The sequence below is a fragment of the Bidens hawaiensis genome, unplaced genomic scaffold (assembly GCF_021521415.1).
Source record: "Bidens hawaiensis isolate Kalapana, Puna unplaced genomic scaffold, B.hawaiensis_p1.1 tig00004497_1, whole genome shotgun sequence".
In the NCBI taxonomy this organism is placed as follows: Eukaryota; Viridiplantae; Streptophyta; class Magnoliopsida; order Asterales; family Asteraceae; genus Bidens; species Bidens hawaiensis.
Genome location: NW_027491272.1, coordinates 1,601,138 through 1,673,226, shown reverse-complemented (window position 1 = coordinate 1,673,226; position 72,089 = coordinate 1,601,138). Strand labels below are relative to the sequence as shown.

The following is a 72,089-nucleotide window of genomic DNA, read 5'->3' as shown; positions in this document are numbered from 1 at the left end:
AGAAAAGTTTGGTAAATTTGCTGAGACTGAAGCTGTACCAGTTACAGCTCAAATTGTCGATGAACATGTGAAACCTGTTCAAAGGCAGTCTGCTGCATTCGAGATCAGTTCAGATGAAGAAGAAGAGATAGAACACCATGAAAAGGATACTGCTCTGACTGATGAGCAATTAAGAGATTTTGAAGCTTTCAAAGAATTATTACAGTCAACCGCTCTGAAGCCTCCTCAGGCAGTTGTTGTAATGAAGAAGTTGATATCCCTGAGGAACCAGCCGCTGATCTCATTCCACGAAAGCGCAGAAAGAAATATCCGAAATTGGGCATGTTGGTTCATGAAACTGAAACGACAACCACAACACCAGCAACAACAACAACCACTAGCCTACAGCAACAATCACAACCTGAGTCACAAGCTCCAGAGACTCAAGTTGAACCATGCTCATCCACTGCAGAGCCACTGACTCAAGATCAGATGCTTGATGACATTGCTCGTGATTTTGATTTTGAGTCAGATATTCCATCCGCTGATGAGGCTGCTATGCCATACACTGATGTTACCTCTGGATCTTCTGGCCCGTCCAATCCGGGTCAGTCAAGCTCAAATGTTTCTGAAAAGGTTGCTCAGATTCTAGCTATGCAAGAAAAATATTTGCAAGATAAAGGCAAAGGAGTGGTGCTTGAAGATGCTCCCGTTGATGTGCAAGCTCTTCAACGTAGAGTCCTTGAACTTGAACAAGATTCTGTCGTGAAAGATGTGCGTATTCAAGAGCTGGAAGCCAGCAATTTTGATAAAGACTCCAAGATCAAAGAGCTTCAGTCCAACATGGGAGAGTTAACTGCCGTTTATCTAGACCTCCAACAAAAGCTCCGTTTATCTAGACCTCCAACAAAAGCTTGTTCAAAAGTTTGGAGATGAATTCAAGAGTAGTAATGATAAAACCTCAAAGATGTCAAACGTTGATCAAGGTGGTAGCTCTACTGTTCGTCTTTCTGAAAGTATAGATGAATCTGAGACGCTGGAACAGTATCTATCTAAACCTCCACTCACCAAAGAAAAGTCGGATAGACTTCAGAAGAAGCTGCTGGTGGTGAAAAACTCCAATCAGAATGTTGAATCATCCGATCACCGAGACAGATTCGTTGTTACACTTTAAAAGGGTTTTTCGGATAAGTATGGAGATCGTTTTGGAGTTGTGTCATGGGGTTTTGATGCTGAAAAGAACATGTGGTGGGTTAAACGGAAGTCCGGGACCACTGAGTACTATAATAAGATAAAAGACTTTGGCTCTTGGACTAAGGTGGATCTCAGTGATTTGATAAACTCCCCATTCCACAATCCGACAAATGATAAACGTGGTAGGGATTTCTGGAACTTTCTGAGAAATCAAGTTGATCAAGGCTTTCCAAAGATGCCAACTGCAGACTCGTTCTTGAAGAAAGCGAAGGGGGTCGTGGATCCAAAGACAGGAAAGACAATGGTCAATGTCATGTGGCCTGCTACAAAGAAAGTCACTCGTATTCCTGTGCCTAAAGCTATTCCAGATGGTACTCTGGATAATATGAGATTCTGGATGTATGACAGTGAAACTGCTTACGTGGTTGTTCGTCTGCAGAAGGGCAAAGGGCAGTATAGATTTGTTAACCCACGAGATCTGCTGAAGCTTGGAGAGAAAGACATCAAGACACTCAGTGCATTTCAGATAATTGCCGACCCAATTTTTGAACCGGCTGCAAAAGAATATACAAGCATGGTGGCTTCTATTATCATATGCAACTTTTGGGTAGGTGGTTTAAAAGACGCTGACATCGATTATATGGAGCATGATTGAGAACCAAGCTACAAACCAAGGGAGAGATTGTTGGGCCTAGTTATTTGGTTTGTACTTAGTATGTTTATTTTGTATGGGCCGTGTATGTAAATCGAGATCCATTTGGTTCTCGGTGGGCTTTTGGTTAGTATTGGGCTTGAGTGGTTAGTTCCCTATATATATAGATGTATTTGTGTAGGGTTAAAGAGCGGTTCATTGACGTGTGATTTTGGCCGTCTAAGGGTTATCATAGACGAGTATTGTACTATTAGTGCTTAAGCACCCAACGTTAATATTAACGTGTGTTTTGAAGCCATTTGTGTGTTTTACGTATCTGTGTTTGTTAGTTTTCTTGAATCATCTAGTTGTTGGAATTCCGCACCAACAACTAGATCGTTGATATCATAATTGTAGTGATCCAGATTCGGGACTTACAATTTTAAATGCTTAGTTGGGTGAAAAATCCATGGAAATCCATGGGCACTCCAACTATTCATTTCTTGAATCACTTTCTATTTGATCTTTGGTTTGGAACGTATCGTCCGGGGTGATTCCCGAGATACACCAACTACTTATATTTGATACGTTGATTCGATATTTAGTTAAGTCGGTTAAATGCCATGTAACGCTCATGGTCCGAACAACTCCATTGATTCGATAATTCATTAATTAGCTGGGTCAGTTAAATGCCATGTACACGCTCATGGGCTGAACAACTCAATTGTTTATTACTCGTTATTTGAATTAGGCCAACAAATTGCCATTGAACGCTCATGGGAGGCCAATTCACAAACTTTATGTTGATTATTTAGTTGGACCATTCAAATTGCTACGGAAAGCTCATGGGAGGTCAACTCGTTTGATATGCTTGGTTATTTTATTTTTGGAAAATTTTATAAAACATTATTTACTTAAATGCTTTAAACTCATACATATTATTTTAATTCTTGACTCGTACTCGAGTCTTCACTAGTATTGATTAATATACATACACATACGCATCCCCATAATTTCATATCAACTCATTCCTACAACTCACCTGTCGTCTTACACATTTCCATTGTTGGTCCTCATAGAATGTCTTTCCTAAGAATCATCATTGTAATCAACGTCGTTCATTTGTTTCCCGCAATTGCCATTCTACTACTAAAATCACCAAAGAGTTTACTGCTGTTTTCCGTTAACAAAACGACTGCCAATCTCGACAAAACTAAAATACACTGAACAAGAAATCTTATACTAACTCATATCCGTTAAAATATTACTTAAATTATATTTTCTTATTTATATCCATATCCTCAAAACTATAAATTTCTAAGTACATCTAAATCCTTATCCTCAACTTTAAAACTATAAATATTTTATCATCTCTTGTTTTCCTCAATATCATGATGGTTTTCACAACTTATTTTCCACTTTATAAACCTTTATTATTAAAATTCGAATTGTAAATTTTATTATTATTAAACTAAATTATGTATTCTTTAAATTTAATTTCCATTTTTAAAATAAATATTTTCCATTAATTAATTTAACTTTTATGATTAAATTAACTTTTTGATTGAATCTTCATCGTAAATATTGCAAGTCCCTGCTTTGATTTTTATGAAGAATTGTGAACGATTTAATGATGAATTCGTAGTTGTTAGAATAGTCATGGTGGTTCATGCATTTCTAGCCTCGTGTTTATCTTATATACTTCATATCTCATTTTGAAATCACGATTAATTTAAAATTTGTTATTTACTTGAATTTTCCAAAATAAATCATCGATAATTCAATTTACTTATTTCTTACTGTTTAAAAAGATTTTGTGAAAAAGAAAAAATTCACAATTTAATCTAATTTAATATCTTCAATTACCTAATTTACATTTTATTTAATTTTAAAGATTTAATTGGAATAGGACTATCTCGGTGATTCGGGAATATCCGCTTCCCAATTTGATCTATTAACAATTTAATTCAAATATGTATATTTTCGTATTATCATTAATATTTAAATTATTAATTACTAATATTTTTGAACATTTTAATCAAATTAATCTAATCTCAAAACCACAAACTTGAAAAGCTATAACTTTATAACTAACTTCTCTTTAAATCTCATAAGTTCTCAACTAACTAAAACTCGTATTACCAAATAAACTTATATTCTCGATTTTAAGAACTTCATTCCTAAAGAATACGATCTTTAAGGACTCCATATCTCGGTGATTCGGGAATATCCGCTTCCCAATTTGATCTATTAACAATTTAATTCAAATATGTATATTTTCGTATTATCATTAATATTTAAATTATTAATTACTAATATTTTTGAACATTTTAATCAAATTAATCTAATCTCAAAACCACAAACTTGAAAAGCTATAACTTTATAACTAACTTCTCTTTAAATCTCATAAGTTCTCAACTAACTAAAACTCGTATTACCAAATAAACTTATATTCTCGATTTTAAGAACTTCATTCCTAAAGAATACAATCTTTAAGGACTCCATATGCCATTAACTATTTGTTATAAACTAAACATTTACATAATTCATCCCCTGAATAAAGTTTCCTTTATCAAAGTTAATCTATTAGGATCTTGTATCTCCATCTCATTTCCTTAATCTCGATTATCACAATAACATCCTGTTTCACCAAATCTGTTTTCTTCAATTTTCAAAATTTTACTTTTAAAAGCAAAAGATGTTTTCGAAATCATACGGTTTTATTAATTCAACTAGAACATTTACTAATTATAATTTGAAATTATATTTAGGAATTATCAAAATAATTGTTTTATTTTCAAAATTTTATTTTAAATGTTTTACAACCCACATGATGAAACGAATTATGCGGACCATCCGACGATAAGAGTAATTATGGATGCATACATAATTATCCAAGTCCTCGCATGGAATTCATAATACGTACAATTATGTGTCATGGAATTCAAATACAGGTTCTGTAACAGCTCGGATTTCCACTTACAACTTATATCCATAACCCGACTCGTTTTATGCTCGGAAAATTTTAACAAAAAATAAGCACGTTTACCGAGACATTTATATAAAATTTTTATACTTATTTAATATATGTTTAACTTTAGGAAATGTTCGTTTTTAAACCGAAACATGAATTTTAACCCTCTGTCGTTCCCCACATCAAAACTCCAAGGACCAAAATACAATTTCTGCATAATATCTTTATAACCCGTCTAACCAAACCCGTAATCCGGTAACCCATGACCCGTTAACCCGAAAACTTGACCCGAATAGATTACTTGAGCCTAAATTAACGATCTAAACTTAGAATTTAATTGTGTTTATGATTATTATTGCCATTATCGGCCTAGCCAACTGTTTTAATTAAGAAACAAGATCAATTGAACTTATATTGAGATCTTATGCAAACAGTCCTAACATAATATTAATTATATAACCTAGACGTAATCATAACTCAATTAATCTCGTCTGCACCCTTCTCATGCCTGCGCAAACTGAAGCCCCATTTTTAATTGGGTTATCGATTGCTCGTTATACCCTATTCGATCTGTTCTTGACACCGAGACTGGTGTTCGTCGTTCTCCATGATTCCAACATCGTTTAAGGTAATTGATTAATTTATTCAGATCGCCGAACATCAATAAACAATAACCCCAACATTAATTGTATAAACGAATGATGGATTGATCAATTGGATAATTTAGGGTTCTTATTCCAAATTGGGTTTTATTAAGTTCAGTATTTAATGAATCGTTTTCAACTCTTAACCAACTGACACCCTAGCTCAGTTGGCTAGGGTGTGTGTGTTCCAAGTGTGAGTCGGCCGCATGTCACGGGTTCGAGTCCGGCTAGCCCATTATTTTTAGATATTTTGATTTTCATTATTTTTAATATATTTTAAATAGTTATAATATATTATAATTAATATTAAATATTAAATAAACAATATTTTATTCACACCGACCTCATAAAATAAAAGTTTCGTGTCAATTAGCTTTGTTACAAGTTTTTCTTGTATATATATGTGTGTGTGTGTGTGTGTATTATTTATATAAACCAATATTATTTTATTAAAACTCGACACCAATATTAATATTTTTGTCGTTAAAACGTCTTTATAAATTTACTCATATTTATGTATTATATATATATATATATATATATATATATATATATATTATTGGTTTTAAACAAAATCATAATAAACGTATTTAACGTGTTAAAATGTGTTAATTATATTTTTACCATCGGGTTTCGTTAAGGATTTTAAGATATAAATTTTACTATAATTATATATTCAAACGATTATTATTATTATTATAAGTCTCAACTTATATTTATTTAAACTAATTATTTACAAGTTCAATTATAACAAATAATGGTTATTATAATTAAATAATAACAATAATCCGTAGAGATCAATCGTTCAATCCGTAACATACCAATCATAATTGTAACTCAAATCACATTAAAGTCTTAAATTCATTATACATATTATTCACTTATCCTATTATTTAATTAGGATTCTTGTCGGTAATTCTCGAGGAGTGTGATTATCATTTCTTGTCGTATTAATTCTCGTTTGGCTTATTCGATCAGGTGAGTTTTATCATTCCCCTATTTTACTCAATTTTCATAAACGTTTTGGGGACATATGCGTATATAATACTATACATACATATCAATATATACATACATATCAAAAATAGCAAACGTGTAATTGTGTGTGATTAATCAAATCTACTTGTTATGTGTTTATGTGTTATTATATTAATTCGTTTGACATATCCCCTTGGAGAGGGTTCTCATTCTATTGACCACCGCCCAATTCGCTTGGCAACGGTCTTATTTTTATATGCTTATGGTTGATTTACCGGCGCCCGATTCGCTTGGCAATGGTTTAATCGACAACTTACATGCTTATGGTTTGATTTCATTACCGCATTTATTACGTTTTCCTTATTTATTATATTAACCTTATTTTGTTGCAAACTGGTGATAAACTCACTCAACATGTGTTGTTGACAAACTCTGTTTTCTACGCATATGCAGGTTGCTTGAAGTTGAAGTATGGACACTTAAAAAAACCTTATGGTTATGTTGAAGACAAACTTAAATTTAACTGATTGTATTTATTTGTTTGATTTGTATTGTTGTATTTGAATATAGTGTATTATTTGAATTAAATAATTAATTAGATATTGTCACATTTTATATATGATAGTATCTTCGAGCTGTGAGCAATCGGATCACGCCCCGGTATTTCCGCCTTATGTTGGGGTGTGACAGGTTCGGAGTCGAAGAATCTCCTTAAAATTTTGATCAACAACGATAATCTTACACTGAATCTCAGCTTTGAGATCATGATTGCTTTCAGACAGATTTTGGATTTTAAGTGTTGATTGTTCTAGTAATTTTGATTTCTGTCTATAGCATTCATTGATCATAAAATGATCTTTTGTGAGAGTAGTATTCTGATTTAACGTTGTTTCAAGTTTAGCTTTAAGATCAGCACATTCAGAACACTCAATCACAGCAGCCGAGTATTCAGTTACATTAACTTGAGGTTTAGGACATACCTCTTCGATCTTAGCCATGCAAGCATAAGATTCTACTTGATCAGGATTTGAATTATCAGATTCGACTTGCACAAATGAATTATCAGACGAACTCTAATCAAAATCAGTTTCAGAGTCTGACGTGTCGCTCTCTTCAGATACTTGATCACTGCTTGCATCTTCAAATTGATCAACTAGTTCAAATACCGCAAGGTTGGCCTGATTTCCCAACAACCTTTGAGACCAATCAACCCCTTCATTTGTGACAAGAGCTTGATTGTTGTTTGACTTATTCTTGTCACCTTCAGAAGAACTCCTTTTACCTTGATCATTTCCCGATGAATTCTTTCCTTGAGATCTCTCAGCATTGCGTGGACCAGAATATTCTTTTCTTGGTTTATCACATTCTTTGGCAAAGTAGCCAAAGTCCCCGCAATTATAACACTTGACCTTTAGTTTATCAAAACCAACTCGCTTGTTAAGAGTAGGAAGGTCTTTTCCGGTTCTTTGCATAAACTTTTTAACCTTTCTGACAATCATTGCCGTATTCCATTTGAGATCCATCAGTTCAAGATCATCGGGATCAATCTGGTCGTAGTCTTCATCGGTCAACTCACTTGTTGCAATCTTGCTACCAACCAGTTGTTCATATGAAGTCATGAATGCACACACAAAAGCAAATTGTTGTTCAGCTTCTTGAAAATTTACTTTTGGTAATGAACTTGAAGCATTGGCAGTTGACTCGGACTTAGCACCTGTTGCCATAAAGCATACATTAGGTGAGCTGTTTACATTAGAGTTCTCATCTTGAGCTTGAGCAAAGAAAGCATTAATTGGAACAGAGCTTGAAGAATTATTTGCTGGCATTGCTCCCCCGTAAAGTGAAGGATTCTGGGTTTGATTATCCTTCAATGAGTTTTGGCATTTCAACTCAAATTCTCTTTCTTCAATTTTGTTAATGAATTGCACTGCAGTAAGCTCCGTGTTACAAAAGAAACCGTTTTCTTTTAACACAAAGAGAAAAGTAGAATATGACGAAGGCAATGCATTCTTCAAAGTATCAATCTTGTCAGCTTCAGTTGGTTCAAGATTTACACTTGCCATTTCCACAACCATATGACTAAATTGATTAATCATCTCTTCCACTGTTTCTTTCTTCATCAAGATAAAGTTTCTAAACTGAAACTTCACAAGTGTTTTCTTGCTCTCAAGCATATTACCCTGGCTTCTTCTTTTCAGTGTATCAAATAAGGATGCACAAATCTTTATGGTGCTATATTGGTGAAAGATTTGTTCTGGTAGAGCCATTGTGAGAGTCGAATATGTTTTTGTCTCATTCTCGAAATCTTTCAGTTCTTGTGCTTCATAATGTTTAGATTCCTTTGGAGTCTAACCCATATTGTCACTACCAACAAAGGCGCTGCATAAACAACACCGAGATACCGTACGCTGCTTGGATGCACCGATCCCAAATGAGCACGAAACCTCGGTTCCTAACGAGCAAAATTTGAAAGTTTCAGAAGTTAGGACACTTTTTGTGACTTCCAATCTCGTTGTCCATTGTCATCATTTGTTGCATTAAAGCATTCTGGGATGCTAATGCATATAATGAAGCATTCTGAGAAGCCATGAATAAACAACTGTTAACCTTCGAGGACCAAACTTGTCAACACTTAAAACTTATGGTTACTGTTCAAACGAATGAAAGAACAGTAACGAATGTGATGATTAACGAATGAATGATATTCGTTAATAATTCAAACGAATATGACTGGGTAACGAATGGAGTGATATTCGTTATGAAGTGTAACGAATGAGAATATAGTTCAGACGAATGGTGAATGAGTTTAGCGAATGTGAGGTATAACGAATGGGTATAGCGAATGTGTATCATGAATGTAAAATGAATAACGAATGGGATTAACTAATCAGATTTAAGCGAATAAGAATGACGAATGATGAATATGTTTAGTGATGTGTTTCACGAATAACTAGTGAATAACGAATGATCAGTTACTTGAGTAACCAATCAGAATTCATCAGTAACAAATCAGAATTCATTAATAACGAATAAGAATTCATATCTTCAAACATTCAAAAACGCATATCTCAGTCCAAACTTGTCTGAAATCCCTATATCTTATATCAATCGACTCGTAAACACAATTCCGAACCTTCTCTTACTAGTCCGCAACCACAAACAACTTCCAAATCAACCAATTAATCAATCCGTATCACCTCCATCCGTACTCAAACCAGACTTAATACAACTCAATTCAATATCAAACCTCCATATATCAGTTACTAATACCTTAATAATGATCCGATACACTTAGCACAGTTCAATTATCAGTGAAACACAAATCTCTGTTTTTATCCGAATCAATTAAACTCCAAATATGATCATTTATAATCATAAAATTAATCCAATACATGATGAATTATACATGTTAACCAACGAGTAGCATCGAAGATCAGATCACAGGCTCTGATACCACTTGAGAGAGCCTAATTAGGATCTATATCTCATGATTACATCGAGTTCATCGTTGATTAGGTATACGATTATCGATGATTACGTTAACTGTGTGTAGTGTGTGTATCGATAGGAAATTTGGGCATAGTAACGAGAGGGTAAGTGGAAATAATCAGAACTCTTAATTAGAAATAGATTACAGGGGTATATATAGAGGATGACCTCATTCGTTAAGATAGACTTAACGAATGAGTCATTCGTTACATTAACCTAACGAATAAACATACTTATTCGTTAATACATTCTCATAGCGAATAGCCTTCATTCGTTATGTTCCATTCATTAAGCTGGATTAACGAATGGGGCTTACATTAATACGAATGTGACCCATTCGTCACGGAGTAACGAATGTGTTTTACAATTAGGCGAATGACATATTTACATAAAAACCACTATAATACTAAACTATTACATTATCAGACAATAAAGACCGAGACGTACAAAACATGTATCAACATAAAATAATAACTTAATCAGAACCCCTACCTCGCACAGGTATTCAGAGTTAAATGCCTATGACTGATCGAGCAGCACTTTTACTCTATATCGCGTATTATAGCTTAAACCGTCAGAGCTTTGGAGCTTGGCACGTTCCATGAAGTTGTAACATCCAACTTTTGTTAAATAAATAACAGAAAGTTTTGTTAATAGTGTGTGTCGATTAAATTAGTCATGTGTTAAGTGTTTGGGAGTAGGATTTGGGAATGGGTGGTGGAACCCGTGAAACTCCCTCTATATAAGCCCAACCACTTCTTCTTTTCCTTTCTTTTTCTCATCCAAACACACAAACACACACACTCAAGAAACACACACATACTCTCTCTCTAGCACTCGGATTTAAATCCAAGCCAAAGAAGGGTGGAATCTCGTGTTTAACATCGTCAAGCAACAAGAATCACGTCCAGATCTACGTATTGTCCAGATCTGAACTTGAACCTGAAGCAAAAAGGTAGGTTTCGGTTTAAATGGTTAAGTTGTATGGTTAGAATCATCATGCAAACAGATATAATGATAGATCGGGTTGTAAAATGTAAGAAAAATATGAACTTGGTAAGTTATAACCTCTTGGGTACACTTTAAGATGAAAAGGTGGCGTTGGACTTTGAGAGATAGGTTCAGGATCAGGTGCATAGGGTCAGAATGTGTCGAAAGTTGGGAAGAATAAAAATCAGGTCCCGAGGAAGAGCCACGAAGTAAAATGGCTTTAAAATAGTAAAAACGAAGAAAGGAAGGCATTTCGCTTCGCTCAGCCTTGAGAAGCGAAACAAGCATTTCGCTTCGCTCAGCCATGCGAAGCGAAACGCTTCCATGCGAAGCGAAACAGTTCCATGCGAAGCGAAACAGTTTCATGCGAAGCGAAATTCTTCCATGCGAAATTTTATGAAATTCATTTTCTGATGCATTTTTGTTAAAGGACTGTTAATGAAAACAAAATTTTTCCGATGCAGCTCAACCCCAGTTTCTGATGCATTTCTGATGCAGCTAAACCCCAGCCAGGGGCACTGCCCCTTGGACCCTGCTAGGGGCTGCCGCCCCTAGACCCCGCTACCAGGGGCGCTGCCCCCGGACCCCCGTTAGTTGAGGGTATCATTGACTTAGATATAAGAAGTAGTAGTAATGGATATTTGACACTCGTAATGCGTTATACAGTTAGCCGTGCACAACTAAAGAAGGGCATTACTATTAATGGCGAGAGAAACCGACTTCAGGTGAGTTTCTAGCCCCTTTATCCGTTATGTTTTTTAGATTGTGTGCATACTCCTTTGTGATAGTTTTTAATACACTTAACTTAAGTGGTAAGTGTATGATATGTGTATGTTATATGTATGACTAAGTATTGAATGTTATTATGGAATGTTTATACGAATGAACATGTACATATACGTATATACATGACCAGAAGATATGTAAAGTATGCATGAATGAAAATGAATGTATGATCGAGTGACGTGACAGGTATGGTTATTGGAGACAAAGGGACCAGACCCTAATAATATCTGAGACAGAAGGGACCAGACCTTGATAATATCTGAGACAGAAGGGACCAGACCCTGATAATATCTGAGACAGAAGGGACCAGACCTTAATAATATCTTAGACAGAAGGGACCAGACCCTAATAATATCTGTGATGGTAGAGATAGAATAGCCTATGGTAAATTACAATGCTTTATGAAAGAAAGTATGTAAGCGCGTGTGCATGTATATAAAGTTTGTATGAAAGAAGTAAGAGTAAATAAGGTATGAATACGTATCTTCGGATGCGTATGAGTAAGGGTATGAATATAATGTATGTTAAATGATTAACTAGAACTCACTTAGCGTAGCTGACTTTTAGTATGCATGCAGGCAAATAGATTGAGGCAGCTGGCTTGAGGAGGGACACATGGCATGGACGGAAGAGATTGGCATCTATGAAGAAGTGTCAAGACTATTTTATGTTATGTTATGAAAAGACAATTTGTATGTTAAGACAAAAATTAATGTTTGTAATGTGATGTTTGAAGTTTTAAATTATTCCGTGAAAGTTTAAATTAACTCTGATTTTAGAACTGTGTTTATGAGTAAATCCAACACTAAAGTAGGGTTACTGGAAACGGGGCCTTACAGAAGTCGACTAATCCGGAATAAGAATTAATAAAATCGGCAACATCTAAGCTCGTGCTTCGTTTAATGGAGCAATAAATCGTTAATAACGTCTCGGCACCTCGTTTCTTCACGAAAACAAGCCCTCGGAACGTCAGAACACCTTGGCACGGACTCCTAGATTAACTATGTGAAAGTGAAGGTGAAATGGGATGGCTTAGGGTTGAACCCGTAGCTGCCTTTATATAGGCACGATTTGTGAATCTTCGCGACGCGCGAAGATGCAGGGTATGGCGGTTCTCGCCGCGCGAAGGTGCATGGGGGCGCTGCAATTTTTTCATGTCAATCCTGGAGTGACACGTGTCGACACGTAACCGAATAACGTTGAAATGTGTGCCAGCATCTTCACGTCGCGCGAAGTTGCCTAGCCTTCATCTTGGCGCTGCGCGAAGATGCATGAAAATCAAATTTTCATTTTCAGTCTCTATATTTCTAGATTTGGCACTTTTAGTCCTTTAACTTTCAGATTTTTCATTTTTTAGCTCAAAATAAATATAGGTTTTTCCGAGATGTTACATGGTCCACAAACGTATAAGTAACATATTTGAATATACAGTCCGGTGGGCAGTTACTGATATTAATAACAGACTTAGTCTTTTCGATCCATTTTACCAACCTGTTTGGTCCTTTAGTACCACTGAACTCTATAGGTTCGCATGACATAAATTACTTAAACGAACATTCCTGCCGCGGGGGATCTGGATTGTTACAACCATTATTCATGTTTGGTGAGGGTTATTGTTACTAGTGGTGTTAATATTCGGTTGGATATCATTATTATTGGTGGTAACATTGGTGTTCAGCGGGGGAGCAGTATTCATGACTGTGTTAGTATTCAACAGTGTAGTAGTATTTGTAGCTGTATCAATATTCCACGGAGGAATATTATATGCGGTCGTATTAGTGCTCGGTTGTTGATTAGCGTTTGCAGTTGCATTAATGCCAGCAGTGACTTTTACTATTATAGTCTGAATCACCGCCTGCATTTGCCAAGCAATCATTTCGGCCACGTCCACCTCAGATAATGTATTTGCTTTCTTCGGGGCCATTATATAATAATAATAATAATAATAATAATAATAATAATAATAATCAAATATACGTTAATTAATACAAATTCAACCATATAGTGCATCGTAAAGGTAATCATGATAATAAATACATAGGTAAACCACATAATATATATGTATTACACGTATATGTTACTGTACATATATACCAAAAATAGCACATAAACTTGTTGGAATATCGTATGCCCGAGACACATAATTAAGTTAATGTGGCTAGTCATGTTTGATCCAAGTCGGGTCATACCCAATAACGAGTTAGACACACACCAATTATGTATTTGTTAAGATAAGATCTATAAGACAAATACAGAACACGACACTTTCAGAAAATCGGGTTTCTGAATAATTACTTGAAAGTATTAAATAATTAATTGGTTAATTTATTTATTCAAATAATTATTATTGGAATAATTATTTAACTATGTATTCTTTTATAAAATGGTTTATAAAAGATGGGGTGTTTATATATTTTATAAAGTATAAAATATATAAAATAAAATAAAAAAAAAAAAAAAAAAAACAATATTGGGGCCGGTTTTGGGTGGGCCCCACACCCCACTAATTTGGTCAAATTATTAACATGCAAAGGGTAGAGTGTGGACTTGTATAAACTCCATACCTCTTGTATGCATGTGACTTTACAATGATCATTTTATATATATAACTTTCAAGTAATCAAAAAGAAAACACAACTCCTTTCTTTCTTTCTCTCTAGCTCACGGCCAAAAGAAGAAAGAGTTTGGGTCTCGTTTTTTTTTCGTGTTCAAGCTCCCTAGCATAGCTCGGTGCGTGTTGGAGGCTCGGGGTATATTCCGTTTGAGGGTTTTCCTTTGAAAGTCTAGCATTCACATCATCATCTTCTTCAACATCCACTAAACTCTTAAAGGGTTAAGATTGTAAGTGTTTATATGCTTTGATAGTTTAGTTATTCCCGTATCATTTGATCCTTGCTTCGGGTTTCTAGTAAATAGATTATTGGTAATCTTGCAATGAATAAACTAGGTTGTTCATATGTTTAGTTTGTCTATCACGTTTCCGCATTTATTATAACTAGTTAAACGGTTAACTAAGTTTGTAATTTCCATAGAAACCCAACAAATGGCATCAAGAGCCGGGATACGGGATACTAAGCTTCGGGTTCTCGGTTTTTATTTTCCCCTTGAAAGATTTTATACAAAAATTAACATGCATGATATTTTTGTATTTAATCTTGCTATCGTTTTTGGCTAAGTTCAAAAAAAAAAAAAATATAAAAACCGGGCTAATGGGCCGAAGCCCATTTCGGGTGAAATTTGGGCCGAAGCCCATTTTTGTTATTGGGCCGGGCCCATAAGTTTTATTTGGGCCGAGCCCATGTAAGTCATTTGGGCCGAGCCCATGTAATTTTGTTTGGGCCGAGCCCAAGCAGTTTTTTAATTGGGCCGAGGCCCATAATCTTGTTATTGGGTCGAGCCCAAATGGGTTGGGCTAGGCCCGATAAAGGCAAGGGGTTTTGGAACGGGTTCCTATGACATATCGGGTTATGTTTGTTAGTACTAGACCGAGCCGTAGACCAAATGGATGTTTTGTTTGTGATTGATGGTTGTGATTGTAATTTATTATTCAAAGTATCGGTTTGTAATAATTAATTAGGGGCTATTTTGTAATTATTTATTCATATGGGCATGTAATAAATAGGTAATTTGTAATATCTTTATTTTATAGAAAAAATGTATTAGGACATTTAATTTTGTAAAATTAAAGAAGATTGCAAAGTTGGAAGTTTGGGCCTAATTGGGCCGGGTATGGTCATAATGGGTTTCACAAGCCCATTAAGGGATTCAAGCCCAAAAGGACCTAAGCCCACCAATTGAGCCCAAGTGGAAGCTTATGGAAGCTAAGGCCCAAGTTCAAGCCCAATGGATCACAACAAGGTTGAAGAAGATGCTCGAAGCATTTGGATGCGGGATCGAGTGGGAGCTACAACATCCATGTGTCATGTGTCCCTTAGGATTGGACCTAAGACACACACTTGTTTCGGCTAACAAGTGTGGTCTAACTTAGTGGCTCGTGTCTAGTATATATTGTGTGTATGCTTGTTGATTGATTGTTTGATTGTGTGGTTGTTAGATATTAGGATATCAACTCCGTCACATAGAATTAATTAACAAAGCATAAAACGGGTTCTAATAATTATCGGTAATTACGTGACACGTAGTTTAATAAAATGGAATTATTAACTAGCCGTCTCACGCCCATAATAAAAATGGTTTTATTATAAATTAATTTTGAAAATGGTTTCAAAATCATGTTTCTAAATGCATGTTAGAACATGATTTAAAGTTTTATATCTAGAATTATTAAAACTAAAAATCCCTTTAAAATTAAGGATAATAAGTTAAACACCATCCTTTTGTATAACACTTAACATATTAGTAAGCTCTTAGTGGGAAAGAGGTCACCTAACCGCATAGAGTAAATTAACATGTTAAGGTAATATTGGCATATAAATGGGAAAAAGGTCACCTAACCATTTGTATGTTAATATTACAAGTTGATACAAGTAGGACGACTTAAATTAGAACCATGTGAAGAGGGTCACCCAAGCATGGGGTCTAATGGGTGTTGATGGGATAAACATGCCAACACGAAATATGATTTCGAACCGGTCCCATAAATTCTAGAAGTTGCAAAAGGGTTTGCAATTGTTATGAATAACTACCTTGATAAACCGACAAAGGGAAAAAGGTCACCTAACCGGAGTCGGGTTTATCGTTGGATTCTAGATTTTAATTATTAATTATATTTGGTATATATAAAAGGGTATTAATAATTAAAAGGTTAAAACACTAAAATGAACTTATTTAAAATTCTGCAGATGGCCACACACGTCGACGACAACATTATCCCTAACGTCCAAAACGTATCTCTCCGATCTATTCTCGCTAAAGACCGTCTTAACCACAATAACTTTTCGGATTGGTTCCGAAATTTAAGGATTGTTCTAAAACAAGAAAGATTATATCATGTTTTGGAAACACAAATCCCCGAAGAACCGGAAGAGGGAAGTGAGGTCGAATATATGAATTGGGTCAAACTCTCGGAAGATTCCATTCAAGTGTCATGCCTCATGTTGGCGACTATGGTTCCCGAAATCCAAAAGGATTTCGAAAACCATAATGCGTACGACATGATTACTCAACTTAAGGAAATGTTCCTTAAGCAATCGAGGGTTGAAAGGTTCGAAACGGTTCGAGCCTTGCATGCATGTAGAATGGATGATAATCAACCAGTTTCAACTTATGTACTTAAGATGAAAAGTTACATTGATCGCCTCGCCAAGCTCAATTGTCCCATCTCAAAAGAGTTAGCAACGGATTTGATCCTTAACTCTTTGTCGAAAAGGTTCGACACTTTCGTGTTAAATTATAACATGAACGGGTGGGACAAAACCATTGGAGAACTTCACTCAATGCTTAAAACAGCCGAGGCGAGCATGGGCAAAAGGGTTTTACCCGTGTTTGCGATCAATGAAGGTAGATCCAAGAATCGATCTCAACCCAATCTTAAGGCTAAGGTAGCAAAAAGAAAGGGTCCCCCTATGCATCTTAAGGGTAAGGGCAAATCACCGGTTATGGCAAAGAAACAAAAGGTTATGGAACCGAGGGGTCATAAGGATGATCCTTGTTTTGGTTGTGGGGAGACCGGACACTGGAAACGCAATTGCCCGGTCTACCTAAAAGAGCTAAAAGACAAGAGGAATGCGGCGCATACCTCGGGTAATGTCTTTATGATTAATGTTGAGCTAAATCTTATTTCTTCTAACACATGGGTATTGGATACCGGATGTGGAACTCATATTTGCAATTGGTTGCAGGGGTTCAAAAGGAATGAAGAATTAAAGAAGGGCGAAGTGAATCTTTTCATGGGCAACGGTGCAAGAGTACACGTGGTCGCTAGAGGAGACTTCACTTTATCACTTCCAAGTGGTTTGGAAGTTGTTTTAAAAAAATGTTTTGTATGCTCCTAGTTTGACTAGGAACATTATTTCTGTGCACCTTCTTAGACAATGTAACTTTGACTTTAAATTTGTAGGATCGGAAATGCATGTGTCATCTAATGGTATCTTTTATTTTAAAGCTGTACCAAACAACGGTATTTATGAATTGGTTCATGATAATACCTCAAATAGCTCATTATATCAAACTTCTACTAAAAGACTCAAAAAGGGTTTGAGTGATTCCTACATTTGGCATTGTCGCCTTGGACACATAAACAAGAATCGTATAAATACTCTCCAAAAGAAAGGTCTTTTGAAAACAAACGAGTTAGGTTCGTTTGATGAGTGTGAATCTTGTATTCAAGGCAAGATGACCAAAGAGCCTTTCAAAGGTACAAATGAAAGGGCTAAGGATTTGTTAGGTATCATACATACGGATGTATGCGGACCTTTCAAGCCAACTAGTAGGAATAGTGAAAGGTACTTCATTACCTTTACTGACGATTTTAGTCGATATGGGTATGTTTATCTAATGAAACACAAACATGAAGCCTTTGAAATGTTCAAAGAATTTCAAAATGAAGTACAAAATCAGCTCAACCGAACAATCAAGGTACTCCGCTCCGATAGAGGAGGCGAATACCTAAGTGATGCTTTTCAAAGTCATCTTAGAGATTGTGGAATTATTTCACAGCTCACTCCTCCTGGAACTCCTCAACATAACGGAATATCCGAGAGGAGGAATCGAACACTGTTGGACATGGTTCGATCAATGATGGCACGAAGCTCACTACCGCCATCATTTTGGGGATATGCGCTACTCACAGCGGCTCGTATTTTGAATATGGCCCCGACCAAAAAGGTGGATCGAATACCCTATGAAGTGTGGCATGGAAAGGTTCCATCCTTTTCATATTTAAGGGTATGGGGATGCATAGTTTATGTTAAACGTGACACCCCAAATAAGCTTGAGGCTCGATCCATCAGGTGTGTCTTCATAGGATACCCAAAGGATGATATAGGATATATCTTCTATGATCCTAGTGAACAAAAAGTGTTTGTTTCACGCAAAGGATACTTCTTAGAAACTAGGTTCCTTATGGAAGGACCTAGTGAAAAGAGAGTGGAACTTGAAGAGGTTCAAGAATCACTGGATGATACACAGTTGGTCGATACTAGCTTTCAACACGAGGATGTTGAAGATGATCAAATGGTTGATCATACGCACGTTGCTCGCAGATCTAGTAGGGTTAGTCAACCTCCCAAGAGATATGGATTTCTTGTGGATGATTGCTACTTGATTGATTCGGATGAACCGATCTCCTACAAAGATGCTATGTCACAACCTGATTGTGACAAATGGCTTGAAGCCATGAGCGCCGAGATGCAATCCATGCACGATAACCAAGTTTGGGAATTGGTTGATCGTCCACTTAACTCCAAACTGGTTGGATGTAAGTGGGTCTTCAAAAAGAAGACCGATATGCATGGAAATTTAGATACTTACAAAGCTCGACTTGTCGCAAAAGGTTTCACGCAAACTCAAGGGATTGATTATGATGAAACCTTCTCGCCAGTCGCGATGCTTAAGTCGATCAGGATATTGTTTGCCATTGCAGCTCATTTTGATTATGAGATATGGCAAATGGATGTCAAGACCGCTTTTCTAAATGGATATCTTGAGGAAGATGTCCATATGGTTCAGCCTGAAGGTTTTGTCGATCCATCTAATCCTGATAAAGTTTGTAAGTTAAGGAAATCAATCTACGGATTGAAACAAGCATCACGGATGTGGAATCATCGTTTTAATGAAGAAATCAAAGCGTTTGGTTTCGTCCAAAACGGTGATGAGGCATGTGTGTATAAATGGGCTAGTGGGAGTATAATCATTTTCCTTATTTTGTATGTCGATGATATACTTTTATTTGGAAATGATATACCAAGTATGGAAAACGTTAAAACGTGGTTAAGTAGTCGTTTCTCAATTAAGGATCTTGGAGAAGCGACATATATCTTGGGAATAAAAGTCTATAGGGATAGACAAAGGAAATTGATCGGACTCAATCAAAGTGCGTACATTGATAAAATCCTAAAGAGGTTTAGGATGGAAAACTCTAAGAAAGGTTTGGTGCCTATTCCTAGAGGAACCGTATTAAGCTCATCCCAAAGTCCTAGCTCTAAGGAAGAGCAGGATAGGATGAAGCATGTTCCTTATGCTTCGGCAATAGGATCTATTATGTATGCAATGATGTGCACTAGACCGGATGTCTCGTATGCTTTAAGCATAACAAGTAGATACCAGCACAACCCAGGTGACAGTCATTGGATGGCTGTCAAGAATATATTAAAATATCTTAGAAGGACTAAGGATATGTTTTTAATATATGGGTCTGGTGAGGAGGAACTCGTCGTAAAGGGTTACGTGGATGCGAGTTTCCAAACTGACCGAGATGATTCTCGGTCACAGTCGGGATATGTCTTCATTTTGAATGGAGGCGCTGTCTCTTGGAAGAGTTCGAAGCAGGATGTTGTCGCGTTATCCACTACAGAATCTGAGTACATCGCCGCTTCAATGGCAGCCCAAGAGGCTGCATGGATGAAAAAGTTCATCATGGATCTAGGGATTATCTCTTCCATTCAGGAGCCCCTAGAGATATTCTGTGACAATGAGGGTGCTATTGCACAGATCAAGGAGCCTCGTGCTCATCAGAAAACGAGGCACATTGAGCGCAGATTCAACTACATAAGGGATGAAGTTGAAAAGAGAAAGATATGTATTCATAAAGTTCATACCGATCAAAATATTGCGGACCCACTCACGAAGCTCCTCGATAGGCCAAAACATGAGGGTCATGTTTGTGCATTAGGACTTCGGTATTCTAGTGAGTGGATTTAATCTGTATTTAGTGTTTGTATAAGAACGAATGTAATGGGTATCTCATGAAATTAATTATGTTTTAATTATTCAATGAGTTATGTTCTATATTTGCATGTTTAATCCATGAATGACTTATGTTGTTCTAAACGTCCGTAGTCGATCATGCTTGTGGGAACAAGTATGAAGGTAAGACTATTATGAACCCGGATTGGTTGATATTCATGTGATGAATATAAGGCATAGGTTTGCCACCAAGGTTCATAGATATTTGTGGGATACAAATATTGGACATGATCCGCTCTCAAGGATCACTGCATGGAGTTAGTGCAACTGATCATAAGTAATCCTTGAGTAAAGGCGAGTATCATTGTGTCCTTTGACCTGAGATGCATAATTGGATCTGACTTTTCATCAAGTCTGATAACTTGACTCTCTTCTTTGTTTTTCGGTAACACGATGACGTAAAAGAAAGAGCTCAGATATCATACGAGATGTCAACAAGGATGTATGCAGTCAAGATGGGATTTGTTCCTCTTATGTGTTGAGAGTTTAGATGTCTAAGGCCTGTTAAGTTAAATCAATGAGAGAATGATCAATCTGTGTCTCTTCGATTTGACAGGACATCTAGTAACAAAGGGATGTAATGAGAAGACTTACCTATATCATATCAAGTATGGACTTGAAGGGGATGATGTTATTGAATGGCACTTAGTCAAACACACTAGGGGTGGTGACCTGTTGTTAGGCGGTATTCACCATTAGCATTAACTTCCTATGAGTCTCGTGCAAGTGGGAGATTGTTGGAATATCGTATGCCCGAGACACATAATTAAGTTAATGTGGCTAGTCATGTTTGATCCAAGTCGGGTCATACCCAATAACGAGTTAGACACACACCAATTATGTATTTGTTAAGATAAGATCTATAAGACAAATACAGAACACGACACTTTCAGAAAATCGGGTTTCTGAATAATTACTTGAAAGTATTAAATAATTAATTGGTTAATTTATTTATTCAAATAATTATTATTGGAATAATTATTTAACTATGTATTCTTTTATAAAATGGTTTATAAAAGATGGGGTGTTTATATATTTTATAAAGTATAAAATATATAAAATAAAATAAAAAAAAAAAAAAAAAAAAAACAATATTGGGGCCGGTTTTGGGTGGGCCCCACACCCCACTAATTTGGTCAAATTATTAACATGCAAAGGGTAGAGTGTGGACTTGTATAAACTCCATACCTCTTGTATGCATGTGACTTTACAATGATCATTTTATATATATAACTTTCAAGTAATCAAAAAGAAAACACAACTCCTTTCTTTCTTTCTCTCTAGCTCACGGCCAAAAGAAGAAAGAGTTTGGGTCTCGTTTTTTTTTCGTGTTCAAGCTCCCTAGCATAGCTCGGTGCGTGTTGGAGGCTCGGGGTATATTCCGTTTGAGGGTTTTCCTTTGAAAGTCTAGCATTCACATCATCATCTTCTTCAACATCCACTAAACTCTTAAAGGGTTAAGATTGTAAGTGTTTATATGCTTTGATAGTTTAGTTATTCCCGTATCATTTGATCCTTGCTTCGGGTTTCTAGTAAATAGATTATTGGTAATCTTGCAATGAATAAACTAGGTTGTTCATATGTTTAGTTTGTCTATCACGTTTCCGCATTTATTATAACTAGTTAAACGGTTAACTAAGTTTGTAATTTCCATAGAAACCCAACAAAACTTAGCCTGGTGAAGCCAGTGCTTGCATATGCGTGCCAAAATTTGTCACTGAATGACGAATAGACTTACCCCGATAAAGGCCAGTGCTTGTAATAGTAGATCCAAAATCATACTCCATGTTAGCATAACATACTACTAGATGCTTGCATGGAGTATCAAAAGGCTATATATAACAGTACCATACTCTATCTATCAATATATACAGTACATCAGCCACATACAAACTAACACCAACTCTATAATCTCCCCGATACAACCCTGCAGTTGGGTTTTCACCCTGCTCAAACACTATCGGGATTACGCATCTGACTATTGTAAATTAAAAACAATCTGCTGTAAGGTCAGAATGCACTCGAATATCCCACGCCTCTTCTGACTGACACTAGCTATGGCTATGGAATGGTCCATCACCTGGTTAGTCAATACCCCTAACCATCATGGGTTTTCTAAGTGTGGAAGTTCCTGACCGGGTGTAGGCGTGCCCCATACATAGGGAGGTACATCATCAGTCTGAAGGCGTGAGATTTCTCCCCTGTAGTAAGTCGGTCTGTGTGGGGAAAAAGTATGATTAGGTGGAGGTACTCGCATAGGAGCGGTCTGTCATGTTTTATGTGTAGGTGGGGTCGTTGGGGGTCGGGTGTACTAGTGGGATAAGAGATCTATGGGCTCTAACCAGTGAATGATACATGCTGGTGGCCCTTGTCTGCTGTCTAGGTGGTGATCTAGGGGGTAACTATCATACCTATAGCTTGATAAATCAGGCTCATCACTAGGTACCTCTCTAGGTACTACATCATCCTCTAAGCTTTCAACTAATCCCTCATCCTCTTCCTCTTCCGGATCTTCCTCCTCTTTAGGTAATACTGGTTCCTCATCAAGAACATGATCACCAAACCTCGACATCCCTCTACACAAGGGTTAAGAATGATATTTCTTGATAATATTAATTATAGAAGGGTATAATATTACTTATAATAGGGCTTAATATCAATAATAGCAAGGTATGTACACGTATTCGCACGCATTAGCATAGGTAAGCACATATGCATATTACATATATATATATAATATATAATTAACGTTACATTTATACACGTATGTTACCATTTTTACATATCGAAGTGTGTTCCGTGGCTTCCCCCGAATTCCCTCGTACAAGCAAGTCTATTATTACATTCCAGACCATAATAACCCACTTACCCTTCGAGTTCATCCCGGTACTCATCACTATATATTATTAATTATTATTTATTCCTAGAGACAATCGAGCCTATGGTTATATTTTAGGCATCCTAAGAGATAACCTAATTCTTTATAACCAATGGCTCTGATACCAACTTCTGTCACACCCCGACTAGCAATATCAGTAGCGTAAAACGGGATTGTAAAGAACACCTTTGGTGTCAGCCACATTTTTTATAAAGAAACATTAACAAACTAATTTACATAATATTACATTATTCTAACTCCGATTACAAACTAGGCGAAAACATAAACCAGTTCTTTCCGCCACTTTATTCCTTAATAGTACACTTGCATCTATCTACAATAGTATTGATCACAATCTAAACATATAGCACACAAGCATCCTATTCTAGTTTCGGTATGCCTGAAAAGCATGTTAAAAGGGGTCAACTATGAATAGTTGGTGAGTTTCACAAGTTTAAACGAAATCCAATAATTGTATTCATAATAATCATAATATGTATTCATGTGATGTAATTATACTAAGCCAGCAGTAAAACCCTGACAGTATATTTATACCATGTGGCATCCCTTGCCCACGCTATCCTTTGTGGCACATATCCACCCACAATATGTCCAAAGTAGCTATGTCTAACACTACATAGCGTATATGTACGTGAAATCAAACCAATGACCGACCAGAAAACTGAAACCAAAACTTTGAAAATTGAAAATGACCAACCAGAAGTTAAAGAAAAAAATCAACCGTGAAATCACCCATAAACTTGTTACATGATTACCAGGGTATGTGTTTCTCGCTCCATCGCGCGGGTACCCGGTTTAGTACTCGTATACAAATTTCTCATTTTATACCGAAAGGGTTGAAATTATTACATTATAAACGAAAAGTAACTTTCAACTCAACTTATGATACATATCGTTAACATTAATTTAATTAATTAATAGAAAAAATTACAATTTTTGTCCTTTTGAATTAACAAAACTATGGAATGGGTCCTTTTCAAAAATGAGTTTCAATCTTTATCCTTTATTTGCATGTTTTCCCTCGAGTTTTGTCCTTTACACTAATGAATGTTAAGTTTTTCAGTTAATTCACCCCATGTGCATTGCACATGAGAGCATTTTAGTCTTTATACCCCTTGAAGGGCTATTTGTATATTTAATTCAAAGATTTGGTTCCTTTAAAAAAACTTCAGGGGCTATTTATATAAAAAAAATAAAACTATCTTTCACCTTCATTTTATTCATTCACCACTTTCACAATTATAACCTAGACCACCACCCACAGCCACCTCCCACCATCGTACAGGAACTCGCTAACGGCATACATTCCACCACCATAATCTAACCTAGACCACCACCTAAATCCATCATCTTCATCCTTTCACACACAGTCGTTCCCCAAGATCCTATCTTAGCCTAGATAAAATAATCAACCGGATTCCATCATTTTAGCCCTTGTGACAACCACTAATAATCGATGGAACCAATATTTAACTCCATCGAATGATTATGGTTTCAATCGGTTTTAGATAGCACTATATGAATTAAGGAAGACGGAGGAACACTAACGGAATTGTGCAAGCCATCATCACTCCGGTGCCCTTCGTCAACAAACACTTGCAGCCACAGATAGCAAACCAGTTAAACAAATTGTCACCAGAACTGTTGCCCCTTCTTCCGAATCATTTCTACCACACTCTCTTATCATCCCCAAATTGAAACCCTAATTTACAGTCGCTCCCTATTTCAAATCTGGGTTTAATTTGGGATGATGAATGTATTGGATTTTAGGGGTCTGGAGGTTTGATTCGGATTATGAAAGGATAGAGAGTGAATGATGCACCATAGGGGTTCGTTCAATGGAGATGGTGGTGTGGAAGACGAGTTGTAGTGGCTGTCGTTTTCTTGTTCTCGTATCTGAGCAAACAACAGGAGAAAACGAAGTCAAGTGTTTCGAAAATCAATGGATCTCTTGGGTTGTTTGGTGGCAGCAATAGAGAGGCAGAGAGAAACATACTCGTTCAATTTTTGCTGATGAATGGCAGCGAGCTGGCACTAAGCGTTGAGGAGAAGCACGTTAGTTGGTGACCTGTGGTGGTAGTTACAGTTAGTCGGTACCGGTGTTGGTGGGTGGAGTTCTTCAGATGGAGGCATTAGGCTGTAAGGCCCCATTCCCGGGACCCTACTTTGGCGTTGGATTTATCATAAATATAGTTCTAAAATCAGAGTTAATTAAAAACTTTTCACGGAATACTTAAAACTTCATGCATTACATCACACAACATAAGTACTTGTTTTAACAAAAGTTATCTTGTCTTAAAACATAACATAATAGTTCAAAACATTTCTTTCCAAGATGCCAGTCTTCCGGTCCTTGCCACGTGCCAACCTCAAGCCAGCTCCTTCAATCTATTTACCTGCCTGCATACTAAAAGTCAGATATGCTGAGTGAGTTCTAGATAACTAGGTAACACACATTTTATCCACATTCTTTCACAGGTGTGTGTGTGTGTATTACCTTCGTTCTTACATTCATACTTCCATACCTTCATGCTTCTACTTACCTTCATTATTTTTATACATACTTAATCGTTCTATGTTTTAAAGAGCCTTTCGCCCTATAACCTTTGCAGATATTATTAGGGTCTGCCACCCTTCATTCTTCACATATATGTTTAGGGTCTGCAACCCTTTTATTCTTCGCATATATTTTTAGGGTCTGCAACCCTTTATTTGTAACACCCTGGCTAAAGCGGAAACGCCCGAGTGTGACGTACAGATTGCTCAAACACACGTGACACTATTAGGTGACCATAATAACATTATTTCATTTAAATCTTCATGTAACACAAGTTTATCAAATAGTACAAGTTGTAACAAATAAATAAACAAATGATAAGTTGTTCTTTGAATCTCCTATAGGCATGCTATGCATCTTATAACTTTCATCCTCGTATCTTTACACCTGTAACATATGTATAAAATAAAGTCAGCTATGAACATAGCTGGTGAGATTTCCACAGTTTGATATAATATGTAAAAATCATACAATTCATGGACAAGTGATAAACGAGCAAGTAAGATCCTTTCCAGTTGGTAACAACCAACGTACTCGGACAATGAGGCCCTTTTCCACTCTATACAAATGGACCTGAGTGCAAAGGGGGGCGTATGATCATAATTAATGAGGCTTCTCAATCGTGCAAGTAATACAAGTAACACACAAGTCCATATACGAATTGTAGTTTTGTAATAGAAGAAACAATGCTTGAATTTTTATAAGGATACATATGCTACCCCAAAACATTAAAACATTAAAAAGGGGTGGTGAAAAACTCACCTCAAATGCGAAGATAAACTTGTAATAAAAGCGAATAGCGCAATAACGAAACCGAAGCGATCGAAAATGCGTTTAAAGAATCCGAATCGTTTGAACTTCTCGAACTATAATTGAACAAAAACAAAATCTTACTATTGGGATTGAAAAAGTTATATATAACTGATCAACGGGATATTGAATTATTTTAAGGTTGTTTTATTATGCTAAGGTATTTTATAATATAATATTATTTTTTAAGTCTTAACGGGAATTTAACGTTTTAATTATTTTAACTAATATTTGATTAACAATTTTAACATTATTATAAAAAACGTAGTATTTGCGAATTATGAATTTTAATGATAGTTTAATTGAGAAAAAGGCTATGGTAACGGATTATAAAGGTTACGGAAAAGATTATAAAGTTAACGAGAATGGACTACAATATATACTGTTTAAGGGCTATTTCAACTAATAATTTATTATAGATACAAGATTAATTACGAAGTACAAACTTTGACGGGTTTTATCTTGAAAACGATTTATTATAGCAAAAATAATATGTTAACAAAAAGATGAATAATATAATAATCGAAATTTTATGAACTTTACAAAAATAAGAAAAATTGGTAAAGTCTTAAAAAAGGCTTTATTCGGTTTATTATAATTTTTTAGATATTTATATTAGTTTTAGAGATAAAAGACAATGTTTAAAAAAAAAAGAAGATTGCAAAAAGTAAGTACACTGACCCGGATAGGGTTCGAACCCGGGTCTTCATGACCAAACCAAGGTGTTTAACCAACTAAACTAAGTGCCTGATTTGTTAAAAAGTAAGAACATAGATATTTATAATATTACTAAAGTTCATCTTCCACACAAAAGAACCCTAGATTTCTAATTCTCTGATTCGTTCAATGTTCGATGAAATTGGGTTAGGAGCCTTGTTAATCGGGTAAAAACTAATCAAAAACATATAAAGTTTACCTGTTAAGGTTCTTGTTTGATGGTGAACAGGGACTCGCCGGAAAACGAACTTTGAAGATTGATTAAGAGACACCGGGGGTGTTTTAGATGAAAATAAAGATTGGTACGAGTTCAAATTAAGTTTTGGGTCCTATTTATACTACCGATTGGATCATTTAGTGATTAATTCTCGTTATTGTAGTTATTACAAAACGGCCAGCGGTTCGCGGTGATTACGGCGTGATATATGGTGTTTAACGCAATTAAAATGTTGATTAGCATTCCGTATTGATGTCTAATTTTGTTACGATGATTTATTTGAGTTTATAAACGCATTATGGGGGTCAAATAAGTCGCCGGAGTTCCGCAACCGTCGCCGGAATTGGACAGGAGCTGGCCTGACGGAAAAACGGGGAGGAAGGGACGACTGGGTTGGGTTTCTAGTTAATACATTATATTTTATTTAAAGTTACATGTTCAGCCCCTCAACTTTCATATTCCTTTAAAACATAAATTAAAATATAATTACATATTGAACCTTGAATTTTGAAATCTTTTAAAGATGAAATAATAGTTATAAAACTTGGATATTTTCGAATTATACTTGTATAGTTTGCGAATTGTATAATCTTTATTAAACACTTTAACCAAAAACGTTAATCCCAAAATTTCGTTTATCGAATAAAACGAAAAGAAAATGAACGAACGATTAATGTAAACCATTATATTAACGATGACGAAACGACTCGTTTTTAACGAATACGTATTCAAATACCATTAAACGAAGGTCAAACAAATACATGAAACGAACCTGAGGATATACATACATATATATATATATATAAACAAAGCCGTAAAATTTTAAAATCGGTCGGGTTTTCGGGTTTGAAAAATAACGAATGTTACAGGATTCACAACTTTTAGAAATTTCGTCCCGAAATTAAAATAAAAATAAAATTTTAAAAGTAAACAACTAATACAAGAAGTTGTTTAAAAGTTTAACGATTTTACAAATACAAAAGTTAAATAAAAAAATAACATCGATCTTTGAATGGCCCGAAAGACGCCACAAATGGAAATATGGCAAGGACACTAATATATAGGATGTACCAGCAGCGTATCCACCATGCCCTTATTATACTGCATTTGTCCCATCTTTCAAAATCATTCCGGGTTTCGAGTTATTGCACACAACGTACCTATTAACTCAGAACTCGTTGACGTTGACAAGAAAAATAAATAAATAAAATAAATTGCTTTTTTTTATTCGTTTATGTTTGATTGCAAAACGTGATGCTCAGAGTAAAATAATAATAATTTGTGAAAAAAAAATTCTTAGCTAGAGTTAAAGTTGCGAACTATATAAAACTTTTAGTATAAAATATTTTTCTGTTGGGTGGCGCCTTATGAAAACTTTATGGATGATCGCCAATTAAAATAACTCAGTGAAGATAAAGCTTTTTTATAGTGATAGTATAATAGCCTCACGGCTTAGGAAAAGATTTTGCTTTTGTTTAATCTTGGTAGAATGTTATAGTAATGGTGGTGGTGGTGGTGGTAGTAGTAGTAGTAGTAATAATAATAATAATAATAATATTGGTAACAATCCATTTAAAATGAAGTTTCTTTTATAAGAAATAATTTGATTATACTTCGTATAACAAAATATCTTGTGAATGTATGTACATATATTTATTAGTTGACTATTTCAAGATTTGAAGTTTCAAGTAAAAGATTATACGTGGAAAAGTATACATAAAAAATTTACTTATTTAAAATTTAGTCATGGTTGATGAGTTTGAAAAGACTATTTATTGACATCGGAAGCAATAAACTTTAAGTAGACAAGGAATATGGGATGAGGTATCGCATGGCGGAAACAAGTTAGGCCTTATAGCGGGTGTGCTCGGGTTATTACGAGCATGGTGAGACAAAAGGTTAGAATGAATGGTTGGGTAACATGTTGTCGGGGTAAATGTGTGGTGTTGAGTATGTTTAGTTACATAGCGAGAGTTGATGAGGTAGCCGAAATTAGAATCTTTCGACATCGCGGTAGCGAAGTGGGGAATCATACATGTCCTACAAAGGGGTGGGTTCCCGTGTAAATATCTTTGTTGGGTTGGGTTTGAGTATCCAAGAGTTAGGTTGGGATTTACTTAGGTATGGCTTAAGGTTTGAATGTATTGTTATGGTTGGTAACTAATCTTGGTTTGCCATAGTCGGGATTGTGATGGTAAATTGATGATTTGGGTTGTTGTTCTGTGGGTTGAGTTTCGAGGGCAACGTCAAGGAGAACGAAAAGGCATGAAGTGTCAACAATTCGCGTGGCATTGGACGTAAATATGAAATTCGTATCAAAATTAAGAGAAACGTTACATGAGAGATTCCTAAAATCGGAATCCATCTATAAATATGTAAATAAATAAGTATAATCGAATGAAACAAAATTTGAAATCGAAATCGAAGTGCTCTTGATTCAGTATTGATCTCGTAAATTTTTTGAACAGAAAATATATCAAATTTTGAAATAAAACATGGAATTAATGCAAACCCAATATAAGTAATGAAATTGAATTGAAAATCGAGTGTTTATGTACCACCATAACGTTTCAACTTTTTAATTAAAATCATAATAATAATTAAATTGTATAAAGGAAACGAATTGAAAAAAAAAACGACAATTCATGTATCACCATGACTTTTCGTGTTTTCAATTCAAAACATAAGTAACTACAAATAAAGAAAACGAATAGAAAAATCGACTATTCATGTATCACCATGATTTTTCGAATTCTCAATAAAACACACGAGGAAACGAATATTGGAAAATCGCTTATTCATGTATCACCATGACTTTTCGAATTCTCAATTTAAAACACACGAGAAAATGAGTATTGAAAAATCGACTATTCATGTATCACCATGACTTTTCATATTTTCAATTCAAAGTATAATTAATATATACAAATAAAGAAATCGAATTTAAACTTGACTATTCATGTATTACTATGGCCTTTCGAATTATTTTTAAATTATAATAATAATTGAATTAAGAAATGGGTTGAAATTCAACAATTTATGTACTAGTATGATTTTAGAAATTTCAATGAATATAAACACAGAAAATGAATTGAAACTTGAGTATTCACATATCCCAATGACTTGTCAAAATCACAATATAAACGATTGAGTATTCGAAATCACACGTTGTATGAATCATCATAACTTGTATGTTCTAATAAAATTAAAAATGTGTAATCAAATTGAACCGAAAGTTGGGTATTCGTGTATCACCACGACTTGACAGACTTTCAGTTAAAACATTTAAGTCAAAATGCGTAATCAAATCAAGCCAAAATCTGGTTATTCGTCTATCACCACGACTTGTCAGAATTTTAGTTAAAATACATTGTAAAACATTGAGGGTCGGAGTCACACATCGCATGAACCACCATGACTTGTGTGACATCCTAAGGAATGCAACCATATCCTTTTCACATAGGGGACATGATCACGTTTGAAAGCATAGAGTTGCGATTCGTATGGCGTTGGGGTGGAACGACTTGGCTTAATAGGTTTCATGCCCAGTTACTACGAACCCGCCACATAGAACCGTCTCTAAGAAGATTCAACAAATTTTGAAATTGCATGAAATTGATTTTGAGAAAAACTTGTTTTAGGCCTAAGCCTTGGACTTGTGTGTGCATGCACTTGTGTTCATGAGGTGTCAATGAAATCAGTAATACAGTAATACAGTAATAGTAAGTGCGTTTAAACAATCAAGTAGAGGTTCACATAATTCTATCATGCGACCCTAACAAATAAACAATCAAGTAGAGCAAGTAAGTCCTTTCCAGTTGGTATCAACCAACGTACTCGGGTAATCCCGCAAGTAAGGTCCTTTCCAGTTGGTAACAACCAACGTACTCGGATAATGAGGCCCTTTTCCACTCGATACAAATGGACCTGAGTACAAAGGGGGGCGTATGATCATAATTAATGAGGCTTCCCAATCGGGCAAGTAATACAAGTAACACACAAGTCCATATACGAATTGTAGTTTTGTAATAGAAGAAACAATGCTTGAATTTTTATAAGGATACATATGCTACCCCAAAACATTAAAACATTAAAAAGGGGTGGTGAAAAACTCACCTCAAATGCGAAGATAAACTTGTAATAAAAGCCAATAGCGCAATAACGAAACCGAAGCGATCGAAAATGCGTTAAAAGAATCCAAATCGTTTGAACTTCTCGAACTATAATTGAACAAAAACAAAATCTAACTGTTGGGATTGAAAAAGTTATATATAATTGGTCAACGGGATATTGAATTATTTTAAGGTTGTTTTATTATGCTAAGGTATTTTATAATATAATATTATTTTTTAAGTCTTAACTGGAATTTAACGTTTTAATTATTTTAACTAATATTTGATTAACAATTTTAACATTATTATAAGAAATATAGTATTTGCGAATTACGAATTTTAGTGATAGTTTAACTGGGAAAAAGGCTATGGTAACGGATTATAAGGGTTATGAAAACGATTATAAAGTTAACAAGAATGAACTACAATATAATACTGTTTAAGGGCTATTTCAACTAATAATTTATTATAGATACAAGATTAATTACGAAATACAAACTTTGACGAGTTTTATCTTGAAAACGATTTATTATAGCAAAAATAATATGTTAACAAAAAGATGAATAATATAATAATCGAAATTTTATGAACTTTACAAAAATAAGAAAAATTGGTAAAGTCTTAAAAAAGGCTTTATTCGGTTTATTATAATTTGTTAGATATTTATATTAGTTTTAGAGATAAAAGACAATGTTTAAAAAAAAAGAAGATCGCAAAAAGTAAGTACACTGACCTGGATAGGGTTCGAACCCGGGTCTTCATGACCAAACCAAGGTGTTTAACCAACTAAACTAAGTGCCTGATTTGTTAAAAAGTAAGAACATAGATATTTATAATATTACTAAAGTTCATCTTATACACAAAAGAACCCTAGATTTCTAATTCTCTGATTCGTTCAATTTTCGTTGAAATTGGGTTAGGGGCCTTGTTAATCGGGTAAAAACTAATCAAAAACATATAAAGTTTACCTGTTAAGGTTCTTGTTTGACGATGAACAGGGACTCGCCGAAAAACGAACTTTGAAGATTGATTAAGAGACACCGGGGGTGTTTTAGATGAAAATAAAGATTGGTACGAGTTTAGATTAAGGTTTGGGTCCTATTTATACTACCGATTGGATCATTTAGTGATTAATTCTCGTTATTGCATTTATTACAAAACGGCCGGCGGTTCTCGGTGATTACGGCGTGATATATGGTGTTTAACGCAATTAAAATGTTGATTAGCATTCCGTATTGATGTCTAATTCCGTTACGATGATGTATTTGAGTTTATAAACGCATTATGGGGGTCAAATAAGTCGTCGGAGTTCCGCAACTGTCGCCGGAATTGGGCCAAAGCTGGCCTGACGGAAAAACGGGGAGGAAGGGACGGCTGGGTTGGGTTTCTAGTTAATACATTATATTTTATTTAAAGTTACACATTCAGCCCCTCAACTTTCATATTCCTTTAAAACAGATTTAAAATATAATTACATATTGAACCTTGAATTTTGAAATCTTTTAAAGATGAAATAATAGTTATAAAACTTGGATATTTTCGAATTATACTCGTATAGTTTGCGAATTGTATAATCTTTATTAAACACTTTAAACAAAAACGTTAATCCCGAAATTTCGTTTATTGAATAAAATGAAAAGAAAATGAACGAACGATTAACGTAAACCATTATATTAACGATGACGAAACGACTCGTTTTTAACGAATACGAATTCAAATACCATTAAACAAAGGTCAAACAAATACACGAAACGAACCTGAGGATATACATACATATACATACATACATATATATATATATATATAAACAAAGCCGTAAAAATTTAAAATCGGTCGGGTTTTCGGGTTTGAAAAGTAACGAATGTTACATTATTCTTCGCAGATATTTTTACGATCTGCAACCCTTTATTCTTCGCAAATATTTTTAGGTTGACTCTTCGCATATATTAATAGGGTATGCAACCCTGTACTCTTTGCATCTATTCTCGTATACCTCTTCATACATACATTCAACTCTTTCTATACCCATTTAAGTATATTTATAAACATTCATATGGCATATACTTACCACTTAAGGTAAGTGTATTAACTAATCACATTGAGTATGCACACAGCCCCGTGAACATACATAGAAAATGGGGCTAAAACTCACCTGAGTCCTGTTTCTCTTTGAGTTAAGTGTAATGCCCTTCTTTAGCTGTGCACGGCTAACTGTGTAACAAGGCACGAATATCAATTATTTATCTTAACTACTTCTTACATCTAGGTGAATGAAACCTTCAACTAACGGGGGTCCGGGGGCAGCGCCCCTGGTAGCGGGGTCTAGAGGCGGTAGCCCCTAGCAGGATCCAAGGGGCAGAGCCCCTGGCCGGGGTTGAGCTGACAGGTCAGCTCGGAAAAATTTTATTTCACTAATAGGCCCTTTATCAAAAACGCATCAGAAAATTATTCGCATGAAATTTCGCATGAGAATTTCGCATGGAAGTTTCGCTTCGCATGAGAGTTTCGCTTCGCATGGCCCATTTCGCTTCGCATGCTTATTTCGCTTCGCATAGCATGCGGTGCGAAATTCTTGGATTTCGCATGGCATGCGATGCGAAGCCCTTTTTCATGCAGTTTAGACCCGATTACCTTATTTTGTCATTTTAAAGCCATTTTACTGCTAGATTCTTCCCTGGAACCCGATTCTACCCTTTTTATGGGTTTTGGGTCGTACCAACTTTGTATACCCGTGTTTTCAAGGTCCGGATATCACCTTTTTTTTGTCATATAACACCCCCGTGAGGTTATAACTCACCAAGTTTATGTTTTTCTTACGTTATACAACCTGATCTATCGTTCTAACAGTTGGCATGTCTTAATCAACCACAAAAACTCAACCTTGTTGGCCAAAACTCACCTTTTTGGTCTCGGGTTCGATTCTGGACAGATCCGAGGATCTTGGTGGTGTTTCTTGTTGTTTTATGGTGTTTACACCCGAGACTCGTTCTTCCTTGAGCATGGATTTGGATCTGGAATATAAAGAGAAAGTGTGTGTGTTCTTGAGTGTGTGTGTGTGTTGTGAAATGAAGGAAAATGGTGAAATGGTGGAGGGGTTGGGTTTATATAGGGGCTATGGGCCCCACAACCCACTCACAATTCCAAATCCAAATTTTACCCAAACATTTTCACACAATTAAATTAACGACACACACGCAATAATGAATTTTCTTTTATTTATTAATCTCAAAATACGGATGTTACATAGGTCAAGGGAGTGAGAAAGGAGGGATAATGAGTTTATTATGTTTTTATGTAATAATAATAATAAAATCTAAAATTACCAAAATGCCCTCATCTGTATTGCAGATGATTAGGCTTAACGGAAAAAATGGATGAACGTTAGTGTAAAAGACTAAAACCAAGGGAAAATTGCATATAAAGGATAAAGAGTGAAACTCATTTTAAAAAAGGATCCATTTCATAATTTAACTAATTCAAAATGACAAAAATGGTAAATTTTTCTAATTAATATTATGAAGGATTAATAATTAATGAGTTCGTAGGAGTTGGGGGTTGAAGTTAACGTGTTTGTGTCATCATCTCATCTCATGTAAATCTAAACTCATCATCCATCTTGAAACCCCATCTTATATTAGCGGTCAAATAAAGATAATGTATCTATGATATGAATGATATCTGGTAAATCCAACGGCCGTAATACTAGCGACTACGACCACCAAGAGAGACGCTAACGCTAAGCTTTCATTCATCTCCTCAATTCAATTCCAATTCTCTCTGTCATTTCACCTGCACAAACAAACCCTAGCATTTCAATCCCAATTAAACAAAACAAAAAGAAGATTCTTCATTTCTTTTCTTTCTTTGTCGCTCAAGTAACGAATTTCATTTCATCTCCCCTTTTTTTTATATTATAAGAACCTATAATTAATTACAACCATCCCATCGCATAGTTAGGGTTAGGGTTTGTTAGTTAGTTAGGGATTATTATTATTACATGGGATTAGAGGCTGCAGATCTCGCCGATGATGATCGGGATGCTGCCGCTGGAGGAAGGGGCAAAGCTGCTCACTCGGTTTCCTGCTCGATTTGCCTCGATGCTGTCACCGATAACGGCGATCGCTCTTGGGCCAAGCTTCAATGTGGCCATCAGTTTCATCTAGGTAATTTGTTGCTATATGAATTCGTCAGTTGCCAGATTGTAAACTCAATTTGTTATTGACGTTAGGGTTTGGTGTATTCAAGATGGCTACTTTATAATTAGACAGCTGAAGATGCCTTCTTTTTCTATGGAATACACTAAACCCTTGTGGTTCTGTTTGGTTTTTTATAGATTTGTATATATTAGAAGTTGAAGTGAATCTAATATCAAATATGATTCTTGATTTGTGAAATGTCTATAGAAACTCATAATTTGATGAATCCGTATTGTATAGATCTTTTGTATCCCTAATCTGTATTGTGAATATGATTTGTTTATTATTATTGCTATTTTTTATTTATTTGGTTGCAGATTGCATCGGTTCTGCATTTAATGTCAAGGGAGTGATGCAATGTCCCAACTGCAGGAAAATTGAGAAAGGCCAGTGGCTTTTTGCAAATGGTTGTAGATCGAATCCTGAGTTCATCATGGATGATTGGGCTCATGATGAAGATCTCTACGATCTAAGCTATACTGAAACCACAGTAAGACCTCTTCTAATTGTTCTGATGTTATTTTGATAAAGTTACCTTATAAACTATTGTTAAGTTATTAGGAAGCTTGGAAGTGTTTCAAGAATGTATAAATCTTAGGGAAAATAACTTAATTTGGATTATATTATGGTAAATAGTAGAATGATTTCAGTGTCTTCCTGATCCTGTCTTCATGTTTCTTTTGAAATAACATATTACTACTTTATTTTTCATTTTATTTTTAATTTAATAAAGCACATATAGACGCGAAGCATACTCAGGCAAGAGGTTTATCGCTTCTTGAGGCGATGGGCAGGTCAATATTGTGAGACGCACACATCGGGAGTGCCTCTTGTACATAGGCAGATTTTGTGCATAGGAAGTTTGTACATAGAGGTTATTTGTACATTAAATAGTATATAGAGGTTATTTGCGTTAGGTATTTCTAAAAGAAACAAAAAGGAAAATACTGCTAATACGTGGTGAACTATTGATAGCATTAAGTGGTGGGATAGCATTAAGGAAAAAAGACAGAAGATGTTTCCCTAAACAAAACCTAGAAGGTAAGTAGCGTATAGAGATCCTAACCTTCATCCGTTGTTTTCCTAAACAGTCGTAACCTAAAAATTCTAACCTAGTGCAACGGAACACCTAGAAAATAACTACTGTCAAAGGTAAGACATCCCTATGCTCCCCTCTTAAAAAAACTCGACATCTTCAAGAAATTCTATCACTGATCATGCCCTTGGAGAGGTGCAAGTTTAGCATATCTTGTATAATTTGCTCATCGAGCTGTGAGGATTTGTACGGTTCTTACACATTGTCATCTCACAATCCCGCACATGCTCAAACCATCTCAAGCTCCCCTTCTTTATCTTTTCCAACTTGTGCACGGGACCTAGTTTATTTTGAAAACTTCATTTCTTACTCGATTCAGTCTTGCGTGTTCACACATATGCCTCAATGTTCTCGTTTCTTCTACCTTCAAGTTTTAACTTTAGACTGCCCTAACAATCGGTTCTCTATAGCATAGCTGGGCATACTACAACCCCATAGAATTTCTCCTTTAATTTTGTTATGAATCTTTTGTTACACAAAACCCGACCTTTGCATACTACAACCCCATAGAATTTCTCCTTTAATTTTGTTATGAATCTTTTGTTACACATAACCCGACCTTTAATATCTTTTTTGAGTGTCCTCTTCTTTGTTAGTTACCACTGAACTTACAAAGATGCTCTGTCTTTGCGATCTAAGGTTATCCGCCTTTCCTTTAGCTTCTCATTAGGTTCTGTCTACTCTTTGCTACCAACTTGTTATCATATGTAAACAACATGCACCAACGGTGACTTTATAGATTGTTTTCGACAACTCATTCTTGACTACTTCAAAAAGAAGGGAATTCAACGCGGATTTATGTTCCCACTCTTGTCTTGGCACTACCGTGCATATTCCTATTATATCTATTTATCTTCTTGAAATCACTCTTACATTAAGACTATCCCAAATCACTTTACAAGGCACACTTTCCAAATCGTGTTTATTTTCCTTTCATTATTCCATCAATCTCCATCAAATATGTATCGTCTCTTTATAGTAGATTGATTCAAATTGGTTCATTGCAACATGATTTTTTTGTCTAATTCTCGCCTTGATAACCTATTCCCACAATTTCGTGGTATAACTTAGGAGCTTACCCCGATAGTTACCACAACATTGAGCGTTTTCTTTATTCTTGTAGAGAAGGACTAAGACACTAATCTTGATCTGACATTTTCCGTTTTTGAAGATATTATTGAACAACTTGTTAGCCAATTACTTATTCTACCAAACAATTTCACACTTTAATGAGGATGTATTTGGACCAACAACCTTATTTATTTCTATCTTCCTAAGACTTCCTAAGAGCTTTTCTCGCCTCTTTTGTAGTGACACAAGCAGTTATTTCGTTGTTGCAATTGGTTTGCGGAGTTCTCACTTTCATGTTAATGATTTCTAACACTGTTGAAAAAATCATGAAAATAAGTTTGCCATCTCACCTTGATGTCATGTGCCTTCACAAAAGCCCGTTTGTTCTCATCGTTTTTGAACTTTACGACTCCTGGATCCTGTCTTCTTTGCTTCTTAGCTTTTTTGCAATCTTAAACATGTCATAATACCTTTTCTTAGTCTCAAAGCATTTGTACGTTTCCTCATATGCTATGTTCCTGAGACACTCCTTTTGTTGCCTCCCGTTTGGTCTCTTTACACCTTTCTCTAAATTATTATTTCTCCTCAACGTTGCTTCCTAGGAACTCTCTTGCTTGTTCACTTGTCGCCTATCTTGCCTTGCACATACATTTAACCATCATGACTCCCTATGCCTATAATTGTGTGCATTGTGATCCCAAGAGTTTCCTTCGCTATTTGTGTAACAATGGCTACCATAGCCTCTCACATTTTGTTTGCGTCCCCACACAGTCTAATCGAACCCGTTGAGAGGACGTCATCTCTGAAAACCATAACTTTTTCACCCTTCCAAATACCCCATCGAATTATAGGTTTAGTCTTTCTATAAGTTTAGTCTTTCTCTTCCCATCGACTAGCTTTCTTTTTCGTGACTATATCAACTACCAATATTCAATGTTGAGCCACTACCGTCTCCCGTGTTATAACCTAGCAGTCCTTCTACCAACTATGATTTGCTCTCCTCGTTAATAAATGGTCAATTATGGTGTTGTGCCCCCGCTAGTAAAAGTAATATGTGTGATTTCCTCTTCATAAAGAACGAGTTAATTATAGCCATGTCTTGGGCCAAAGTGAAGTCATAAAGGTCTCTCATCTCTCTCGTTTTGAGTTCCATAACCAAATCCTGATGGAAACCCATCTCTCTTCTTGCCAATGTGACCATTAAAAATCACCTTGATATATATTATTACATTCTTAGGTATGGCCCCACAATTTCATCTAGACGATCCAAAAATCTCTCTTCTCATGGTTCCTAGTTCCACTTGTGGTGCATTGGCTCTAACCAATGCCACTAGTTTATTTCCTAGCACTAGTCTCAAAACCATGATCCTATCATTCTACCTTCTCACCTCCACCACGTTGTCTTAAGTTCCTTGGCTACAAGAAACCCTACCCCATTTTCTGCACTATCTACCTCGATTACCATAACTTGTTACTATTTCACTCAACGTTTCCTTACACATAGTCTTCTAAAGGTAAGCCATCCTACACCCTTAAGCGCATCTACCCAACCTAACAACTTACTACTAAGAGTTCCCACATTTCAAGATGCAAAACGCAAACTTCTCCTTTTTCTACCCCCACATGCACTCCTCGTCTCTAAACACACTCTCAAGGTAGCATCGTTACAACTTCCATTTATGTTAACCACTAATCACATGATAATTTAAAGGATAACTAACATAGACATCGCAGGAACCCGCAATGTCTAAAAGATAGTATCCAAAAAGGAGAAAGCAATAACCCTAAAAAAGCGCGCAATTGCACAAAAGTAGCACCCAAAAACGCCACAAACGTTTATTCTTTGCTCACAAAAACACACATTGTTCCTTACAGTCAGCCAATTGCACACAAAAGTCACACAAGCACACACAGAAGCGTAAAAGTTGAAAACTTGAATCAACAACAATAACTCAAAATCAATTATGAATTTTGAACCAATAGTGAAACAAAATCGATCATGATTTTTGAACCATCAGTGAACCAAGATTAGCTTCTTCACAGTTTGAACTGCCAAGTAGTTCTGTGTCGAACCTTCATTTTTATTCGGAAGCCAAAACAGGAAAGCCAATTGTGGGTTGCTCGAAAACCGAAAATCGGAAGCTTTGGCTTCTCTGGTAATCCAGATCTGGTGAACCAAGCTTTGGTTTTCTAGTTACTCTTTCAGACAATTCATATCTAAGCCTACAAAGTTTCGGCTTTTGGTGACCCAGAAATGACTATCTGGTTTTGTGTTTCAAATCAAAATAAAGGTGAGACAAAGACCTAGTTGGTGGTTCAGATGGTGAGAGGGAATTGAGCTTGGCTCACTGGTGCTTCAACAATCATGATTGGTTTTTACTCACCGTTGGTTTGACGATCTGATCTGATGTTAAGTCATTGTTGCTTTTTCAAGCTTTAACAATTTTGCATCTGTGTGCGATCAAGTTATTGTGTGGGATGGTGTGTGTGTCGTTTTGGGTGCCCATGGGCGATTACTTTCTTCTTTTTGGGTACCATCTTTGAGATATTGTGGGTTCTACGATGTATTTGTTACTTACTCTTTGGTTTATTGTGTGATTAGCGGTTGACATAGACGGAAGGATGTATAGGTAAGGGTAGGAAAAGGGTTATAGTTTGTGTTTTGCTTCTTGGAATGTAGGAAATCTTAGTAGTAAGTTGTTGGTAGATGTGCTTAAAAGGCGTAGGGTATTGGTGGCTTGCCTTTAGGAGACTAGGTAAAAAATGGAGCCAAGTGCAATGGTTACAAGTTATGCTATTCGGGGTCGGACAATGCAAGAAATGGAGTTTTTGTTTGCAAAGGAACTTGAGGACAATGTCGTGGAGTTGTTAGATGTAGGGCTGTCAATTTATGATACGGACCTGTTAACACGACACAACACAGGTTTGGGTTTGAGCTTAACAAGTTTCGTGTCTTAAACAAATCGACCTATTTAAGACATGTTTAAATTCGTGTCCTAACAGGTTAAAGACCTGTTAACCTGCCAGTAACCTGTGCAGATTTTTATTTTAAAAAAATATATATATATGCACTCCTAAAGTCTTACACCTAAAGTCATACTTACAAACGAGTCCATCAGAACCCGATATTATGTTTTTTTATGGATGTTATGCTTTGCTTATATGGTTTTTAGTTTCAAGTATGTTATGGATTTGTCGTCTTTTGTTTCAAGTATGTTATGGATTTGTGGTTTTTTGTCTCGACTATGTTATTGATTATCTATTAATCAAGACTTTTATGCTCGTTTTGAAAATTTTGGTTTCGTTACACGTGTATTATTTATTGTGTCTTTAAACAGGTCTTAACAGGTTAACCTGTTACTAAACAAGTTCGTGTTTGGAAAAAATGACACAATTAGTTATCGTGTCGTGTTCGTGTTTAGCACAACAGGTCATCGTGTCTTATCGTGTCGTGTCTTATTGTGTTGTGTCCGACATGTTATGACAACCCGAGGTAGATGTGCTTAAATACATTGTGCCTCGTTCACATGATGCATGAACCTTCGGCTCTGGGTACCATATCACGGTAACGCCTGAGAGCTTTTCAAAACCAAGATCATATATAGTAGGTAGCAAGTTGTGCTTTTTGCTCTCTAAGTCTCAACTGTGCTATCATGGATATAGGTAAAGAACCGGAATTGATATAAGTCGATGCACATTTTTCTAGGTCTTTGGTACTCATACTTTTGGTATATGTTGGGGTGTAACATCAGGGAACACAATAAGGGATTAGAATTTTAGATATGGACTAATTGACGTGAATTTATTGAAAAAACATCAATTGCTATGAATACTTACATGCATTGTAAATACTTCTGTATAACCTCTTATCCTGGTACCCTGTACAAATTAATCTTCATGCTTGCTTTTCATAATTGCAGTCGATGTGGTGCCCATTTGGTGGATTTACTCGAATCGCTGCTTCTTTTGAGTAAGCACACTATCTTCTTTTTACCATATGTGATTTGGTTTGATCAAAAACTATAATATTTCTTTCAGAAAATATGGACGGAAATTTACAATAAAAAAGAAATTGCGTATTGCAAGGTTTAATATCTTTTTGTCGATGTCATTTATCATAATTATCTCAAATAGTATATAAACTCCGTTTCGATATCCTGCTTTTATTTTTAATATCTTTCTTTTGTTAAAATAAAAAAAGGAAATTGCATTTTGCAAGGTTTAATATCTTTTTGTGGAAATCATTTAGTATTATTATCTCAAATGGTGTATATACTCTGTCCTGTTATCCTGCTTTTATTTTTAATCTCTTTCTTCTGTTTCTTGTGGCAATTTCAATATTATGTCTTGCTTATCTTTATATCATTTTCCTTTAATTTTGCAGTGAAGGGGAATTCCCGACAACTGCATGTAAGATTTTTATACTTCTGACCAAAATCCACTTGTAACGAATTACTGGGACTAATTTAACTATTGTTCTCCCATTCTCCAGACCATGATCTTCTTGGACAGCATGCAATCTTTACAGAACATGCAGCAACCGTATCATCCACCGCTCATCTATGCCCATATTTTGCATATGTTCAACCGGTTCACCCGTCTTCATCATCCTCAACTTCCAGTGCGAGTGTTGCTGATGGTCCTACTACTACATACAATAATAATAATAGCAGCGGTAGTGGTAATAATAATAATAATCAGTGGAATAGCAGCCAATCAGCATCTAGTGAGATGCCAAATTCTTATGCTTTTCCCACCATGGATGTACGCTATCACTCTACGTTTTTTTCTCCATCAAATAACCGTGTAGGTGTAGGTGGTGCGGATCAACCGTCTATGCCGTCTGTTATGCCCCGAAGGCCGGTTAGGAATAATGCTGATGTTCCAAGATTAGGCTCTTATGTGCACCCCTTTCTTGTTGGCCAAAGGTAAAACATACTTGGTTGTCGTTTAAATATGTGTGCATACATATACATAATATAAAGGGGTTTGTTCCGGGCAGAAGACTGTTTGTGGAACAAGTAGAACAAGAAAATCATTTATTTTTTGCAATGCTTATAAACCTCTCCTGAAATTTAATCATGTGTAGGTTATAATACGTACACGTGTTTTCTACGCAATCAACCTATGAACTATTTTTTAAAGATTTACTATCGCATTAGTATTTTTTTGTAATTAAATTAGGGCATTTATTATCTTAAAAAATCTAAAAGGTGTGTGGGTAAACTGAAACTAACTTTGTTTTGTCATAGGGATGAAATTGGTACCATAGGTACCAAACTGGTACCGAACAAGAGCAATACTGAAAACGAGTTTAACTATAAACCGAATATTGTACCTTTGTTATCGGTTCGGTATCGGTTAGTACGAGTACCGTTGAAAATACAAAATACCGTAACTGAATGATACCGATTCTAGAAACATGAAAAACAAATACCGGTACCAATTGTGTTCGGTCTATATCGATTTGCTATGGTACCGGTACTCTCTACAAAATTGCTCATTCCTATTTTGACTTGTTACTCAACACGCACATCTTGCCACCTAATAAGACGTGTAAAGTTTTCCAAGATCTTTTATTATATTTTTATACTTTCTAAATGATCTTTTACATACTTTGTGCAGTTCTGGTGCTAGAGTTCCTAGCTCGGTTGGGTCTTCAATGATCCATCCTCACCCGGGGAGTGCTGCACGGGCGCGTGAGCGAGCCCAAGCCCTTCAGGCCTATTTTCAGCAACCCAGCAGTTTACCGGGCTTACGCACACCTATAATATCCGGATCACGAAGATCCAACCAGGCCCAAATGGGTCCAGTGGGCTCATCATCAGACCCGATCCATGGAGGTGGCGTTTATTACCTCCCAACATCCGGGCCATCAACTAGACCCGGCTTTCAAGAAGCCGAAAGCTCGATGCCAATCCCAGTCCACCATACATGGGAACGGGACCCACATTTAGGGCTAGGATGGGGTTTTCACCATGGTGGTGGCGGCAGTGGCGGCTCTGGTGGCGGCTTTCGAGTGAGGCATGGTTCAGATAGGGCTCCGTCTCAAGGTCATTATCGGTCATAAGTTAAAACGCTTTATTCGGCTGCTTTTGATATCACGAACCAACAAGTAGGATGAGAAAACTTATTTGGTGAAGTGTTTTTAAGAATGTAAGTGTTGGAAGCTTTGCTTTGGTTTCAGGCTTGATACTGTTGAATGGCCTTGAAATGAGTCCATTTGCTGCTTTGTTGATTGGGTTGTGTCATGGATTTTGGCTTGGAAATATATAATAACCTTAATTGTGTTCAAGTATGGTTAGGCTAACTAAAATATAATAAGAAAATTTATTGTTATGTTACAAGATGAATATATAAGTTAGTATATTTAAAAGGTGCTACTCGAGAAGCGGAAAAACAGATTTTGGGTTCATGGAGTTGCTGATATGTGGTGCAACTAGTTATTACTTGATATACATCTTTGAGCTTTCAAGTTGAGCTTAAGCCTTTATAACGAAGGTGGAGTTGAACTATCGAGCCAAAAGGTTATTAATTTGAACTCGTGCATGCGTCTTTTGTTTTATGACACATTTTCCAGGCATCATGGCTTGTTAGCAGGCCAGGTGATGCACAATGTGGGGCATTTTGGCACGGCATCGATCAGCTCAAAGCAGAAGTTCAAGCCAGATGTGCCAGAAACAAGGTGATTGGCATGCCTTGACTTGTGTAGTAGGCATCATGGCTTGTTTGATTGGCCCCATGATGCACAATGTGGGACATTTTGGCAAAACATCGATCAGCTCACGAGCCAAAATTCAAGCCAGACGTGCCAAAAATACGGCCATTGGCATGCCTGTCTTGGTTGCTTGTTATAATAATATATAAATTAAAATTCAGTCTCGGTGCTAGAAATAATTTTTTTGAATATTTGATTTGATTTTTCTTTTTCAAATATGTTTTTTTTATGTATATTCATTTTACGAATTTGTTTTTTGGTTTAGTTTCGGTACTACAACGAGCCTAACCGATACCGATTAATTTGTGTCTAATAGCCGCCGCAACACCTGGGTTTTACCGATTTTTGTTATCATTTATTTTAAGTAAGTTCATTCTACAAATTCAAATTTTGGGTTTAGTTCCAGTATTGTAAATGATTCTAATCAATACTAATCGAATTCGCATCAACTAGCCATCACAATGCCCATATGAAATCAGACTAGACTATGAATGTTGAATGCATTTTAATCTTTTTTATTATCTAGTATTAGATATGTTTTGTCATATATATTAGATATAGTTAAAATTTAATTTAAATAATCTTTTTTAATACAAGTAAATTTGGCTATTACAACTTTAAATTAACCTAATTCCAGTATGATTTTTTGTAATCTTTGTTTTTGTTATTATTTCGCATCCTAGTTCTTCCATTAATGCTTATCATTTATGTGGCTAAAATGATCATTCTTCCTGTTATGATCCTCTCAAGTATCATATTTTGTTGGTATTTAGATAGAATTGATGGTACGGTTTTAATTAATAATCTTTTTAAACTAAATTTATTATTAAAAGCTTAAACTGTGAAATCAAACAGGAATCATATTGTTAGTGACGTTTCAATTTCAATTTTTGATGGCTTCGTTTTAGTTTTGGACGACAAAAAATTCGTACTAACGGTTAGGCTCACAAGTTTAACTTAAAAACCATCAAAACCGGCACTAAACACCCCTATGTAACGTTATTTTTTTTAAATCAAAAAAATTATAACAATATCATACTCAAATTAAAGAGAATAAAATGCTCGTTTTTATGGTGCAATTTTTTTACAAAAATATGAACGTATGAAAAAGTTATGGCCGTTTAAAAATCGTGGGTGGGAAGTTAGTTAAAAATTGAAATTAAAAACATAGTATAGTTAAAGATGAGGGGGGGAACTTGTAAATTGGGTGAATTGTGTTTAGATGACCAGTTTACCATTTTTTACACACGTACTTTATGCATTATTATTTTTAAAACTCTCAAAATTAAGTGTCTTAATTTATCTTTGTCTCATTTATTATATATAGTATAGATATGATGCTCATATTAAAGATAGAAAAACGCTTGTTAATATAATTTTTTTTTATTTTTAAAAAATTGTCGTATGAAAAGTTATGGATACTTTAGAATGATGGCGGAACTGACATGTGCTTGGCATGTGGAGAGAAAAAGTCAACAAATTTAATGTGTTTGACCCATTTAAGTTAAAAAAATAAGTGGGTCATGCGTCTCACTAAACTCGGATTGCCTTAAATAGGTTATAACATCTCATTTATTTGCTAAGCATTTCATCATCAAATAATAATTTTCGTGGGTCATGGGTGTGACATTCATCAATTTTCGAACCCGAAAATCCTTCCCGTTTATAATTTTTATTTTATCGGATCTTCATTATTAAATTAAACGACAAATTTTATCTTAATTTATTATATATTATTTATGTTTGTTACACATCGTTCGCAATCATGTTGTTCGTTAACAAAAATCTAAAGTATCAAATGTTTACACCTTCAATCTATAGTTCAGTGTTTACATCCCCTTAGTTCTTATTCCAAACTATGATGTATATATGTGTGAACCCTCGGGTGGGCAAAAGTATCAAATGTTTACACCTTCAATCTTAGCCCTGCTTGCGGTGCGCACATATGATGTATATATGTGTGAACCCTCGGGTGGGCAAAAGTGAATTTGCACTAATTTTGACGTTATTTTACTAATCTCGTGAAAATAACGTTAAAAGTATATATGTGTGAACCCTCGGGTGGGCAAAAGTGAAATTGCACTAATTTCACTTTCAATCTTAGCCCTGCTTTCAAATGTTTACACCTTCAATCTTAGCCCTGCTTGCGGTGCGCACATATGATGTATATATGTGTGAACCCTCGGGTGGGCAAAAGTGAAATTGCACTAATTTTGACGTTATTTTACTAATCTCGTGAAAATAACGTTAAAAGTGACGGACGGTTAATCAGGCATCATGTAGTGGCGTTGATAGCTGAAAGATAAGGGTACATGCACCGATCAGCCGGTGTCCCGATGATTGAGTGCTATGTGCCTTATGTCCAAGGCTTGATGCAAAACTACTATCGAGCCGGGGGTCTCACCGGAAGCAGCCTCTCTATCCCTATGGGGTAGAGGTAAGGCTGCCTACATCTTACCCTCCTCAGACCCTACCATAGCTTTGCTATTGGTGGGATATACTGAGTACGATGATGATGATGAGTTCTTATTCCAAACTTCAAGGACTATTTTAAAAAAAAGTTCAAAACCTTTCCCTCCCTTCATTCCCCTTTCCTTCAATCACCAACACCCCCTTCGGTTTTTATCCGTAAAATCAGCACTAAATCAAGAAAATTGCCAATTGGATTGATTCTTAACCTACACGCCTTCACATATTATGGTGATTGACAACAAGATTATAACGAATTCATTCAAATTTGCCTAAACTCTAAAACGCGGACTGGTTACCTATTATCACTATAAATACTCGATAAAAATTATAACGAATTCATTCAAATGTTTACATTCTGTGTGTATGTGTGTTATATTTGTATATTTTGTAATATATTTAATTTATGTAATTTTCTTTTTGTGTAGGCCATGTAACTTGTATAATTTATGTAATTTGAATAATTTGTGTATTTAATGTAAGGGTCAAGTTAAGTATTACTTTTTGTAGGAAGGATAAGAAGTGATCTAATCCATTGATTTTGAATTTAGAGGGTTGAGATTAGTTTGTTGGAAAATTCATTATAAAATAAAGAGAAGGTAAGGTTATAAAAGGAAGGGTTAGGTTATAATAGGAAGTATAGTTTTTGTAGGAAGGATAAGAAGTAATCTTGTCCATTGATTTTGAACATGGAGGGTTAAGATTAGTTTATGGGGAAACCAAGTGTGAACACAAGGGAAATAGCATAAAAGGAATAACACATTTATTGACTTTCTCTCTTCATATGCAAGGCACATGCAAAATTTCCTCATCATTTAAAACGTCCATAACTTTTTTTTATGACGTTTTTATTGAAAAACAAATTCACCATAATAACGAGTGTCTTTTTATCTTTTATATGAGTACCATATTGTTATATAAAAATAAAAAAATATTAATTGGTTTTTTACAAATTGTGTTTTACCAAAATTGTGTTTTACAAATTGTGTTATACAATAGTATTTTTCATTGTGTTTTGTTTCATAGTGTTTTTTTCATTGTTTTTTTTACATTATGTCATACAATTGTGTTTTTTTTTCATAGTGCTTTTTTTCCATTGTGCTTTTTACATTGTGTTTTTCATATTGTTTTCCATTGTGTTTTTTCCGGCGGCCGTTTTCCGGTGACTTTTTTTTGATGACTTTTCGGTGAATTTTTCGGCGATTTTTACGACGAAATTTCTCGAGAATTGTTTTCCGGTGATTTTCCGACGACTTTTCCGGTGAAATATTCCGGCGGTCTATTGTGTTTTACATATGGTCTATTGTGTTTTTTTTAAAAAATGGCCAATTGTGTTTCTTAAGTCCATCGTGTTTACCACAGCCACGACATTCACCGTTCACAGCAAGCAAAAACCGTTCCGACCACTCCAGCAACAAAAACGTTTTTCCGGCGAAGGGTTTTCGACGAGATAATCTGATTAAGTGTTGTTGTCTTCGATGCCGCCATCTTCGTCGGGGTACATGGTGGTTCATTAGATGTGGGGCGGCGGCGGAACTTGAAGAGTTGGGTGACGGAGGTGGGTGACGAGGTGACGGAAGTTGCAGGGGTGGCGGCGATGGGTGGTATAGGGTTAAACGGAGGTTGCAGGCGGCAGAGGCAGGTGTTAGAGAAGGTGGTGTCGCCGGTGAAGGTGGCGGCGGCGGAGAAGGTGGCTACGGTAGTGTGGTGAAGTGGTGAAGAAGGTGATAAAGGAAGGGTTTCTACTGGATTTTGTCATGTAGGGTTTTTTTTGTAATTGACTAAAGTACCATCTTTCTTAGGAAATGATACTTCTTGTTTGAACTAAAACCCATAAAAGAAATAACACATATTTATTGAATTTCTCTCTCCACATGTATGACACATGTTAATTCCTTCAAAAATTTAAAACACTCATAACTTTTTTATACACTATTTTTGTCAATTAAAAAAATCACCATAATAACGATCGTTTTCCTATCTTTAATATGGGTACCATATTGCAATATAAAAATAAAAAAAAATTAACAGATTTTTTTTATATATTGTGTTATAGTTCTAGTTATTGTGTTTTTACAAATTATGTCTTACTGAAATTGTGTTTTCTTATAGCTTGTGTTCTTAACAGCGTAATGAGCAAAATATAACAGTTACGTTTTTATCAAATGTTTTACAAATTGTGTTTTACCGAATTATGTTTTAACATAATGTTTTTTTGTTTGTTGTGTTTTAACAATTGTGTTTTTAGATGAAAAACACAATTGTGTTTTAAGGTGAAAACACAATTTATTTGAAAAAAATCAAAAAGAAAAAAACAAAACGAACTCGGTTTAGCAAAGTATTTTTTTAGGTGAAAAACACAATTGTATTTTGTGATGAAAAACACAATATATATGTTAATGAAAAATTAAATAAAAACACAACACAATCAAAACAAGATAAGCTCCACTAGCGTTGTGTGAATCATTATTTTATTATTTGTTCTCAAGCATTGTGTGAATCAATTGAACTCACAAACCATAGCTAAAACCTTATCACAATTTGTGACTGAATAATCATCACAGGTTCATTTCGGTGCACCAAGCTCCCTGTCTCTCTCGTGAATGAAATCCTCAAACTGAGTCACGAAATCTCTCCAAATCATCAGGAAATTAGCAAATAATCATCAATGCTTCTTCACTTTAAACATTAAAACATATATGGATTATCAATTTTACCATAGTATTCTGATTTTGACTTTTCAGTTAACTTTGACTATGATGAACATGTACTGATCTTCACAAATTCTTCACATATGGACGAATCTGCTAGAACCCTTAAGCGGGTGAGACTCTAAGAAATATAGAGAAAAGAACGTAGGAATTTTGCTTCAACTTTTTGTCTAATTTCATTAACCAAAACAAAGGTTTTTATAAAGGCTTACATCATGCAACAATACTATCCTAGAATTTAGGAAAACATGGAAATGATGCTGAAGAGGTAGGTTCCAGCAGAGCCCAGTTGGACCCGCAAGACTCACCTTGAACAGGGACGTCTGCGCGATGACCAACTGCTCCAGCAGGACCCACCATGCTCAAAGAACCTTACGCGCAGTACGCCAGCTGTACCCGCAGGAAAAGCCTCCCAATGGTGAAGTACCCCGCCTGTTCCCGCAGCTGCGGATACAAGCCATCAGGGAAGGCTACCCGCACTGACAGCAAGGCTACACGCACAAGGCATTCGTTCAGTTGTCACATGAAGGAATGAGCAAGGCGGGAACACTCCCGCCTAAATGAGCCAGTCCGTATGCTTCTGGAAGGTCTTTCGTACTATACCTACTAAGGTATGGACGGAACAGACAGTTTGACCAGAGCAGCCCATGAACTAATCACAGGGTGACAGCTCACCGACAACAATACGAGGAGGAGCACCCTCTAGTACTGTTTGTCACTATTAGCCGCTGCCTACTCACCAACCCTTACGAGGGGACGTGCGCAGCCTACAGTTGGTGGAACAGTGCGTAGCCGGCAGTAAAGGAACAGTATACAGCCGACCTTGTTACTGTTGGCCGTAACCTATCCACCAACTAGCATGGCCTGTGCATACGTCCACTGTTGGTAGAACAGGAATACTATTCAGCCGGCTGTACCTGCTTGGAAACCTACCTTCGGCTATAAATACTCCAACACCTTGGAATGGTAAGGACATCATCTGATATCTCAATCTTATCTAGCAATCTCTTAATATACTCTTATATTCAGAGCAATCTAGTCTGATTCTCACGCCGGAGGGTGGTCACAAGGAGGAACCCCCCCCCCTTCTCAGTGACGAGCTTACGGTGTCTGTTTTGCAGGTCTCCTGAAGAACAACCTTCTCAGCTAGATCTCATCCGTGGGAAACATTACTTAACCCCCAGATTATCTATAATCTGTCCAGGGTTCACTTAGTGTTTCTTCATTGACGCCATCCGTGCATAAAAGCTAGAACTATTTTAGTTTTTTCAAAATTTCTGAAGAAATGGTTAACGTTACTCCGGTCCAAAGGCCAGTAACCGACCAAGAAACCCCGGTAACCACAACCCCAGCAACTGGGGGGAACACCGGCGGTTACACAAATCTTACGAACACTACCCCGACTACCCAAGCCGGGGCAAGTGCAGTAAATATTCCACTGGGGTTCACTGACACCCAGTTGGAAAAACGAACAAGGGCCCCTCGCCAAACACTAGATCAGGTGAAGGCGTGGGCCGAAGCACGTCAAAGAGAATTCCAAGCCGAATTGGATGAACGCTTGCGTTCAGCTCAACAGGCTGACGAATTCGGCAGTACTCGCCAACACCTCAATATGAGCAGTGAGTGCGAGTACTCAGACGACGAGAGGGAGTCCGATACCGACGCAAACCCTCGCCATAAGGCGAAAGGGAAGCGTAAGGAAACGGACGTCCATCCAAAAAGGAATTTTGGGGAAGCTTTTAAACCAACTGCGGAGAGAAACCCGCGTGACTTCTCCAAAACATTTAGACCAACTGCTACAAATGCAGGAAAGTCAAAATTCGCAAGGGACATTGCGGAAGCAATCGCCCCGAGAAGTGCCAAACAGATGTCCAACATTGGCACTTATGATGGTCTATCCGACCCAGACGACCATTTGAACAGGTTCATTGCGGGGGCTACCGTCAGCAACTGGACGGAACCCACGTGGTGCTACATGTTCCAGATGACTCTGGTCGGAGCGGCCAGGGCATGGTTCGATCGTTTACCGATCCACCACATATATGACTGGGCGGACTTTCAGAACAAGTTCAGCCAGCACTTCAGCCAACAGAGGAAGTACACTGAAGAACAGTGGACGATCCTCAACTGCGTGAGAGAGGAGGATGAATCTTTACTAGACTTCATCACCCGCTTCAACTCCAAAAAGCTAAGTCTCGGCAACATAAGTGAAGATCTGGTTCGCGCCGCTTTCATCCAAGGCGCCGAATACCCAGAACTTATCCGCACATTGACGGGTAAGGATGGTATGCCATCAACATGGGATGCCATCATGACGGCGGCAAAGCGCTTTGCCGAGACGGAGAAGCAACTGGGAAGGGATCTTCCCCAGAGTACACACCTCTACACGCAGAGGACAAGAGAGAACAATGTCCGGATCGCCCGGCAGAACAAAAAAAGGAAGCTAGGTATCTGGCAGTCAAGGGTAAACTTTGACACCTCATCCAGCTCTCGCCCTCTTGTTGGCGGAAGAAGTCACACACACCCTTCAAGCCAAAAGCACCGGTGGACGCCACTCACCAAGAGCGTCACGGAGATATTTGCCACTAAAAAGCTACCGTGGCCAAAAGCTCCAGCGATCCGGCACCGGCCTAATGCGGATCAGAGCAAATCCTGTGACTTCCACGGGACAAAAGGTCATGGTACGGAAGAGTGTACATCCTTGAAAGACATTGTCGAAGCATTCGTCAAGGATGGAAGATTGGCACACCTGGTGGCATCAATCAAGAAGGGAGGACGGAACGACAACCGGTACCTGGGCAACGGACGAAAGCCCGTTGACATCAGCATCAACATGGTTCATGGCAACATCAGAGGAAGAAAAAGGCGAACGCCAGAACCATGCGCATGGAAGGAAGCTGAGGTGCGCTTCCCGCGAGTGCCAGGAGGACCCAGCAAAGAAGGCCCTATCGTCATAAAAAGCCAGCTGGGGCACTACATCACTTCTCGCACTCTTGCTGACAACGGCGCCTCGTCAACGGTGATGTACAGGCAGTTCTTCGACAAGCTAGATGACGAAGACAAGGAGCGCCTGGAGACGATCTGCGCCTCGATGGAAGGGTTTGATGGCAGCACAAGCACCTCCCTGGGTATCCTATCTTTCCCCGTCACTCTTACAGATGGAAAACACTCCCGCACAGAGGATGTAGACTTTGTCGTGATGAGGAAGCCACACCACACGTACGACATTCTCTTCGGGAGAGACGGGATGGCAAGATTCAACGCCGTGGTATCCTCAGTCCACGGCATGATGGGATGTCCAACAGCTGAGGGTGTAGCGATGATCACCGGCATTCCCCAGGTATGCATCGCATCTGTCTCATCTAAACCCAAACCAAAGATGGCTAAACCAACCATCACCGAACCAGAAAGATGGGCCTTCAATGGCAAGTACCCTGACCAGGCCGTTACCATTGGCCCAACAATTGTTGATCCCACTCGCACCTTACTTAAGCGCTTATTACAAAGGAACGCCGACATCTTCGCGTGGACACCAGCTGACATGACTGGTGTACCCCGGAGTAAGGCAGAGCATAAGCTCAAATGCGATCCGGCTGTCACACCGATCGTACAAAAGCGCAGAGTAATGGGGCCAGAACAAACTAACGCGTGTAGAACCCAAGTCAAGGAACTTCTTGACGCAGGCATCTTACGCGTTAGTAGATATCAAACTTGGGTTGCAAATCCCGTAATGGTACCGAAGAATGACAAACAATGGCGCATGTGCATAGATTTCAAAGATTTGAACAAAGCATGCCCCAAAGATTGTTATCCGTTACCTGAAATTGATCTTAAGGTGGATTCGTTGGCACCATTCCGCCTTAAATGCTTCCTGGACGCGTACAAGGGGTACCACCAAATCCACATGGCCGTTGATGATCAGGACAAAACCGCTTTTCGGACGCCCGATGGCACATTTTGTTATCAAATGATGCCATTCGGACTTAAGAATGCCGGGTCCACATACCAACGCCTGATGGACAAAGAGTTTCATTCCCAAATTGGGAGGAACTTGGAAGTCTACATGGATGACTTGGTCATCAAAAGCCCTGACCCAGAAGCGATGTTGAAAGACATCGAAGAAACTTTCAACACGCTCAGGAAGATAAACATGAAGCTCAACCCGAGCAAGTGTGCCTTTGGAGCGGAAGAAGGGAAGTTCTTAGGGGTCATCGTCACTAAAGATGGCTTCAGAGCGAACCCTGAAAAGGTCGAAGCCATTATCAAAATGGAATCACCTACTACCATCAAACAGGCTCAGACACTGAACGGACGACTAGTGGCACTTAATCGCTTTTTGGCAAACCACGCGGATAAGTCGTTCCCCTTCGTGTCAACGTTGAGAAACTGTTTGAAAAAAACGCACTTCCGCTGGACACCAGAAGCGGAAGCAGCTTTTCAGGAGATTCGGTCACGATTGATCGAACTCCCAACACTCACAGCACCAGAAGCGGGAGAGGAGTTAATCCTATACCTTTCCGCAACTGATAGAGCAACCGGGGCAGTCCTGCTAGTAGAGCGAAAAGGCATCCAGATGCCAATCTATTATGTCAGCCGTATCCTAACAGATGTAGAAACCCGGTACTCTACCCTCGAAAAATTAGTCTTAGCACTTTTACACGCCTCACGCAGGTTAAGACGATATTTCCAGGGTCACCCAATCACCATACTCTCCAACTTCAAACTTGCAAACGTTCTAGGCAAACCCGAGTTATCGGGACGCCTAGCCAAATGGGCAATTGAGTTGGGAGAATACGCGATAAAGTATAAGCCAAGACCAGCCATAAAGGGCCAGGTTCTGGCCGACTTTATTGCAGAAGTGCCTGCATCGCGGGAAAAAGAGTGCCAGGAAGAGGCTCAACCCTCTCCAGCACAAGACATCAATGATGTCTGGCGACTCTACACTGATGGGGCAGCCAATAACGAGGGTTCAGGCGCAGGGCTAAAGCTAACCAACCCAGCGGGACAAGAATACACCTACGCTATTCGATTGGATTTTCCAAGTACGAATAACGAAGCCGAGTATGAGGCATTCCTGGCTGGGCTGAGAATTGCGCGTAAGATGGGAGTGAAAAACTTGGAAGCCCACGTGGATTCCATGTTAGTAGCCAATCAAATCAACGGGACGTACACGGCCGTGAACGACACAATGGCCCTGTACCTCGCACAAGCAAAATCCCTTATGCGCGATTTCAATGACTGCAAAGTCATACACGTCAAGCGAAGTGAAAACAAATCTGCGGATGCGTTAGGCAAGCTTGCTTCATTAGCCTTTACCCACCTAGGAAAGGATATCCGCATTGAACTCCTCGAGACACCTTCGGTCACGCACAAGGAAATTTGTGTCATCCAAACCGGCACGGAAACGTGGATGACACCAATAATAAAATACCTTGCGACAGGTACACTACCGGAGTCCAAAACACAGGCAAGAAAACTACGCTGTAAGGCACTAAATTATCAACTCGTCAATGACATCCTTTACAGACGTAACTTTCTTGGCCCACTCTTAAGATGCGTGGACAACCAAGATGCTGACTACCTCCTAAGGGAAGTACACGAAGGCATCTGTGGAGTACACGCAGGTCCCCGCGCTGTTGTAGCCAAGCTAAACAACGCGGGATACTTTTGGCCGGGGATGCATACGGATGCACTGGCATACATCAGAAAATGCAGGTCTTGCCAGCTTTACGCACCCAACACGCACCGCCCGAAGAATGAACTTGTTCCAGTCACTTCTTCATGGCCATTTCAGAAGTGGGCCATCGATGTGACAGGCCCATTTCCTACAGCAGCAGGAAATGTTCAGTTCCTAGTGGTAGCCATCGACTACTTCACCAAGTGGATAGAAGCAAAACCTTTAGCCCAAACAACCGCGAAACATATCAAAAAATTTATTTGGGAATTTATTATTTGTCGTTTTGGACTTCCACAGAATTTGGTGAGCGATAACGGCACCAACTTTGCTGACAAGAAGCTACAACAGTGGCTAAAAGAACTTCAAATCACCCACACCTTTACCTCAGTGGCACACCCGCAAGGTAATGGTGAGGTGGAAAGAGCAAATAAGAGCATCGTCGAAGGCATCAAGAAGAGACTATCGGAACACAGATCCGGCTGGGTGGACGAGCTTCCGCACGTCCTTTGGGCAAACAGAACGCTGAAGAAGGCCAGTACGGGAGAAACCCCGTTCAGCCTCACTTATGGCACTGAAGCCATGGTCCCGGTCGAAATTGGTCTACCCTCACCAAGGGTCCTGATTCAGCCAGAAGACAATGATGCGGAAAGACGGTTGGAGCTTATGCTAACCGAGGAACGCAGAGACTTAGCCGCAGTGCGTGAAGAGAACTACAAACGACAAATGCAAAAGTACTACAACACGCGGGTAAAACTCTGCAACTTCAATATAGGAGACTACATACTGCGTAACAACGAGGCTTCAAACCAAGAGCGCCCGGGAAAGCTGGCCCCGGTCTGGGAAGGGCCATACATTATCAAAGAAGTCCTGGGAAAGGGCGCATACCGGCTCGAGAGGCTCGATGGCACTCCCATCCCAAGAACATGGAATGGAGCTCAATTACGCAAATGTTATATGTAGATCAATTCCAAAACTTGTAAAGAAAAGGCCTAGAGCCACTTCTAATGGAAATGATTCTCTTTTCATAATGTGTTTACCTTTATACTTATGAACTTCCCACTGGTACCGGTATTCACCGCATAAACGGGAAGAAGTAAGTCGTTACGTGTGGAAGGCGGCAAAACCCGCATAAACACAATGTTAATAAGGGAAACCTACACGCAGGTATGATGTAAGTAAAGTTTAGCCATCCTTGTAAGTGCAAGTGACGGTCTTACCCGCACAATCACAAACAAGGAAGCAAAACTTCAACCTATCATCTACCACGTTCAAAGGTTATCCTAAAAAAAAAAAAAAAAGATAAGGAAAACCTACACGCAGGTCAGATATGGGTAAAGTTTAGCCATCCTACTAAGTGCAAGTGACGGTCATACCCGCACAATCACGAAAGAGGAAGCAAAACTTCACACCTATTATCTACCACGTTCAAAGGTTAACTTATCCTCAAAGATGAGGAAAACCTACACGCAGGTCAGATATGGGTAAAGTTTAGCCATCCTACTAAGTGCAAGTGACGGTCATACCCGCACAATCACGAAAGAGGAAGCAAAACTTCACACCTATTATCTACCACGTTCAAAGGTTAACTTATCCTCAAAGATGAGTAAAACCTACACGAAGGTCAGATGGTAAAGTTTAGCCATCCTTCTACGTGCAAGTGACGGTCCTACCCGCACAATCACGGAAGAGGAAGCAAAACTTCACACCTATCTACCACGTTCAAAGGTTAACTTATCCTAAACACTTGGAAAATTGCTAATTTAAACTAAAGTATGTGTCATATAAAGTTTATAAAGCAAGGAATCCAATGAATCAAGCGGTCTTAGCCGCACAAAGATTTACATTTCATAAATATTCGTTACAAGAATGGCCGGGTAACTACCCGCCTACAAGAAAGTAAATCTATACAAACTAAATCTATCCTAGCAGCGGGAAGGGATCTTCAGGATCAGGCTTCAGGGCCACTTCCACTTGGACCAGCGCCGTCAGTAGAGCGTGGCTGTTCAAGGAAAGCCTTAAGGATAGGTAGCCCATCATCAGCAGCAGCAATTTCATTCACCTTCTCCACCACCGGATGCGGGAGGGCGGCGTATTGATTTACTGCTTGGTCATATATGGCTTCAGTATCTACATTGTACAAAGGGAAGTTGGATGGCGGGACGCCTTTCTCAACAAACCCTAGACCAAGCAGGAAGCCGACCCGTTCCCCATCCTCGTGAGAAGCGTTGAGGGCTGCGCTCATAGCATCGTCGTAAGATGTCTCTGAGAAGACCCGATGCACAACCTACATAAGAAAATATACAAGTGTCAACACCCTATTTACAAAGAAAAGCGTGAAGACATGAAGATAGACTTACCTGAGACAACGCTTCTCGAAGAAGCCATTCCTTGGCAACCAGAGCTTCTTGAAGGGCGGCTTGAGCTTGGGTGCAGGCGCGTTCGGCTTCGCTTTTGTTAAGGTTAGCAAGTAGAACTTCCTTTGCGGCAGCCTCTTCGACGCCCTTAAGCTTCCGCTCGGTATGGTCAAGCACGCCCCTCTGGTCCAAGATCTCCTGGAGCTTCTTGGCATCTTCCATCGCCAAGGCATCATGAGCACGTTGGAGAGCCTCTAATTTGGCCTTGAGCTCCTCATTCTCCACACGCAAAGGCTCAGCAACGGCTTCAGCCTTGGTGGCCCTCTCGGTTGCGTTCCTCGCAGTCTCCTTAGCCAGCCGAAGCTGTTCGTTAACAGCTTGGGCAGCCTTGGAGCGGGCCTCGAGTCGCGCTTGAACCTCAACCTCGAGGGCATTGAAGGCCTTCTCCTTCGCAGCAGCTGCGGACAGCTGTTGGTTCTCCTCCCGAAGAGCCCGCGCTTGAGATACTTCCCTGGCGCGAGCTGCTTTCAACTTGTCGTTTTCACGACAAAGCAGCTCGACGCGCGGCTGCATCCGGGCTTGGAGAACCCGAAGCTCGTTGGTTAGCCTACCCTCCTGGTAGCTAGCCATGGCTTCCCCCAACGCACCATGGGGAGCAGCGTGGCGAGCCCATTCCACGCACTCCACAGGGGTACGAAGGGTTGTTCCTCGGCGTATGTTCCATCGCGGAACATACACTTCATTGGAATCCGACACTGCAGAAAACAAAAAGCAGTTAGGAAAAGATGATAAAATATATATAGAAAAATGGGCCAAAAGAACCCTACGCACCTGTAGGGTCAATTACAGGCCGATAACCGCCGAACCCATCACCTGAACCCAATGGAAATCCATCCAAGAGGTCAGGCAGATGGGAAGGTGGCGGAGAGATGCGAGAAGCCCCACGCGTACCTGATTGTCCGGCCGTCGTTGCCGATGACGGGGGCATGGTAGCAGCCGCCGTGGTCGCCGCCGCGGTCGCTGCCGCAGAATCCGCGGCAACAGTAACCGCCGGCTCTGTGAAGGATGCTGTAAAAATCGCACTCACAGCCGGCGGCGACGTCATCTCGGCTGGAACAGTCGGCTCAAAGGAGTGAGCAACTGAACCAGCGGAAGCAGGCGCAGGCGCCTGGGTCGACGCCTCAGGTAGGCTGACCAAGCCTACCGTCATTGGCGGAGAGGTAATACTCGGCCCCTCACCCTGGAATGCGCCAACATCCACGCCTGCGTAAAGAAGAAAAGTGTTAAAAGACTAAGGATTAAACTATGAAGATAAAAGCTAAGAGAAAGTTGTACTTACGGGTTTTCTTGAGCCTAAAGGTACGGAGAGGCGGGGATGGACCCGATGGAGCCGGCCTCTTTGCGCCGGTCACCGTCGTCTTCTTTGGCTCTCCGGAGGTGACAGTCGCAACCTCCGGAGCTGTGGTCTTACCACCACCGGGATTCCCCGCCACCTCTTCGCTCTCAGTCTCCGAGTCAGACAGAGCCACCGGATCGGCAGTGGAGGCCACCTTCTCTTTTCCCTTCCCGCCGGCAGCCTTCTTCTTCCGCACCAACGGAGGACCATCTGCGGATTCCTCATCAGAACATACGATTAGAGGAATTCCAGCAGAGGTTTCAGCATTGAGAGGTCGAGGGGCGAAGAGCGCCTTACCTGGCCGACGGGCACTGAAGATATCATGGCCTAGCGGATAGACCTCCACGAACCGATCCGCCGTTTGTTCGAGGATGGGCAACTCGTTCTCATCTAGAGCGCGAGTACCCATCCGTGCGGGACCGTCATCCTCCCGCGGGTTCAGGAGCGACTGCAGGTCGTTCCCCTCTGAAATAAACAGGAAAAAAGTTAGAAGAAATTCAAAATCAACAAAAGGGAAAAAGGCATACCGTAAGGAACAGAGTTCGAACCGTATTCGAGGACGATCGGAATCTTGCGCGCATCAGCCTCTTTCCACACCCGGCTCATCCCCAGCATTACCATCCCGGACTCCGCAAACCGGTAAACCGGAGATTGGACCCGAGATATCTGGGCAAACCATTCCGCCTCCTGGTAGCTGGAAGCGTGAAGGCTGGGAAGGGCCTGCCCATTCTTGAATTTCATAGCAATGGGGATGGCGCGGGCGGATATGAAGAAAAACTCCCTCTTCCACGCGCGAAGACTGCGCTCGGTCGCACAGATCTTCAAACCCTTAATCCGGGTTGACAGCGTGTACCACCCCTGGATGCACCTCCAAGTGTAGAAGGTCATCAGGCGGTCAACATAGGGCTCAATGCCCAGTATCCGGCACACCCACTCAAAATGGCGAATCTTGGCGATCGCCATGGGGTGCAACTCGGTCAAGTGAACACCATGCCTCTCAAGGACACGGTAAACAAACTTTGTCAATGGGAACCTAAGATTCCCATAGACAAAGAATGCTGCATAAACCCCGATCTTGCCTCGGGTGGCATCGTACACGGTCTGATGGGGTTCAGGAAACTCAGGCTCGAGAGACTCGAGCATGAACTTCCTGACAACATACCGGTACAGATCGACAGGAAGAGCACACTGGCACTCACCAGCAGTATTCCTGTCGTCAGCTGTGGAATCGATATCACGAGACATCTTGTAAAAGAAGAAAACGATTTCGGGAGAATGCTTGCCTGAAAAGGATAAGTATTCGCCGGAAATCGCAAAGAAGATGAAGAAGAGTGAAAGTGTGGATTACAAATAACCCTCTCCCCCTTTATATACTAATCGCAATTAATGCGATGAAATTAATGCGGAAGAGAGAGAAAACGAAGGTGCAATGAAACTATGACACGTGGCAAAAAGCAAGCTGGCAACAGCTGTTGACAGGACGCACACCATTAATTTTACGGCCACGCGCCCGAAAAATCGCGCCCACGCGCCTGAAAAAGCGTCTGGAATGACCATGTACTGTCACGTCGCCATAACTTCCTGCACGTCCTGACACAGTCAGAAGAAACCGTCGCACGACGTTTCAGATGTTTGGACTGTTCCTATCTTTCCACCAACTCTTCGAATTTCAAAAAATTCAAAATTCAAAAAGATTCAAAAGTGAGCGGGAAAATACCCCTTACCTTGGCAACCAAGTAACCGTAAGACGGGTGCGGGGTACAGTGTTAAGGCAAAACCCTTCACATACCTAACACCCGCAGGGAATTGAAGCCAAGAATAACTTGGCAACCAAGTAACCATCAGACGGGTGCGGGTACAGTGTCAAGGCAAAACCCTTCACATACTTAGCACCCGCAGGGAATTGACGCCAAGAATACCTTGGAAGTAAAGTAACCGTAAGGCGAGTGCGGGTACAGTGTCAAGGCAAAACCCTTCACGTTCTTAGCACTCTGCAGGGAATTCAAACCAAGAAGGATCTTCTGGGCCATGCTTGCGGAAACGTGAATAACATTCCCGCACGACGGGAACGTCGAGAACTATATTGTTTGAAACTCCAAAATGGAATTGGTGGTTTTAGCATAAATGATCACTATGTCGAAAACCACCAAAACCTCATGGAGAATCCACACAATTGGGACTCAACACTCCTGACGCGCGAGGAGGTTACAAACTTACCCGCTTCACGCCCAAAGGTCAAGCAGAAAAGTCGGGAATTTCTGCGTGACATCAGGAAAACCGCGGGATGAATCACCACGGAAAACCGAAAAACTAAACCCTTTTCAAAACCCCTTGCTAAGTCCAAAAGCTCATCTCACTTATTAATAATTCATGAGAAGAACATTGGACTGGGGGAACTTGAAGAGGTAGGTCCCAGCAGAGCCCAGTTGGACCCGCAAGACTCACCTTGAACAGGAACGTCTGCGCGATGACCAACTGCTCCAGCAGGACCCACCATGCTCAAAGAACCTTACGCGCAGTACGCCAGCTGTACCCGCAGGAAAAGCCTCCCAATGGTGAAGTACCCCGCCTGTTCCCGCAGCTGCGGATACAAGCCATCAGGGAAGGCTACCCGCACTGACAGCAAGGCTACACGCACAAGGCATTCGTTCAGTTGTCACATGAAGGAATGAGCAAGGCGGGAACACTCCCGCCTAAATGAGCCAGTCCGTATGCTTCTGGAAGGTCTTTCGTACTATACCTACTAAGGTATGGACGGAACAGACAGTTTGACCAGAGCAGCCCATGAACTAATCACAGGGTGACAGCTCACCGACAACAATACGAGGAGGAGCACCCTCTAGTACTGTTTGTCACTATTAGCCGCTGCCTACTCACCAACCCTTACGAGGGGACGTGCGCAGCCTACAGTTGGTGGAACAGTGCGTAGCCGGCAGTAAAGGAACAGTATACAGCCGACCTTGTTACTGTTGGCCGTAACCTATCCACCAACTAGCATGGCCTGTGCATACGTCCACTGTTGGTAGAACAGGAATACTATTCAGCCGGCTGTACCTGCTTGGAAACCTACCTTCGGCTATAAATACTCCAACACCTTGGAATGGTAAGGACATCATCTGATATCTCAATCTTATCTAGCAATCTCTTAATATACTCTTATATTCAGAGCAATCTAGTCTGATTCTCACGCCGGAGGGTGGTCACAAGGAGGAACCCCCCCCCCCTCTCAGTGACGAGCTTACGGTGTCTGTTTTGCAGGTCTCCTGAAGAACAACCTTCTCAGCTAGATCTCATCCGTGGGAAACATTACTTAACCCCCAGATTATCTATAATCTGTCCAGGGTTCACTTAGTGTTTCTTCAGATGCAAATAACTACCTACCACTACTAGAACATGGGAAACAAATAACTTAGAAATATTAATAATAAAATGAACGTGGGTTGAGGCTTATGCATCCATGCATCATGTGTATGTGGATAGAGCTACATGGGTGGCTGGTACGTATCAGAATCTTCACTAATCAATGCTAATATCATGTATAAATCATAAAATCGAACGTCAATTTGAAGTAATTAAGCTTCAAATCATCAAATTCGCATGATTTGTTTGGATGGTGGTTCCACTTGCCGGAAAATGGACTCGCTGGCGTTTACCAGTAGCTCGGATGCGGCAATGAACTACAACGATATCAGTGGTGGTTGCCGACGGAGCGGTGGCTGTGGATGGTGGTGGCTGGGCTGCTGAGATGTAGAAGGTGGGTGAAGGAAATGATGGATGTAGGTGGGTTTTTTAAATGTATTGTATGGACTAAAATACCCTCCTTCTTAACCTTCTTAGAAAAACTAAACTTATTACTTGAACCCAGCCCTTTAATGTAATATGTGTGTTTTGTGTTGTGTAATTTATGTATCATGTGTAGTAATGTATATTGTAATTTTGTGTATTTCGTAGTTAGGTAATTAACATAATTTGTGTAATTGGTGTATATGTAGTTTGGGGGATATTATTTTGTAACAAAAAAAGTTACGTTATTTTGTAATTGAATAAAATGTAAATTTGTCAAATCCTAGTTAAATAAACATTTTCATGTTCTAATTTTTTATTAAGAGACACAAGGAAAATGATATTGCATATATGTATTCACATGTTACACAACTTAACATGACTACATTACATAATATGGTATTTTTTATGAAATAACTAGAACCTATTAGCAAGATAGAGAGGATTGAGAATTAATTCTTTTATTATCTCTTCAATATGAAGTACAAGCCTCTATTTATAGGCTCATTACAATAAACACATAATTAACATAAGAGGGAGTTAAGCATATGGAGAGTCATAATATAATGGTACATGTATGTGGAGAGTCACTCTAATAATGATAATTCATAACACCCCCCCTTGACGATCCACGAGATGAAATACGCTTGTTGATGCTGCCTCATTAAAAACCTTGCTAGGAAAACCCAGTGGGATAAAACCATAGCTAAGGAAAAAAGAGTGCAGCGCGTATTATTCTCCCCCTGATGATATTCGCTCCTTGAGTCGACGCATCCTGATCCCGTGAACTAATTTCTTGAATGTTGAGGTCGGAAGTGATTTAGTAAACAAGTCTGCCAAATTTTCGCTTGAGCGAATCTGTTGAACGATAATATCTCCATTCTTTTGTAGATAATGTGTGAAAAAGAACTTTGGCGAGATATGTTTGGTTCTGTCTCCTTTGATGTATCCTTCCTTAAGTTGTGCAATGCATGCTGCGTTGTCTTCATGTAAAACCGCCAGTCCCTCATCTACAGACAAAATACCACAAGATCCACGAATGTGTTGTATTATGGTTCTCAACCAAACACATTCTCGACTAGCTTCATGGATTGCCAATAATTCTGCATGGTTAGATGAAGTGGCTGTGATTGTTTGCTTCACAGAACGCCATGAAATTGCAGTGCCTCCATGTGTGAATAAATATCCTGTTTGGGATCGGCAAGTATAAGGATCAGACAAATACCCTGCATCTGCAAAACCAACCAAACTTGTTTTCGATTGGTTAGTAAAATACAAGCCTATATCTTTAGTTCCTTGGAGATATCGAAATATTTGTTTTACCCCATTCCAATGTCTCCTTGTTGGGCATGAACTATACCTTGCAAACAAATTTAATGAAAATGATATATCGGGTCGTGCATGGCTCGCAAGGAACATTAATGTACCAATTGCACTCAGATACGGTACTTCTGGACCAAGAATTTCTTCTTCGTCTCCCGGTGGTTGGAATGGGTCCTTTTCCACATCAAGTGACCTTACAACCATTGGAGTGCTCAGTGGATGTGATTTATCCATGTAAAACCTTTTGAGTAATTTTTCTATGTAAGTTTCTTAATGCATAAGTATCCCACCTTTTAGATGTTCTATTTGTAACTCAAGACAAAACTTTGTCTTTCCAAGGTCTTTCATTTCAAATTCCTTTTTCAAATATTCGATAGCCTTATGGAGCTCTCCAGGAGTTCCAATTATATTCAAATCATCAACATATACGACAATTATAACAAATTCAGATGCTGATCTTTGTGTAAAAATGCATGGACAAACAGAATCATTTTTGTAACCTTCTTTCAGCAAATACTCACTAAGGCGATTATACCACATACGCCCAGATTGTTTCAGCCCATATAATGATTTGTTTAGTTTAATTGAAAGATGTTCTCTAGAACTTGATTTATATGATTCTGGTAGTTTGAATCCTGCAGGTAGTTTCATTTAAATTTCTGTATCAAGTGAGCCATAAAGGTAGGCTGTCACAACATCCATTAGACGCATATCAATCCCTTATTGTATTACCAGACTAACAAGATAACGAAAAGTCGTTGCATCTACCACGAGAGAATACGTCTCCTCATAATCAATTCCAGGTCTTTGCGAAAATCCTTATGCTACCGATCGTGCCTTGTAGAGTGTAATCTCATACTTGTCATTACGTTTTCGCACAAAGACCCATTTATAACCAACAGGTTTTACACCTTCAGGTGTTTGTACTATGGGACCAAAGACTTCCCGTTTTGTGAGGGAATTTAATTCTGCTTCAATTGCGTCTTTCCATTTTGTCCAATCATGTCTCTGTTTACATTCATCAACAGATACTGGTTCATGATCCTCATTGTTTTCCATTATTTTTAGCGCTACATTATATGAAAAGATTTCATCGACCTCGACTTGGCTTCGGTTCCATACTTTCCTAGACATGATATAATTTATTGAGATCTCTTTATTTTCAGGTACCTTATGTTCATCTTGAACCATCATGTCTAGTGTCTTTTTAGGAGACTCTTTCTCTTGAATTACTTCAACCTCGATTTGACTATGTTTATTATTTGCTCCTTTTTTCTTTCGAGGATTTTTGTCTTTGGAACCAATTGGTCTGCCACGCTTTAGGCGTGCATTAGATCCATTACCAATATGGAGTGGTCCTTCAGGGACACTGATTTTAATTGGAGCATTAGTATCTGGTATATGTGACTTAGTCACTCTCTTTAGGTCGGTAAAAGCGTCTGGTAATTGATTTTCTAATCTTTGTAAATGAATTATTCTTTGAACTTCAAGTTCACACTGTTTAGTTCGAGGATCCAAATGAGATAACGATAATTCATTCAAACATATATCACCTTTTGGCTGCTTTTCATCTCCCCCTAATTTTGGGAATGTTGATTCATCAAAGTGACAAGCAACAAACGAGCCGTAAATAGATCTCCTGTTGTTGGCTCTAAATACTTAATTATAGATGGTGATTCGTACCCAACATATATTCCTAACCTCCTTTGAGGCCCCATCTTTGTACGTTGTGGTGGAGCGATAGGAACATATACGGCACAACCAAAAATCCTTAGATGGGAAACATTTGGTTCATGACCAAAAACCAACTTTAGCGGGGAAGAGGTATGATAACTAGTTGGCCTGATGCGAATTAGTGTTGCTGCATGTAAAATCGCATGCCCCCAAGCAGTAACTGGTAATTTTGATTTCATAATCATTGGTCTCGCAATCATTTGAAGTCGCTTAATAAGCGATTCAGCAAGCCCATTTTGTGTGTATACATGAGGTACAGGATTCTCCACACTTATCCCAATAGACATGCAATAATCATTAAATGTTTGGGATGTAAATTCACCAACATTGTCTAACCGAATTTTCTTAATGGGGTAATCTGGGAAATGTGCTCTTAATTTTATTAATTGAGCAAGTAGTCGTGCAAATGCCATATTACGACTTGATAATAAACACACATGAGGCCATCTAGTTGATGCATCAATTAGGACCATAAAGTATCTAAATGGTCCACTAGAGGGATTTATAGGCCTACATATATCACCATGTATTCTTTCTAAAAAACTAAGAGATTCGGTTCCCACCTTAGCCGGTGAAGGACGAGTAATTAATTTTCCTTGCGAGCATGCAACACATGTAATTACCTTAGAATGAAGGACCTTTTGGTTTTTTAATGAATGCCCACACGAATTTTCAATAATTTTCCGCATCATAATTGATCCGGGATGGCCTAACCGGTCATGCCAAATGATAAAATTTTCCCGGTCCATAAACTTTTGGTTTATGACCATATTTGATTCAATTATATTAATTTTAGTATAGTACAAACCGGAGGCAAGTGCGGGTAACTTTTCTAATACATGTTTTTCACCCGAAATCGAACTTGTGATTTGAAGGTACTCATCATGTCTATCACATGTTGTCTCAAGATGATATCCATTTAGATGAATATCTTTAAAACTTATTAAATTTCTTTGAGACGACGGGCAAATAATGCATTGTTAAATTTGAAATGTGTTCCACCCGGTAACACAACATGTGCTTCTCCAAAACCTTTAATTAACTTTGAACTACCGGATATAGTACCGACGTTTGCCTCTTTTATAATTATATTAGAGAAAAAATTTCTTTTCTTGAAAATTGTATGCGTGGTTGCACTGTCGATTAGACACATGTCTTCATCATTAGTAGAATGTTTTAAATGTTCCATATACTTCAAAACAAAAAAAAAATACATAAATAGAATGCATAACATGCTCAAAATATCTCATACGCTTAGAGAAAAAAAACTCATTATTTCAAAGAAAATGTCCAGACATGACATAACGAAAATAACATAAAATTAAGTCGAGTCACTCATATGTAAGGGAAATTGCAAGCATCCATCTTGGGTGTATCATCCATGATATCACCAGAATTCATATTGATTGGATCAATGATGAAATCATCCACATCAAGAGCAATTGTATTAGTATGTTTATTGTGACCATCGGGGATATCAATGTTGCCATCTGCATATGCAAAATTCGTTTCTATTCCTTTTCCTTTATTATTGATTGATTGTTGGTAGAGTGTCACCAAGTGTTTAGGCGTACGACAAGTACCCCGCCCAATGGTTATTACTTCCACATCGATGACATGCATTTGATGTGGTTACATTTGTCTTTTTATCACTTTCATACTTAGGCTTCTTTCCATTTTCTTACCCTTTATGATGGGATCTTGTGTTCTTAAATTGAACACCATGATAACTTCCCCGGTTATATCCACGTCCACTACCATGATCATGACCACGACCACGACCACGACTTCCACTTTGATCATTATATGCTGCAACATTCGCTTCAGGGAATGGGGCTGTGCCAACCGTCGGGTCTCATGATTTTTCATCAAGAGCTCATTGTTTTGTTCGGCCACAAGTAAATATGAAACAAGGTCACAATATTTTGTAAAACCCCTTTCATGATATTGCTGCTGCAATAGCACATTTGATGCGTGAAATGTGGAGAATGTTTTTTCCATCATATCCTCATCAGTAATATTTTGTCCACACAAAATCAATTGTGAGGTTATTCTAAACATAGCCGAGTTGTACTCGCTTATGGTTTTAAAGTCTTGTAACCTTAAGTTGACCCAATCATAACGAGCTCTTAGTAATATTACTGTTTTTTGGTGATCATATCTTTCTTTTAATTTGGTCCACAAGTCAAGTGGATCCTTAACCGTTAGGTATTCGTTTTTTAAGTCATCGTGGATATGATGGCGAAGGAAAATCATCGCCTTTGCCTTATCTTGGATGGATGTTGTATTATCTTCTTTAATTGTGTTACCAAGATTGTTGGCATTTAGGTGCATTTCCGCATCCAACACCCATGACAAATAATTCTTTCCGGTAATGTCCAAAGCTAAAAATTCAAGCTTTGCTAGGTTTGACATGATGAATGCTAAAGTACAAAATATATGAATTAATATGTCACTTAAAATATATTCACGTCAATGTTGGAACAACATTGGTTACAATTAGGGCTGTCAATTCCTGACACGACCCGAAACCCGACACGAAAAAATATAGGTTTTGGGTCGGCTGACACAACCCGTTTTCTTAAATATGTCAACCCGAACCCGACCCATCTAAAAAATGGGTCAACCCGAACCCGACCTGTCAAAAAATGGGTTGACATGTTAACCCGTTTAAAAATTTTATAGAAGTTAATATTTTGATTTTTAGAGATAAGAAGTGTTAAATTTTAAGTTAAATACTTTGATTTACAATTTTTCATATATCTATTAATTTTTATAAATTAAATTAATTACTTTTTAAATATTTTGTCCACTCTTCACTTCCATTATTTATATTTTATTAGTCTTAACCATCTATTCTCTTATTATCTCCACTCGTTTATTCTTTATCTTAAGCAAAATATGTGAACCTAAGTTTGTTAATTGGAAATGAGAGATAAATTGACAAAAACAATTAGATCTATCACAAAATTGTTAAAATGCTTTATATGAATAAGAGTAATTGATTGTCTAGGTTAATATTAAGCCACTAGATATTAATCATATTCATAAATGAACGTAAAATGGGTTGACCCGAAACACAACCCGAACACGACACGAATTTAAATGGGTCGACACGACCTGACACGAATAAATATATGGGTTGGGTTAGGGTTGAAGAATCTCGACACGCCAACCCGCCAACCCGAAACTTATTAACCCGATAACCCGCCAACCCGACACGATTGACATGGTTACAATTTTGATTGTTATGAAAGAAAACATAGCAATAAGATTGGTGTAAAGATGTGACGCAAAAAATAATAATAATAAACTACAACATTACATTTTGCCCACAGAGGCATCATTCTAGCAAAATTATTTATGTCTAAGAACAATATCATACATGCATCATTCTAACAAAGTTATACATGCATGTATGTGTGAAAACAATATTATATATGCATCATTCTATCAAAATTATATTATTCTCAACATGTATGATGACATTGAGATTTTATCAAAAGAAAATGGCATGGATCATACTCAAACATGTATGCGTAATTCAAATCAAATCAATGGATGTGAATCATTCAAATTAATTATATTATATTCAATTTAACTTAAAAGGATATATAGCTTGTTGAAATTATAACCAAAATTAATTTTACACCATGTCTATAAACTTTGATCAGGAAGATGAATTAAAACACTCAATTTGTAAATCTAATATTGTTTTATATAGAAAATCACATACGTATAATTCCTAGCCTCCAATTTCATAATCAAACCCAAAATTAAAATTATATTACGAACATCAAAATCATTTAGTTAAATTGTTAACTTATCTAAATAATATCATTATATAACACATTATATGGAAGCAATAAAATCTCTAACACATCTCAAGATATTATACGGAAACAATAAAATCTCTCACACATCTCAAGATATGCATACTCACCGTATGATAATAGACGAGGATCAAACCTTCAAGAGTCGTGCTGATAACGTGTTATGAAATAACTAGAACCTATTAGCAAGATAGAGAGGATTGAGAATTAGTTCTTTTATTATCTCTTCAATATGGAGTACAAGCCTCTATTTATAGGCTCATTACAATAAGCACATAATTAACATAAGAGGGAGTTAAGCATATAAAGAGTCATAATATAATGATACATGTATGTGGAGAGTCACTCTAATAATGATAATTCATAACAGTATTTACGTATTACTTCTTTTTTTTTTTTTTTGAAATATGCTGTATTTTGTGATCCGGATTAAAAAGAGTAATAAAAATTTTAGATGAAAATAGTCTTTTATAATAGTAATGATAATGATTATGTTCAATTTCATTAACATATAATAAAGATGGAGGAATTATAACTTTACCAAAATAGCATCCATTTTTAAATTAGTGAAAATATCTATTTAGACCCCAATCAAACCCATGTTTCCTCATCTTTAAATTAAAATTTCACGTTGTGGTGCTTCTGTCTTTCCAACGTTACTTTAGTCTTTGTTTATTCTCGTTTAAGTTTTGCTTCGACAACCTTTTGTTGAATTGTGTCCTTTTTACCATCACGTTGGACCTTCATCATCTTGTATTCTTTGTTTGGTTTTTAAACTGGTGGCTCGGGTTCGCTTAGCTCATTTTCGGTTGGTTCATGTTCGGTTGGCTCGCGTTCAAATTACTGGGAGAAGGATGCCTAACAAACAGTTGGGTTGGAACGAGTTTGTATCGATTTAGACCAACCTTTGGTCTATATTTCTTTATGTTTAAACCCGATGGTCTTTTCTTGACGAGCTTTCCATTTTTTTTTAGTTGAAAGAGTACAGAGGTACAGGAGTGTATTGTATAAAAGGAGAGAAGATTGTAGTCGAAATTGTTTATGCTATTAAGTATTTATATTAAAAAGTGATATTTTTTTAAATATTTAAATGGTCATACGACTGTTACTTCTTTAGCAGCTCCAGGTTCACAAACTCACTCCCATCTACTTGTTACATTGCTCGGCCAAAGGGGGATTGTCTTTTTTATTTAAAGGCTAATTTTAAAAAACTAAAAGAGAAACACTTACAAGAGGCAAGTAAACTAGAACAAAGAAAAACAAAAATATATAAAATAAAACAACCAACCACTTATAAAGAAAATTCACGAAGTTGAACCGGCACCACTTATCCCACTCAAGACATGAACTTTTGCTCCTTTGTTTGACCCAAAGAAAAGATGCTGATTTGATCTCATACACCATCTTGGACATGACAATAGGTACTTTATTAAAAATGAGATCGTTTCTACTAACCCATATAATCCAACACATCACTCCTAAAATAGATTGAACCGCCAAATACGAATTATTACACTTGATAAGTTTGTTCGGTATTCCAAAATTTTCATCCACCTGATACAAAGGTTGCATACTTAGGAAGCTTTACCCAATTCATAATAACTTACCAAATATCCTTAATACCTTTGCAATATACAAACAGATGTTGTGCTGTCTCCGATCACGAGCCACTGATCGGCAGTTCACATCCCAAACATTAATACCCCTGATAATTAACGCACTTGAAGAAACACTAAGTGACCCTGGGCAGATTACGGATAATCTGGGGGTTAAGTAATGTTTCCCACGAGGATAAGGTCCAGCAAAGAAGGTTCTTCTTCAGGTGACCTGCAAAACAGACACCGTAAGCTCGTCACTGAGAAGGGGGGGTTCCTCCTTGTGACCAC

At 38.0% G+C, this 72,089-nt stretch overlaps 3 protein-coding genes and 1 pseudogene across 3 annotated transcripts; 1 reads left to right on the top strand and 3 right to left on the bottom strand.

Moving 5' to 3' along the window:
- The first annotated feature begins 35,839 nt into the window (after nt 1-35,839).
- LOC143626775 (E3 ubiquitin-protein ligase IPI1-like) lies at nt 35,840-44,516 on the top strand. Its single transcript, XM_077096751.1, has 6 exons — nt 35,840-36,005; nt 36,356-36,528; nt 42,126-42,175; nt 42,590-42,615; nt 42,698-43,133; nt 43,831-44,516. The coding sequence occupies exons 1-6, from the start codon at nt 35,840-35,842 to the stop codon at nt 44,273-44,275; spliced, it is 1,296 nt and encodes a 431-aa protein (XP_076952866.1). The 3' UTR covers nt 44,276-44,516.
- Nucleotides 44,517-64,045: 19,529 nt separating this feature from the next.
- Nucleotides 64,046-64,870, bottom strand: LOC143626772 (secreted RxLR effector protein 161 pseudogene; annotated as a pseudogene).
- A 585-nt stretch (nt 64,871-65,455) lies between these two features.
- Nucleotides 65,456-66,783, bottom strand: LOC143626771 (uncharacterized). Its single transcript, XM_077096748.1, has 2 exons — nt 66,338-66,783; nt 65,456-66,275 (listed from the first exon to the last, which is right to left on the bottom strand). The coding sequence occupies exons 1-2, from the start codon at nt 66,781-66,783 to the stop codon at nt 65,456-65,458; spliced, it is 1,266 nt and encodes a 421-aa protein (XP_076952863.1).
- A 1,219-nt stretch (nt 66,784-68,002) lies between these two features.
- Nucleotides 68,003-68,785, bottom strand: LOC143626770 (uncharacterized). Its single transcript, XM_077096747.1, has one exon. The coding sequence runs from the start codon at nt 68,783-68,785 to the stop codon at nt 68,003-68,005; it is 783 nt and encodes a 260-aa protein (XP_076952862.1).
- Between the last annotated feature and the right edge of the window lie 3,304 nt (nt 68,786-72,089).

Excerpts from the sequence above, each read along its gene's own strand:
- LOC143626771 (XM_077096748.1), bottom strand. The coding sequence starts at position 66,783 with ATGGCATTTGCACGACTACTTGCTCAATTAATAAAATTAAGAGCACAT. Across the intron at positions 66,276-66,337 it reads AAGATGGGGCCTCAAAGGAG|GAGATCTATTTACGGCTCGT; the intron begins GTTAGGAATATA and ends AGCCAACAACAG.
- LOC143626775 (XM_077096751.1), top strand. The coding sequence starts at position 35,840 with ATGGGATTAGAGGCTGCAGATCTCGCCGATGATGATCGGGATGCTGCC. Across the intron at positions 36,529-42,125 it reads TAAGCTATACTGAAACCACA|TCGATGTGGTGCCCATTTGG; the intron begins GTAAGACCTCTT and ends TCATAATTGCAG. Across the intron at positions 43,134-43,830 it reads CCCTTTCTTGTTGGCCAAAG|TTCTGGTGCTAGAGTTCCTA; the intron begins GTAAAACATACT and ends TACTTTGTGCAG.
- LOC143626770 (XM_077096747.1), bottom strand. The coding sequence starts at position 68,785 with ATGTCAAACCTAGCAAAGCTTGAATTTTTAGCTTTGGACATTACCGGA.